Source organism: Bactrocera tryoni, unplaced genomic scaffold (assembly GCF_016617805.1).
Source record: "Bactrocera tryoni isolate S06 unplaced genomic scaffold, CSIRO_BtryS06_freeze2 scaffold_7, whole genome shotgun sequence".
NCBI lineage: Eukaryota > Metazoa > Arthropoda > Insecta > Diptera > Tephritidae > Bactrocera > Bactrocera tryoni.
Window position 1 is genome coordinate 20,359,694 of NW_024396366.1, and position 72,089 is coordinate 20,431,782.

Sequence of the window (72,089 nt, forward strand, 5' to 3'; positions counted from 1 at the left end):
ATATCTCCTGTCATCAAACAAACAGTCGTCGCACTCGCGACTTGGCTCTCACGTCACTGTTGACAGTCATAACTTTGAAGTTGTAGATAATTTCGTCTATTTAGGAACCAGCATTAACACCACTAATAACGTCAGCCTGGAAATCCAACGCAGGATTGCTCTTGCCAACAGGTGCTTCTTCGGACTGAGTAGGCAATTGAAAAGTAAAGTCCTCTCTCGACGAACAAAAGCTAAACTCTATAAGTCGCTCATAATTCCCGTCCTGCTATATGGTGCAGAGGCTTGGGCGATGACAGCAACCGATGAGTCGACGTTACGAGTTTTCGAGAGAAAAATTCTGCGAAAGATTTATGGTCCTTTGCGCATTGGCCACGGCGAATATCGCATCCGATGGAACGATGAGCTGTACGAGATATATGACGACATTGACATAGTTCAGCGAATTAAAGACAGCGGCTACGCTGGCTATAGGTCATGTTGTCCGGATGGATGAAAACACTCCAGCTCTGAAAGTATTCGACGCAGTACCCGCCGGGAGAAGCAGAGGAAGAGGAAGACCTCCACTCCGTTGGAAGGACCAAGTGGAGAAGGACCTGTAGGTTTATGAGTTTGCGAGCCTGGACGTTTTGTCCCAATTCCCTTCTCCCCTCCTTTTCCTCCTTAAAGTTTCTAGCCGCTTGCTGGTACGCCTTCTATTTTGTTGTTTTAAAAATTCGCGCCCGTTTGTCTGAGTGTTGTTTGTTTTTTTTATTTGTTGAAATTGTTTATTTTATTTTGTTTCAAATTCGCGCCGTTTAATTTGTTGGTATATAAGTTATCGCGAGAAAACGACACACCCTAAAGTTATCGCTAGGAAACGACACACCCTAATTCCCGTCATAATAAGAGCCTACCACTCTGCACATGTCGCTAAGTTAGCACATTTTGCGTGAGAACATTGGCCAGATATCAAAGTAAACTAACCCCATGCACGAGGCGCAAGGTCAGCAAAACGTAAGCAGAGGAGCCACAACGCGATGCGGGTAGGTGGCTTGAGCTAAGTTAGGGATAATTATAAGCTTCACTTTATACTTGACAACTAAGCCGAGATGACGGCAAATAAAGTAATTTTGAATTCAACATTACATTTGAATAATTGGCGCCCAACGTGGGGCCCGCGAGTGAAAAGTTTAATAAAAAAATATAAAGTTCTTAACTCGACTCGTGTAACTACGACAGCTGGCTCACTTAAAATCAACAACAATCAACTACTTAGACTCAACGTGGACTTAAAGAAGAGACAACCTTTGGCCCGATCAACTAACCGGAAGAACCTGAACCTAATTTTAATCTATTCAAATCCAATGGAAGGGTAAGTGAGATGCTTTCCTTGAATAAATATAGCAATAATTGTGAATAAAATAAAGGAAAGTGACAGAACAAAAATTAATGAGTGATGGTCTGGAAGACCTTTTTAGAAATTTAAAGTTAGGAAGTCAGAAAGCAAATATGAACACAGAACAAATAAGCGAGTTAATTAAGGCGGAAGTTAGAAGTGCTTTGGCAGCACAAAGGTTGGAGTTCGATAGGAAGTTAGGAGCAATCCAAAACCAGGTGATGGGCAGCAGGCCAAAGGTAGAAAAATATCTAAAGGTATCTGTAAACCCACTAGTGACATGTGACATAACGCTTGATGCGATCAAATCACTTCCCGAATTTCATGGTCACATAGGCACATATGTGTCATGGCGCGAGGCGGCGCATAACGCTTATGAACTGTTAAAAAGGTACGATGGCAGTGAACGACACAACCAAGCAGTTACCATTTTGAGGAACAAAATTAGAGGGTCTGCCGATGCGGTCCTCTCATCGTTTAGTACTGTGGTGAATTTTAATGCCATTATAGCACGTTTAGACTTTACGTACGCGGACAAACATCCCGTATATCTTATAGAGCAGGAATTGTCTACCTTAAGACAGGGTTCTAGGTCCTGTCTGGAATTCTACGATGAGGTAGAAAAGAAGCTAACGTTACTAGCTAATAAAACTATAATGTCTTACGAGAGTAGCGTGACAGAAATTATAAACGAGAAATATAGGGCAGATGCCCTAAGAGTTTTCATTTCCGGCTTAAGGAAGCCCTTATGCGATATTCTTTTCGCTTCACGGCCGTCTGACCTTCCGTCTGCTCTTGCTTTAGCACAGGAGGTAGACTCAAACCATGAGCAGTATGCGTTCGCGGCCAAGTTTGCTGCCAGGAACGTCGAGGGCAACCACATTAAAAAAAATAATAATACAATTTCAAGCCAGAACAACCATAGGACAAACACTTATGATCCACCCTCAGCTCATAAGAGCCCACACTACTATAGTAATAGGCAGTACAAACCCGGACATGCACCTCATTTTACGGAAAATCAAAGGGTAAATAACGAACGTGACAGCGACAGACTAGTTAGAGCGGAACCAATGGACGTTGATCCATCCTTATCGAAATTTAATCACCAATCGTTTGATAGAGACCGAGGTGCCTATAACGGAAACAGTAATAGAACGCAACAGGGCTATCAACAAAAACATTCAGCAAATTCTGGACGTTACACAGGACCAAAGATCCAACGTGTTAATCATCTGGAAAAGGAAGTTGAGCTACAGAGTGAATCATTGTATGGTGCAGAAGCCGAACAAGCGGCGGATGACGTAAGTTTAGATCAACTTAATTTTTTAGGGGAAGGTCCCTCCTACCCTGGATTTCAAAGTCCCTAGGAGGGAAGGAAGTGAAACTTCTTATCGATACCGGTGCGTCGAGGAGTTATATGAAACCAACACCGCCTTTAAGGACACAACATTTCAGGGACACATTCTCTGTAAAATCTATTCACGGGGTTACTTCTATCATGGAAAAATGCTACATAAAAATATTTGGCATAGTGGCAGAATTTTTCATCATACCGGACTTAACATCATTTGATGGCGTGATTGGGCTCGACATACTAAACAGGGTCCATGCGAACATTGACCTTAAATCGAACACAATAAATCATGATTTTGGTGAGGAGGAAATCTTCTTCATTTCTAGTCATGACGTAAGCCATCTTAGGCTTCAAACAAATCTAGTACCAATAGACGTTAGGGAAGATTTTTCTAGGATGATCAAATGGATGAATGGGGTTTTTGCTGACCCCAATGAGGCACTACCGTACAATACAAAAGTGATAGCAACAATTCGCACGGAGGACGAAACACCAGTTTACTCAAGATTATACCCGTACCCACTGAGTGTAGCGGGTTTCGTGGACAAAGAAATCAAGGACTTGTTAGCAAATGGAGTTATCCGGCCATCAAGACCACCGTTTATCAACTCTATATGGGTGGTAAAGAAAAAGGGGGTAGACGAAAACGGACAGGCGAAGCAGAGATTAGTTATTGATTTTCGGAAGCTCAATGAAAAAACTATCGGTGATAAATACCCAATTCCTGACATAACAGGAAATCTTTCCAATTTGGGTGGTAGTAAATACTTCACCACTTTGGACTTAAAATCTGGTTTCCATCAGACTAAACTATTGGAGCGTGATAGGGGAAAAACAGCTTTCTCTGTCAAGAATGGCAAGTATGAATTTTGCCGGTTACCTTTTGGATTAAAAAACGCGCCGAGCATCTTTCAACGCGCCATAGACGACGTGTTAAGAGAGCATATTGGGAAAAGCTGTTTTGTCTATGGAGACGATGTTATTATTTAGGGCCAACATGAGAGAGCCGGTTGAAAAATCCAAATTTTTTGGGACTGAGGTCGAATACCTGGGGTTCTTGGTTTCACAAGGAGGAATAAAAACGTGTCCAGACAAAGTCGACACAATACGAAGTTTCCCTGAGCCCACCACTCTAAGGGGACTCAGATCATTCCTAGGTTTAGTGGGTTATTATAGATGTGTTATAAGGGATTTCGCTAGAATATCAAAACCATTGTCGAGCATCATGAGAGACGAATACGGTCGAGTTACTGCGTCCCAATCAAAAAAAATCAGAATTGATTTGACGGATGAACAGAAAAAGACCTTCGAAACAATTAAAGAAATTTTAGCGTCAGAGGATGTAACCCTGACATTTCCAGATTTTAACAAACCATTTGACCTAACTACAGACGCGTCGGCTCATGCTATAGGCGCCGTCCTCTCTCAGGAGGGCAAACCGATTACCATGATTTCTCGCACTTTGTCCGGGAGCGAGGAGCATTACGCTACCAAGGAAAGGGAATTGTTAGCTAATGTATGGGCATTGAAAGCTCTTAGAAACTACCTATATGGCGTATCAAAACTTAATGTTTATATTGACCACCAGCCGCTGACCTTTGCAGTTTCGGATAGGAATCCTAATTCGAAAATTAAAAGATGGAAGGCCTTCATAGACGAATGCAACGCAAAGCTAATCTACAAACCAGGAAAGGAAAATGTGGTGGCAGACGCTCTATCTATGCAACATATAAATGCTTTAGATAACACGAGCGTCGAGACAATTCATAGCGAGGAATCATCAACCCATACAATTGAAAGATCGGAAAAACCGGTAAATTGCTTCCGCAACCAGATTATTGTGGAGGTAGATACAGAACCTCAAAGAAAAACTTTTATAATTTTTGGAAAAAGGACAAGGCATATCATTTCTTACCGAGAAAAAAAGGATTTATTAAAACTTTTACAGGAGGCCGTAAACACAATAGCAGTAAACGCAATACACTGCGATCTGCATGCACTTGCACAGTTTCAACACGAACTGGTCGAAATGTTTCCAACAGTTAAATTCAGACATACGGAGAAATTCGTTAACGACATTACGAATCCGAATGAGCAGCAGGAAATTATCGCTGCTGAACATAAGAGAGCGCATCGAGCAGCGCAGGAGAACACAAAAGAAATTCTAGAGGATTATTTCTTTCCAAAAATGGAGAAAAAAGTTAAACAATTTGTCTGAAATTGTCGAACTTGCTCGCGGGCGAAGTATGATCGGCACCCAAAGAAGCAGCTTATTGCTCAAACGCCCATACCAACATATTGTGGAGAAATTCTTCACATTGACATATTTTCTACCGGGTCCAAGTGCATCGACAAGTTTTCAAAATTTGAGATAGTACAGTCGTTGAAATCAAGAACGATAGTAGATGTCAAACCACAGCTCCTTCAGTTACTCAACATGTTTTTCGGTATTCGAATAGTTTATTGCGACAATGAGAAGTCGCTGAATTCACACAGCATCAAAGCTACATTAAAGAATCATTTCAATATCGACATTGCGAATGCTCCACCACTACATAGTACATCAAATGGTCAGGTGGAGCGATTCCATAGCACACTAATGGAAATAGCACGATGCCTTAAACTTGACAAAAATCTTGATGATGTTGAGGAAATTGTCCTTTTAGCTACGATTGAGTTTAACAGGTCCATTCACACAGTAACGGGGATGAAGCCCCTTACCGTATTTCGTTCAATTAAAGATGACAACCAAATACCATGCCGCTTAAGAAACGCACAGGAAAGAAAACTAACAACTCATAATAAGAAGAGGCAGGATAGGGAGTTCCTTGTTGGAGAAAAAGTACTTGTTAAAAATAACAGGAGACTAGGCAATAAGCTTACGCCTCTTTATCCTGAGGAAGAGGTGGAAAAGGACTTGGGTACAACAGTTTTAATAAAAGGGAGGAGGGTCAATAAGGACAACCTTCGTTAAACTTAATCTAGAACCTAGGTGTTTCTAATGATAAACAATTAACAAAAAAGTTTCATATATGTTTTTAGGATTTTCATAACTTTGGCCATATCAATATCGGCAACGACAGGAAGGTTAATCGATTATACCAATGCAAGGTACATTCCGGTGGTCGGTGAGGACCTTGTAATTTGGGAGAATTCAGGACACATCAAGCATGTTACCAACTTGACACTTTACGAATTACTGAGAGACGAGACAATTAATGCCACAGACCACTTTCCTCAGTCACATATAAGGAAGTTATTAGACGCGGACATAAACCAGATAAATAAACGCTCACCACAGACAGAAGAGAAGCCTGAATGCCCTAGGGACTGTCCTGAAATACATTACTGAAACTCCTGACCATGACGACTTCAATAGATTAATGAACACAGAAGAACAGCTAATTAACTCGCAGGACAAACAGTTTACCATAAACACTCAAGTACAGAAAGAAATCAATAACCTTACCATTACAGTAAATAAAATCCTGAAGTTAACAAAAGAAAGAGAAATAAACACCGGGCACCTTTATGACCTACTTCTGGCTAGAAACAGAGCAATTATTATGGAATTAAATAACATTATAACAGCTGTCACTTTCGCCAAAATTGGGGTCTTAAGTCCCATTCTCTTAGACAGTAACGAAATAAATTTCATAAGAGAAGACGAGCACTTCACTGACCTTACCGTGGCCGATGTTATGGCAGTAGCTAGAATTAAGATATTACAGTATAATAACATAATTTACTTTTTAATAAGATATCCGATTCCTATGTTTAGATGTAAGAAAATTAGTATTTTACCAGTAGCTCGTGGCCACCAAATTCTGCACCTTGAAGAATCCATCTTAGCCAAGTGTTATAACCATACCGTAGCCGTAAAGAACTGCAGCGACACAACACCAACGTTTTGCTTACCATCTCCGACTACATCATGCGCTCTGCAACTACTGACTCGCAACGCCGCTAATTGCAGTACAACATTTAACAACCTCACACCAATTTCACCGATAAGTGACGACCTTGTTGTTGTTTAGTTGGAGCTTGTCTTTTATTGCGCTTAGTGCTCTCTTGCAGTTGTGTACTGTGCATGTATGTAGTCTGATTTATTAATGACGAGCTTGTTTAGAATTACACTATGTCCATAGTTCTGCTGGTTCCAACCTCCCAATTCTTTTATTCTTGTCGCCGCAATAGCTGCTGTTTTTTGAATAAAAATATCCATTGGTAGTTGAGCGCATCAGTCGGACATGACCTGATTGCACCAGTAACACCCGCACATGCTGCTCTTTGTATACCATTTAATTTTTTAATGTTATATTGTTTGTTCAGCGCTGGCCACCATACCAGAGCTCCATATGTAAGTATAGGTCTTATGACCGCCGTATACATCCACATGACTATACTTGGTTTGAGGCCCCAATTCTTGTTGACGATTCTCTTACAAGTATAGTAAGCCAAGTATGCTTTGTTGATTCTTTTTTCTATATTTATTTTCCAGAAAAATTTGGTGTCAATCTCCACCCCCAAGTATTTAGCTGTGGGGGATAGACTGAGTGTTGTACCGTTTAGTACCGGAAGTTGAAATTGAGGTATTTTGGTTCTGCTTGTGAATAGCATCAGTTCTGTTTTGTTCGGGTTAACTCCTAGTCCATTGTTTTTAGGCCATAGGTTTAACCTTCGAAGTGCTCTTTCCATAATCTCGCTGACTGTTGAAGGAAACATGCCTGATACCAGCAACACTATATCGTCTGCATACGCCACTGCTTTCACTCCTCCACCGTTTAGTTGGAGGAGTATTTCGTTCAGCGCTACAACCCATAGGAGCGGAGAGAGGACCCCTCCTTGAGGCGTCCCTCTACTCACATAGCTTGTTTGTATTGCAGCGCCGTTTGAAGCTATAATCTTCCTATTCTCAAGCATCGATAGTATCCATCTGCACACAGTAATCATCTATGCCACCATGTGCCAGAGAGTTAATTATCGCATTTACTTCTATGTTATAGAAGGCGCCCTCTATGTCTAGAAAAGCAGCCATGGTGTATTGTTTGTGGTGTAGTGATTTTTCAATTACACTTATCACCTCGTGAGTTTCGGTTGATCGGCCCTTTATGTACGCATGTTGGGACTTCAATAACTTCTCCGCCATTATTGTTCTTACGCGTAGATCTATTAGCCTTTCCAGTACCTTCAGCATAAAGGAGGTAAGGCTTATAGGCCTAAAGTCCTTGGCATTTTCGTGTGTTCTTCTGCCAGGTTTTGGAAGGAACACAACTTTACTTCTTTTCCAACTTCTTGGGATGTAGGATAATAGAATGCTAGCTTTGTATATATTTTCAAGTCTTTGAACCATTGGTTCTACCAGTTTTTGCAACATTATGGGCATAATCCCGTCAGGACCTGCCGCTTTATGTGGTGCAAAACTATTTATGGCATACTTGATTTTGCTTTGTCAATTATTTGGCTTTGATAATCAGCTGCGTTCAACGGTGGTTCTGATTGAACCCTCGTTGAAGGTGTTTGCTGACTCCCGGGGAAGTGTGTTGTAATTAGTACCTCCAGAGACTCTTTTGCCGAGGAGGTCCAATCACTTCGCTCCGTCCTAATGTAGGCAGTGTTAATATGATCTTTGGATAGCATTTTGCCCAGCCTAGCGGTTTCTCTGCAACTTTCTATCGATGTGCAGAAAGATCGCCAAGAGTCGTTTTTAGCTTTCCTGACTGCTTTTTTGTATCTTTTCATAATATCTTTATATGGCTGCCATATTTTGGTTCTAAAACTCTCATTGAAAGTTTTCCTTAGTTGTGTTCTCAAATTCTTGAGTTCACTGTTCCACCAAGGGAGAGACTTTCTCTTTTTCAAAACTGTTAGCGGAGTAGATTTATTGAAAGTTGTGGTTAAGATTTTTTCCAACTTCTCTACTTCTGAATCTAGTTCTTGAGGATTTCTAATACTCTTATTGCCTCCCTTTTCGAGGCATTTTGTTGCTATTCTGGTATATTTTTCCCATGCTGTTCTTCTAGGGTTCCGGTATGTGAGAGGAGCACTGTACCTCCCGCGGATGCTGAAGAGTATCCAGGAGTGATCCGACATGGAAGGCTCATCGGATACCCTCCAGTTATCCACAACGAGACTGTCTGTGTCTGTTGATAGCGTGAGGTCAAGCACTTCCTCCCACCCGGAAACCTATCAGAGCTTGGAAAAATAAAAGTTGGCTTATCGCCCTTGTTGCATATACTTAGATTACTATTTAGAATATACTGCAAGAGTGACTCACCTCTGGTGTTTATGCTGGAGCTACCCCATACGGTGTGCCTTGCGTTTGCATCACACCCTATTAGGACATCTTCTTTCCTGTTCTCCTCTACTAGTCTGGTGAGCGGGGTCGGTGGTATGTCTTCGTCATGGGCCAAGTAGACCGAGACTAAGAAGAAGGGCTTTTCCTTCTGTTCCACCTTTACCTCTATGATATCTGCTGTGCTGTAATTAGGACAGAGAAATGCATTTATACTTTTATTGATAAGAATGCATGCCCTAGGTTTACCTTTGTTCCGTGTGTAAAACAGGTTATAGTTGCTGCTGTTTAGCCCTTTAATGTTGTCTTCTTTGACCCAGGGCTCCTGTATTAGGCTGATGTCGATGCTCCCCTCGTTCATAAGGGTTATCAGATTCGCTGTAGCACTCTTCGAGTGCTGCAGGTTTATCTGTACGCATCTAAGGTTGTTATTGGGCATCTCGGGTTTCTTCGATGCCCACATTCCTTAGCAACTGGCTGGCGTCGTCGACCTCTTCCGTGTCGTCTTCGTCAGCCGCTTTGTCGCCTTGGAAGATTTTCAACCACGCCTTGCGAATACCGAAGCTGATTTTGTAGTCAGTCTTCTTGAGAGCCTCAATGGACTCATCGCAAATGGCCACTAGTATTGGTCTGCTGGCTTTATTTGGTTTTTCCTCCTTTATCAGCTGCCACTCATCTATACCAGGTATAGATTTGTTCTGCAGCTTGATACACCTCAGGAGTTTTTCGCCTGGCTCCTCTAGTGGGGTAACCAAATGCGAGCACGAGGTCTTTTTGGAATGTCCCTGGCGGGTATAAGCCTCAATTGGAGGCCTACAAAGGCGTTGCTGATTTTAGCGACACTACCCGTCAGGAAATCCAGGGAGGTCTGGTCCGCGCACTTGATGACCCTGTAGCCCCTGAGGGTCTCAGAGGAGTCAAACTCCGGGTGAGGACCCGCCGGATTGTCGAGTACATAGCTTAGCACCATACTTGACAATCTGACGTCGATCTCCACCCATATTTCCTGTACCGTGCTCGGTGAGGAGGAATTCCCATCTAGGCTATCTCTGGCTACATCGCAGAAATGCCTTGCCGGTGTTGCGCTGCTCTGTTCGCCTTCACTCCGCCTCGGTTTTTTAGGCAGAGTTTCGGGTGTTTCTGTCGTAGAGCGATTCCTTTTTTGTGAAGTGCTCTCCTGTCTGTTCTCTACTAGAGGTTCTGATTGCTTCCTTTTCAGGTAGCTTTCATATTCCTCCACTATTGCTTTGAGGCGCTTTGTTTCTGCCTCATCAACTGGGGTGCAGGCTGCCTGGTCTTTGGCTATCTTCCCTAGAATGAAGACTGCCCTCTGGTACCGGTTTTTCCTCAGTTGATTCTAGGATTTTTTGCGCTTCTTTTTGATTTCCCCTTTGGCCGCCAGTGCACTTTGGTTGGTGCTCATGGCAGCTTTGGAGGTGGACGCTTCCTCCCTTATGTTCGCTGTTGTCACTGCTGTATCTGCCTGTATACTTAGGTTGGTATGTCCGGCAGTACTTTTACTCGTCTCCTGGCTGGACATGTCGCTAAGTTAGCACATTTTGCGTGAGCACATTGGCCAGACATCAAAGTAAACTAACACCATGCACAAGGCGCAAGGTCAGCAAAACGTCAGCAGAGGAGCCACAACGCGATGCGGGATAATTATAAGCTTCACTTTATACTTGACAACTAAGCCGAGATGACGGCAAATAAAGTAATTTTGAATTGAACATTACATTTGAATAATTTATATATTTGTTTTACTGCTGGAACTCGCGCACAGTGTTTTCTGGTTTTGTTTTCTTGCACATTTAGAACTTTGACTCTTTGTTTTTGTAATATTTTCGAATTTGTTTTTCTAATACTTTTCCTGCTTCTAATAGCACTTGGCACGAAGTAAATAAACAAATATCAATTCAAATCAAAAATTTTTGTTGTTTTTTGTTTAGAAGTGTAAATTTAAACCATCGGTGATTCTATTTTATTATCCATAGCATTGTATGGATATATATACATTAGGGTGCTTCAAAAAAATTTTTTGAATTTTTTTTCAACTCTTACCCCCTCAAATTGTTAGTGATTAATAAAACAAAAATTCCTCCCTCAAGCCAGGACCTGTAGTTTAACTCTAAGGGGTCGCTGTTTTTTTTTTTAGTTTCAAACACGTTTACCATAGGTATTTTCGTTTTTTCACAAAAACTAAAATTTCACCAACTAATTTTCGTTCTTAAAAATAACCATCACACACATAAATTTTGTTTGTATTTTCACAATTTCATTAGAGGAATTATAATTTTTATAATTAAAAATGTTAAAAAATTTAATGTTAATAAAAATAAGTGTCGATACACGGGGCAGCGAGAATCCTATTTAGACTTGCTGGAGCTGGCGATCGAGTTTTCGCGGATGGAGGTCGAAAAAGTATAATCGCGGTAGAGTAGAGGTGTTGACGCTGCGCAGTGTCTTAGCGAATGTATACTCGTAGTATATGATCGAATTGTATGTGTCGAGTTGAGTGCGCTTTCCTTTTTTGTCCATCCCTTCGATGAGTGGGTTGATGAACAGCAGTGGTGAATTGAGCTGTGTTTTAATAGGGTGCGCCAGTTTCCCCGAGTAGAGTGGAGGGAGGCTTAACTCATTTAACTCTCATCGAGACCCTCGGGTCTGGCCAGGCATATTTTGTTATACTCTCGCAACAATGTTGCTAAGGAGAGTATTATAGTTTTGTTCACATAACGGTTGTTTGTAAGTCCTAAAACTAAAAGAGTCAGATATAGGGTTATATATACCAAAGTGATCAGGGTGACGAGTAGAGTCGAAATCCGGATGTCTGTCTGTCCGTCCGTCCGTCTGTCCGTCCATCCGTCCGTCTGTCCGTCCATCCGTCCGTGCAAGCTGTAACTTGAGTAAAAATTGAGATATCATGATGAAACTTGGTACACGTATTCCTTGGCTCCATAAGAAGGTTAAGTTCGAAGATGGGCAAAATCGGCCCACTGCCACGCCCACAAAATGGCGGAAACCGAAAACCTATAAAGTGTCATAACTAAGCCATAAATAAAGATATTAAAGTGAAATTTGGTACAAAGGATCGCATTAGGGAGGGGCATATTTGGACGCAATTTTTTTGGAAAAGTGGGCGTGGCCCCGCCCCCTTCTAAGTTTTCTGTACATATCTCGGAAACTACCATAGCTATGTCAACCAAACTCTACAGAGTCGTTTTCTTCAGGCATTTCCATATACAGTTCAAAAATAGAAGAAATCGGATAATAACCACGCCCACCTCCCATACAAAGGTTATGTTGAAAATCACTAAAAGGGCGTTAACCGACTAACAAAAAACGTCAGAAACACTAAATTTTACGGAAGAAATTGCAGAAGGAAGCTGCACCCAGGCTTTTTTTAAAAATTGAAAAAGGGCGTGGCCTCGCCCACTTATGGACCAAAAACCATATCTCAGGAACTACTATACCGATTTCAATCAAATTCGGTATATAATATTTTCTTAACACCCTGATGACATGTACGAAATATAGGCGAAATCGGTTCACAACCACGCCTTCTTCCAATATGACGCTATTTTGAATTCCATCTGTTGCCTTCTCTGTATAAAATATAGTACATTAGGAACCAATGATGACAGCGGAATAAAACTTTACAAAAATACGGTATTTGAAAAATATGTAAATGACGTATAATGAAATCTCGATTATCACTTTATCATGCGGGAGTATAAAATGTTCGGTGACACCCGAACTTAGCCCTTCCTTACTTGTTTTTAAATGTTATTTAAATATATTTAGAGTGTAGCAAACGACGTGCGCTTCCAGGTAGCTTCCTAGAATTTTATTGTCTATAGAATTCAGAAAAAAATTCAAGGATATCGTATCGAAAAGGACACCAATGGTGCTTGGCTAGACCCCATATATTTTGTATGAAAATATATGAACTTTGGTAAGTTTCTATCACTTCGCACGGTTGATTTATATGTTTTCATATTCGTTACATGTCCAAATTGGTTTGTATGTTTATCTAGGTCAAACACTTTAGCCGCTAGAGCGTTTTAAAAGGTTAAGAAAAATGTAATTTTTCTCAAAATGTTACATCTTTTGTGAACGCTATTGCCACGCCAAGCGTGAACAAGGCAGTCAATTTGATTTCAACCTAATCGAGAGGTAAAAAATTTTAAAAATGTATCTATATTGTACATATGTATATGAGCGTAAATACAACACGTATTTCCATACAAATGTATGTACTAAATAACTAATATCCGGATTTTCGAACGCCCGGCTGAATTTACTCTATATGATTGGTTTTACACCTTAAAGTATTTACTTGGTTTTGATTCTTGCAAGTTGCAAGAGTAGTCAAGTTCCACCTTTCCTTACTTGTTTATATTACTTTTGATTTACACATGGAGTGAAGTCTGTCGGATGTTCGAAATACCTAATATTAGTTGAATATATTAGGTCACAACGAAGGAGCGAGTACAGAGGCATGAAATGTTGAGGTCGGCAACACCCCGGATTTCGAAGGGAATTTCCTTCCCTTATCGGTATTTATCAAAATATTAAAAGTACATAGTACTATAAACCTAAAACTAAAGAAAAAGTTTTAATATAACAAGTTGGGAAGGCCTAAATGGAACCGAAAGTTCTTGGAACTGGCAGGATTTAAAGCCACACTAAGTAGCTTTGTGTGTAAAATGTTAGAATGTAAAATAGGGTCGGTAAGCAATTTTATATAAACATATATTATACTGGCGGACCCGGTCACGCGTTGCTGTGGCTAAATTTTTTGTTATATTACATTGTAGTAAACTCTTCACGGGGAACAGTTACCCCTTAATATAATGAAATTAGACGGAAACGTTAAAGCTGGTATAAGAATCCACTGGATTGGAAGTACTTTTAATGCGATTGAACAAAATTTTCATATTATGGGATTTTGTAAAAGAATTAATTAAAAAATTTTTTTTTGTTCTTTAAATTTCTAACAAATAGTTAAAAATCTTTAAGAATATAATTCAATATATTTAATCTCAATTTAATCTAGGTCTAATTGGTGAACAATATTTTTGAACATGCAACATATAGTTGACCATGAGAAAAACATGGATTTTCCAAATCTGCATATTCGGAAAAATACTCTGAGTCAATTAATTTTTTCCCTCAAGAACAGTGCACAAATTATCTGGCAGTTTAATGCTGTTAAAACGCTTGCGTCGTGTCTCTCTGTTTCGCGCGTTGTTGAGGTTACATATTTTCGGTGGCATTCGACTTAAAATGATAATTTCCATGTTTAAATATTAAATAACTGAAAAACATGCTATTATAACACATTGAAATGAGGAGTGCAAAATAATTTTTAATAGAATGAATAAAATAATGAAAATAAAAAATTGGTAAATACATTTTTGTAAATCGATTAACTATCATTAATAAATAAATCAATAACATAAGAAGCAACCGGAAAATAAATAGCTCGATAACCAAATTTAGTTACATATATCCTGGAGCCTTAGCACTTCTTATCATAAAAATTCATACATATGTCATACATTGTGATTTTATGTATAGCAAATTTAATAATATAACTATGTGATAATACTTACATGTACATATTTTAATTAAACATTTTTGAACAATCAAGCATTAATAATTTAAAAGCTAGTATAATTTCACTGTATTATCTTCACTATAAAAAATTTAATTTACATTTCAGTCTAACTACCACATGGCCGGTTATGCTATCATTAGAAATTGAAAAAGTAAGAATAATTGAATATTTTATTCCAAATTATTTTTCTATTGATAGCATAGCTTACATTTTAATTTATAATAGCAATATTATTTTATTTCAAATTCTTTGTCTATTATTTGGCAATCACAATTATCCGTTAGCTCCAAAATATTGTAACAGATGACGTTAACTGTTGGGTGGAAATACCCGTGACCGGACAGCATCTGTGTTATGTAATAATTTACCTCGCCGTGTTTTCTATTGTACCACATCTCTATTTCTTTAATCAGTTTGGCGGTCCATCTTCCTTTGCTCTCCCTTGTCCACCGATCTTGCCAAAGTTCAAAAGTTTGCTTCCTCGCCTGTTGTCTTGTGACCATCTGAATTTCTATTCCGTCTTTCTTCCATAGCCACAGTTGTCTTCTCTCCTTTGCGAGAAGGTCTATTGAGATGACGCCGCTTATCACTAGCACTGCGGGTTCGGATACAGTGCGGTACGCCGAGGCGACTCTTAGGGCTGCTGTCCTCTACACTTTAACAAGCACTTTCCTCCTATGTTCTACCTTTAATGTATCGGCCCATAATTCGCTCCCGTATAATAGCACTGACTGTGTTGTGTCCATAAGCAATTTCCTTCTGCTTGCTAGTGGGCCTCCGGTGTTTGCTGTAAGTCCTGATAGCGACATGGTTATATTGGCTGACTTTTTTGCAGCATGTTGTATTTGAGCCCAGTACGTTAATTTGTTGTCCATTCTAATTCCTAGGTACTTTAGGGTTTTCGTCGTTTGAATAGTTTCTGAATGAACTTGCATGTTTACCTCCAGCGGGATGTGTTTCCTAGTGAGCAGGATCAGTTCTGTTTTTTCTGCAGCTAGGCTGAGGCCGTGTGAGTTCAACCATGTCTGTGTTCGCAGCATAACTTGTGTCAGTCTGCGCCTGGCCATGTCGGTGTTAGGCGCGGTTATGACGGCGGCGATGTAGTCTGCATAGCCAACGAGGTAGCAATCGTCAGGCATTTCAACGTTTAAAATTCCGTCGTAGCTGGCGTTCCATAGATTTGTATTGATCCCTGCGCTGCTCCAGAGGATATTTCCTTACTTTGTGGGTCGTACAGTAGTTTCCTGTCTTTAAGATAGCTTCGTATCATTTTCATTAAGGCGTTTTGAAGCGGCTTTCTAGAGCGTCGATCATATTTGCCCATTTTGCGCTATTAAATGCATTTCTTATGTTAATTGTTGCAAGGAGGACTATTGGCCTCGAGAAGTTATTATTTCGATGAGCTTCCTCGACGCTGCGTACGACGTCTTCCACAGCTCCGATGGGGGACCTGCTTGGTCTGAAGATATGTTGTCGCTCCGATAGGCCTCCAGCATCGTTTATGACGGCTATGATGCGGGGTTTCAACAGTCTTTCTAGTAGCTTTCCTGCTGTATCTGGCATGCATAGTGGTCGGTATGCTGATGGTGTTCCTGGGTCTCCTTTGCTTTTGCTTATTAGGGTCAGATGCTGCCTCTTCCATATTTCTGGGAAAATGCCCTCGTTCAGACATGCGTTATACATGGATAGCATTAAGTGCGGGCGTTACGTAGCGCTTAGCTTTAACCCTTCCATTGGTATCCCATCAGGCCCAGGGGCTTTTTTGGTCTTTAGAGTGTTTGCTGCCGGGTTCATTCCTCCAACCCACGGATTTTTGTTTATATCGTTACGTAGCTCTTCCCATTTATCTTTCTTTGGCTTTGTTATTGCGTCTTTTAGCTCAGTTTTTGCAGCTTTATATTCCTTATGCTCTTCCATTCCGTTTCTTCTTCTTCTTTTGATTCTTTTATATCGTCGTCTTTTGCGCAGGCAAGTTTATCGAAGATTTCGGAATTCGTCCGTCCACCAGTAAACTGCTTTCTTTGGGTGTCCGCCTTTTATTTTGGGCATTGCTACTTTACATGCCTCAGTGATGGTGCTCAGAGTAGCTTGGACAATCAGCCTAGCTGTGCTACTTGCGTGCTATTTTGGTGAGTTTTCATCTATGGCTGCGAGGAGCTTTTCTGAGTCTAGCTTGGAAGCGTTCCATTTACGTGTTCCTCATCTTTTCGTCGTTGCTGGATTTTTATCTGGGCTTAAGAGGTAGGATATGTATTGGTGGTCGCTTCCAGTATAGTCTTCCAAAACTTTCTCCTCGCGCAGCTGGCTTGTGAATCCTTGTCGTGCAGCATCCTTTATAGCATCGTGCTTTGCTTGGAAGTCTGTGATAGGGTCGCTTGGTGTCAGGTAACAACTTATTACCGTGATGATTTCATTTTCTAACCAGACAAACCCGTTTCCTCTCCCGCTGTTTTGTTTTTTTTGGAACTACTCCTTTCCATTGCTTTTGCGGTGATGTCTTCCAGCCATGTTCCATCTTTCGCAATACGACTCGCACGACCGAGACCCTGGGATGTGATCTGTTTGGGTATGCTTCTCTTCTATGCTGAGGCAACAGCTCGGTGAATTTTTGCATTGTTTCAGCTTGCGCCCTTTGCATTCACATTGTAAGTGGCCGAAGTCGAAGCATCTGTAACATTTTTTGACTTCCTACTTAAACTTCATTCTGCAGTTGATCCATCCTATTTTTATGTGACCTACCTTTAGTAGCCTGTTTGCGCTATCGGCTGTCAGCGTCACATATGCGAGTATTTGTTCGCGAGTATTTGGAGCGCTGGTCCTCACTGTGATTTCTTCATCTGATTGCTCTAGCAGACGTCTTACGGAGGTCGTAACTTCTGCTGCGTTGAATTAGGAGTCGAGGTCTTGGATCTCAATTGTGGCTTTCTGCTTTAACTCGCTTACAGAAGCTATATCACGTAGATTGTTCGTGAGAGCATTTCGGAGCTCTGGTTTCGGTTTTTCTCCTTTCTTCAGTTCTAGGAGCCGGGCACCTAATTTTGTTTTCCGTATTGCTCAGACTTCCCGGTCTGTCATGACGTGTTGCCGTATGTTTGGAGGCACCTCCGCATAGCTGCGGCCTTCTGCCGGTTTGGTTATCACTGCTTCTGGTCGAAGTCTGGTTCTAGGTACGCGTTTCTGCTTCTGGGACTTGGCAATCGTTTTGCCTGCTTTTTCCTTTTACTACGTGCCACACAGTATTTCCGGGTCCTCGCCCCCTTTTTTCTAACTCCTGTTCTATTGGACTGGAGGATGGAGTCATGTGTAGAAGTTCACGCAAGTGAGGAAAGTTCTTTTATCGCCATTCACTTGGGAGTGGCCAGAAACGATTCTTTTACACACGGCTCAAGCGGCTCACTACTTCCGGTCTTTGACCAAGTATCCTCTGGGTAGCCTAAGAACATCCGTTCGAAGGCGAGCTAATGTGAGAAGGCGAAACATTCCCTACATAGGGTTGTGCGCTGGGTTTGGGACCCGCCACGTAAAAAACACCCTCAGTGAAGAGCTATAACCAGCCTCGGATGAGAGACTCCCCTTTTGATGACGACCATGGCAAACGAATTAAGGACTACGAATTGAGGGTATTTATTAGAATACGAAATTTCTTTTGAGCACACGCTTATACTCCTTTCAAATCTCGTTTCTTCACCAAACTTTCAAACATCACTTCCAACTTTAAATTTCAAACTTTTCCTTTTGCGCTCTTGTTGAGCTATATAGGCTTTATTACTTATCACTTCAATTTGCAAATTTTACAATGTCTTCTTACAGTGAATTATATATTTTTACACTTTACGCTAATTTAGATGTTAATTAATGTATCCACAGATTTTAGAAATAGAGCGTTGGGATAATTAAACACGTTTTAGGTTATAGCACTGAATAAACCTTCTTTGATGCAAATTAGCACACTACACCAATTTCTTTCGCATATAGCGATACTAAAAGTTAAATGTCACCAAACCAAAGTTAAATGTATATAAACCGGATAAAAGCCGAATAAAAAACGAATAATCTCTATATATAATGACCGGATGGTGCAAAGGATGCAAAGTTAAAAAAATGTTCAAATAGACGTTGCGGTGCGCGTGTGTATCGGCGTGCGTGACTTCTAGAACTGTGTAGAACAAAAGCCGGCACAGCGTCACCTTCTCTTGGGTATAAAATGAAAAACGGAACAAAAACAGTTTGATGTGGAGAGTGTTGTATTCAATGCTGCTTTTTTTCCTGATTGGTATGTTGGTGTGGAGAATGGGGTATTTAATGCTGCCGTTTAGTTAAGTTAGTTCCGGCGACTGGAGTTCATTTCGACATCCCCTCTAGGCGAAAACTAGCCTAGTAGACGCTGTAGTGCCTGTAGCGTAGATGCAACGCCGCTCAGGCCGGTGGGGCCGTGAGGTTGTGGCCTTGGCTGGTTGCGCGTGTATGTCGCATTGAGTGGGCGCCAGGACCATCCAGCTTCTGGATGTCGTGCCACACGGTTGGGCTGCGATCGTCGGGTGGCCGTACGGCGGCGGAGGACAGTTGGTGAGCCAGGATGTCCGGCGTTCCGGTGAAGTAAGGTATGATACGGTCTTTCACACAACCGGCACAAGGTGTCAGATTCGCTTTCAAGTGTGGCGTGTGACTGGGCCAAGCAGTTTAAACAATGCCCATGTGCCTGTGCCACCTTCTGACGTTGTACGGGTAACATTCCCTTGAAAATAGAGCAATGCTGCAGCCTATGTGAACGGCAACAGAGCGGACATCTGGTGCGATGCGGTTTCGGAGGCGCCGGCGTCGGTGCTGCGCGTGTTGAGCTTCGTGCCACGGTTGGCGCCGTTGCTGCCGTGATGGTTCGGGGCGCTGCTACTGGAACAGTTCTAGAGCGAGGCACAGTAACAGCCGAACGGAGAGTTGGCGTGGGGGTTACAGGTGTATCGGCGTCCATATCAATCCACCATGTGAGAAGAAAGAGAAAATCGTAATGATTATAATTTGATTGCCTGTAAGCGTGCATGAACAGGGTGCCACGTTAAGGGGCATGACTAAATGATCGTCCGTCTATGGGGTTGCGATATGTATGTAGGTCTACGTTTGTCTTACGGCTTGAAGCTTATTGTAATTATCTTTGCGGTTTTTCTTAATGGCATTATTAATTTGTTTTCTTTTTCCCGTCTTTTCGGATCGGTTTAGGAATGGTTATTATTTACGTTTTCGTAAGTGGCGGCAGTTGGTAAGAAACATAATTTGACAAGCGGCCGGGTTAGCGTTCCATTTTGCGTACGGAGATCAACCACCCGGATGTGACCGTCTGAACCGTAGTGAAGTTTCTCTATGCGGCAAAGCCGCCATTCGGTGGGAGGGAGACAATCGTCGTGAACTAGGACATCCAAGCATTGGAGCCTGTTCTGGGATTTTCCATTTATACCTTTTGTGAAGGTCTTTTAAATACTCTTCTTTCCATCGGCGGCTGAAATTATGATGGAGAATTTTAATTCGTTCCCATCTGTTTAGTAAGGACGGCGACTCCATGCCTGGCTCAGGTGTGGCCAGAATGGGCGCTCCTTTAAGAAAATGCCCTGGGGTAAGGGCAGCAAAGTCGGAGGGGTCTTGCGAGAGTGCAGCGAGAGGCCGTGAGTTGAGAACGGCTTCGATTCTGGTTAACAATGTCGTGAATTCTTCATAATTGAATTTGAGGTTGCCAGCGAGCTTCTTGAAATGAGATTTAAAGCCCTTTACCGCTGATTCCCATAAACCACCCATATGAGGAGCGCTTGGGGGGATGAATTTCCAGTTTATACCTTGAGGGGCGTATTTTTAAACAATGTCAGGTGAGACTTGTTTAATGAACTCCACAAACCGTTTCTCTGTAGCTCTTTGGGCTCCAATAAATGTTTTGCCATTATCGCTCATGATTTTTGAAGGAAAACCACGTCTTGCGATGAAGCGAGCAAATGCGGCAAGAAAAGTCTCCCTTGTCAGATTAGTACATAGCTCCAGGTGTACTGCTTTTGTTGTGAAACAGACAAAAACAGCCACATAGCCTTTCATGAGGGTAGGACATCTTAGCATGGAAGCCTTTATCTGAAAAGGACCAGCAAAATCTACACCTGTAGTGGTAAAAGGCGGAGCAAAGTTGCAGCGTTCCGGTGGAAGTGCTGCCATAAACTGTGTTCGCATTTTCTGTTTATGCATAGTGCATATCTTGCACATGAAAATGCATTTCTTGATTTGGGGCTTCAGACGTGGAATGTAATATTCCTGTCGTACCACATGCTGCATCAGACGGTTTTCGGCGTGTAGCATTAGTATGTGGATGTAATGCAGGAATAATGTTGCAAATGGAGATTTCTCAGGTATTATTATGGGGTGGCGCTCGATGTAAGTTAGGCTTGAATTAGCAAGCCGACCATTGCCCCGAAGCAGCCCTTTCGTACCTAGAAACGGGTTTAGAACTAAGAGTGAGCTCTTTTTATCAATCGGCTTCGATTCGGGCGCAATTATGTTGCGCATTGGCGATTGTGGCCAAGAATCGGAGGACTCTGCTAGCCATCGAGGGCCATTCCGCCAGAGCGTGGTGGTGGCCAAGTGCAGGGGTTTGCACCCTCTTGTACCTAGATCGGCAGGATTGTCCGCACTGGCTAAGTGTAGCCATGTGGTGGATCCCACTAGGTCAAGTATTTGCGAGGTTCGGTTGGAAATATATGTTTTCCACGCATGTGGGAGTTTTTCCAACCAGGCTAGGACTATTTCGGAATCAGACCAGAGATATAGCTTGTATTTCGCCATGTCTAAGTGTGTCTGCACCATGGAAACTAGTTTTGCTAGGAGCAGGGCGCCGCAGAGTTCAAGTCGTGGTAGACTTATCGTTTTTAGAGGCGCAACTTTTGCTTTTGCCACTAATAAGTGGCTTGTGGTTGCGGTATCGCTTTGTGTGCGCACATATATGGTGGCACAATATGTCTTTTCATAGGCGTCACAGAAGCCGTGTAGTTCCACTTTGTATTCGGGAGAATAGTTTACCCACCGTGGAATTTGTATCTGCGAGATGTCGTTCAGATTACTCGCGAACTGGGACCACTTTTCTAGACGAATTGGTTTTACTTGCTCGTCCCAGTCGGTACCATCTAGCCATTATTCTTGTATCAGGATTTTGGCTTGAATCATAATTGGCGAAAGCCATCCTGCGGGGTCAAAAGTTTTGCCACAGAGGAGAGAATCTGGCGTTGTGTAATGGCGGATAATGCGGATATGTACTCGGTCGTGTAGGAAAAATGGTCCGATATCGCATTCCATTGGATGCCTAGAGTTTTTGTGGTACTTTCCTCTTCGAATATGAGGAGATTTGTATCCAACAAATTTTCTTTTGGTATGTTTTTTAATATATTTGGGTGATTTGCCGTAATCTTTTTTGGAGGAAACCCTGCGGTGTTGAGGGCCCTTGTCACTTGTGATAAGGACTCGTATGCTTGTGAGAGGCTGTGGCTCCCAGACAGAATATCGTCTACATACGTTTGTGTTTTTAAGATTTTTGTTGCCAGAGGAAATTCTGACTTTTTGTCTTCTGCCAGTTCGTGGAGTGTACGGATGGCTAGATATGGGGCACAGTTTACGCCAAAGGTAACTGTTTTTAACTTGAAGTCACGTAGTGGACTATTGGGGGATTATCGGAAAATAATGCCCTGAAAATCCTGATCGTCTTTATGTACGACTATTTGTCTATACATTTTTTCGACGTCCCCGTTGAATACGTATTTGAATATACGCCAGTTTAGAATAAGCAGCATTAAATCAGGTTGGAGCGTGGGTCCCGTAAACAGGATATCGTTTAGGGAATTCCCCGAGCTAGTAGTTCTTGAGGCATTGAAGACAACTCTGACTTTTGTTGTTTTCTTGTCAGGCTTTACTACCGCATGATGTGGCAAGTAGAATGAATAATATTTGCCTTTTGTAATTTTTTCGCATGGGCTTACTTCCTCCATGTGGTCTAACTGGAGGTATTCTTCTAAGACACCATCATAATCTTGTTTAAGCTCCCCTTTTCTAAGTAGGTTTTTTCCATACTTAGAAACTGCTGTATTGCAGAGGTGCGAGAGTGACTTAAAGCGAGTGTATCTGGGAATTGTTGCTTTAGTGGTAGTCGTACGACATACCGACCATTATCTGATCTAGTAGTTGTGGCTTTGTAAAAGTTTTCACAATACTGATCTTCGGGGGTTGTGATTGAAATGGGGGGGAGTTCTTCTATCTCCCAAAATTTTTTCAATTGTGCATTGAGGTACTCGTTAGAGATTTCCTCAACTTGAGTTGTCATTGTTGTGACTGGTTCCGTGACTAGTCCACTTAGGATCCAACCGAAAATAGTCTTTTGTGCCAAAATTGTATTTGAAATTTTCTCAATACCTTCGAGTATTATTTGTGGTATGAGATCGCTGCCTAATAGAAGGTCTATTTGAGCGGGGGTGTTGCAGTTGGGATCTGCTAGCTTTAGATGTGTAACCTTTTGCCATTGCTTGCTATTTATATGATAGCTTGGTAACATATTCGTGAGTTGCGGTAAGACTATTGCATATCCTTGTATGCGCTTATCCGCTTTGGGGGAAAAGAGGGTAATGGGGCAGATTATATTTCAGTTTTGAACTACTCTTCCGCCCATTCCCGTAATTTCAAAGTTGGCTTGTTTTGTTGGCAGACTTAGCCTATTTTGTGCCCTAGACGCTATGAAAGATCGTTGTGATCCTTGGTCTATTAGGGCTCTGAGCTTAAACAGTTCTCCTCGATATTCGATGGAGACGACTGCTGTGGGTAGTAGTACCCTACCTTGATTTTCGCTGTGTAGCATTTGAGTTTTTAAAGCCTTTGAGCAGCATGGTGCTTCTTGGCATATTTCGGAATTTTGAGATTCGGGAGTTGCGGTTGCAACTAAACCCATGGCTCTTTTTGAGAAAGCGATAGTTTGGGGTGTTTTTAGGGAAATTATTGAAGTGCAACATTGAATGATGCCTTTTGTGGCAATATACGCAATTGAATTTGCTTTTGCAATTATTTAGATTGTGAGAATGGGACAAACAATTTGTGCAGAGTCTTTTTGATCTGACAAAGTTGTTCCTTTCATTAATATTCAATTTTTTAAACTTATCGCAAGATTTGAGTTTATGCCCTCCTGTGCATAGTTCGCATGACGTATGATTGTTTTGTTCGGAAGTGAACGATTGTGTTTTGAAAAAACTACGATTTAAGTTGTTGTTGTTATTAGCTTGGGGTCGAATGAAGCTGCGATTTAGGAAGGAAATAGTTAGGAAATCTTTCATTTGTTGCCACGTCGGGCACTTTCTTCGCGAAGAGAGCGATTGCTCCCACAAAAGCAACGATTTTTCTGGTAATGCCGCGGAGCATATATTTACCAGTATGGGATCCCAGTTGTCAGTGGGAATATTTTGTGTCGTTAGAACCGACAAACAATTCGAAACAGTGGATTGAAGTTTTATGAATTCTTCACTTGTTTCTTTCTGAATTTTTGGTAAATTCATTAATATGGTCACTTGTTTGTCGACCAGTATTCTTTCATTCTCGTATCGTTCTTTTAAAGCTTCCCAAGCCAAATTGAAATTGATGTCATTAAGAGCGAACTGTTTTACTATAGCCCGGGTCCCACTATCGGCGCAAAGGTACCAATTTTCGGCGTATTTCATGTACCGATAATGTGACCGCATTAAATATTATGAAATGCGACAATCATGGCCGATATTGGGCCTACAATGCACAACCAAAATCGACCCAGTTGCGCCGATAATGTGAACGCTATAATGTTTGATAAAGAGCAATAAAAATTGAAAAATGCGCAGATTTTTATCAGGCACTTGAGCACCGATCGAATACGCCAATCACCACCAATATCTCTCTTTTTCAGCAAATTTTTAAGCATTAATTTGAAAAAATTTTTCAATAATCTTTAAATTCGAAAGTTGAAACAATTTCTCCAATCAACACCAATGTCTCAATATTTCTCAGCAAATTTTTAAGTATTAATTTGAAAAATCTTTATCAATAATTTTTAAATTTTGAAGTTGAAAAAATTCCACATTAATCGTCATGATTTTTGAATTGATTCCCGATTCCAATCGAAAAAACAAAAAAAAACAGATAAAGCTTGACAAAAAGATCGAGTCGAAGGTCTTTGATTAATCGATCTTCGACATCTCTACTGGTTGCAAACATATGTAAATAAAACATAGGTGCGGTAAGTTGCATACAATAAAATTAAAATGCATTATTATATGAAGTAATTAATTAATAATATTTAGAAATGAATTCAGACGACGAAGTTTTTGAAGGTATTATGGACAATGTGATTGACGAAACTATTTCTTCCACACCCAGCAAAACAAAAAGACGAAAAAAACCACAAATAGTGTCATCATGGACAAATGAAAGCACAACGAATTTGATACAGGCCATTGAAATGTACAATTGTATTTGGGAATATTCCTGCCCAGAATATAAAGATCGCGCCAAAAGAGATAAAGCTTGGAATGACATCGTGGAGAAATTTCCAACCCAAGAAGTTGACGGATGCAAAGCAAAATGGGCGAATATAAAAACGGCATTTTCAAATGTAAAGAAAAAAATGACAACTAAATCAGACCAAGCGGCCGGTAAAGCTTTGCCACATTGGCCGTTTTGGTCAGCTATGCAATTCTACTGTTTGCATGATCGCTGCAAGAGTAGTTCGTCCGTCTCAACACTAGATGTGGATGCAGATGTAACGCCACCACCAACAGCTGCCCGAAGTGACACAAAATCCAAACCCTCTGCAACTGATGAATCAGTGACAACAGATGCAATGGAGACCGCAATTCAATTTTTAAATAAAGAAGAAGACCACTGGCATGGAGTGGGCATGTATCTTGCACTGCAAATGCGTGAACTATCAAAAAGAAATAAAAGAGCAGCAAATAAGCTTCACGCGGAATTAATTCAAGTAGCTATGAATGCTGTCTTGCAACAAGATGAAGAAAATTTATCATAATATGTTGATTTATAAATACAAATAAATACAATTTATTTAAAGATTATGAAAGGTGCATATATTCTGTTAAGTGTCTGCTTTGTTATATAAATTTATACTGCCATGGCAATTCGCCGTCTGGTGACATGAAATAGTTTTCAAATTCTTCACGGATAGTTTTTGCTTCGTTGCTTATGTAGGAAATTGATATATCCTCTGTGGCGCTTTCAAAGGTAGGTATGGAAATATTAACGCGTGCACCTTCAATAATATTTCCATCCTCAGTGCAGCTATCTACCAATCCAGTAGCATAACTTATATTTTTTGTCATTAAAAATTGTAATGCGCAACATGCTAACGTCACTCTCGTTGTTTTATTTGGATTCAGCTTTATTGGTCGTGAAAAGATTTCGAAGCGCTTCATCATGATTCCAAATGCGTTCTCGACTACTCTCCTAGCCCTTGATAACCTATAGTTAAAAATACGTTTGCTACCAGATAAAATGCGACCAGGATACGGCTTCATCAAATAATTTTGCATTTAAATGCATCGTCTGCCACTAAAACAAAGGTACATTCATTTCACGACCTAATAAATGACGAGGAGGTGGTAAATTTTGAGAATCCGTATCGAGGGCATGCTGCAGAGAACATTTACTGAAAATACCACCATCTGAAATACGCCCGTTACAGCCGACGTCAATATACAAATATTTATAACTGGCATCAACAACTGCCATAAGCACTATGCTGTGAGTTCCTTTGTAGTTGTAAAACGTACTTCCTGATTTTGCTGGTGCGATCATGACCACATGCTTGCCGTCAACTGCTCCTATGCAGTTAGGAAAGTTCCATAATAAATCGAATTTCGAAGCAACTTCAGCCCATTCTTCTTTTGTTGAAGGTATCTAAATAAGGGGAAATATGAAAAATATACATATGGATTTGGTAAAGTATGTGTTCCTACCTTCAGGTAAGTATTTCGAAGTTGACTGTAAATCGCATCACAAACTTCAGGAACAAATTTTGAGATAGTGTTTGGGACAATACGGAAAAAAGCTGAAAGACTTTTGTAGCTATCGCCCGTGGCCAAAAAGCGGAGAGTGCAGACCAAACGATGACTTGCTGGAATAGCTTCACGAAAACATGTATCTCTTTTTTTAATAAGTGGGGAAATTAGCTACAGTAGCTCATTAAAATTGTTTTCGTTCATTCGCACGTAATTTTTAAAAAGAAACTTTTGATTATCAACTTCTCGAAATTCACGTAAAGTCGTTTCATATGCACCATTAGTATTTCTTCTTTCCAGCCAATTTCTCACCCAGATACTACGTTGTTTAGGATTTGTTTTGCGTTTTTGATGTTTCTTTTTCAGCTTTAATGTTGCAATAGTAAGAAGAGCAACTGCAACTTTTTTCTTCTTCAAATAATCCATGTTTTAAAATAAATAAAAACTGTTGCTGCAAACAGCTGATTGAGTACAACAGTGTGACCGCGTTGCGCCGATTATCGTAGCAGAATATTTAACGCCGATATGCGCCAATAAAAAATGACACAATATGCGCCGATAATGTGACTGCTAGAAATTGACTCAATTTTGTTTTGGCATTTTGCGCCGATGTAGACCAATAAAAATCGGTACAAATTGTGCTACTTGCGCCGATAGTGGGACCCGGGCTTATGACGCCTGCTTGACCTTTTGTTTTGTATCGGAGGTGATACAATTTTTGTGCATTAGATAATTTTGGGTGGTTTATGTAAACGGCGGTGAACATGTCCCGGAAGGACGGCCATTGTTCATAACCCCCATGAAAAATTTCGGTGTCACATGCGGGCATTTGAGGTGAATACCTGAACTTGCCTCTTGGGACTGTGTTTGTGGTAGCTCTACTCTCAGTTGTGGATTCGGTGCGATTGACCTTGTTAATTTTAATTGATCAGAGATCATGGCTTTTGTTTCTTCATATTGGTCAAGACAATTTTCATATTTGGAGTAAGCCGAGGTTTTGAAATTTTCCAAAAGATCCGAATCGTCCGTTTCTACAATGGCGTCATAGGCCGCTTGGAGACGTGTCCAAAAATTGTCAAGGTTTTGATTCTTGATTTCTAGTACCGATTCAGAGTTATCTAGAATCGGCGAAGATGAAAATCGAGTACAGTATCGTATTAAGCTGTCACTCTCCGATAAAAATTTAGCGTACGAAATATCTTTACCCCGTTTTTGTTTTGTAGCACCTTGCTTCGAGCGTGTAGCTTCTGCCGGTGTACATGAACTTTTTTCATCCGAAATCATTTTTTGTATTTTTAGGAATTGATGCGATTTAGATTCCTTTGAATCTGTGTTCATTTAGATGAAAATGGTAATATATGTATATGTATAATTTTTTTCTTCGATTTAAGACAAACGTATAAATTTTGAGAACCGTAAAACTCTTTCAAGTCGATAACAGCGTTAATTTCTGTTAAAACTAATAAATACGCGTTTTTTCAGTTTTAGCGTTCGCACGGTTGTATGTAGTTTATATTAAATTTTTAATTATGTATATGCGGACTTATCTGAATGTCCTTGTTTGTGCACTCGTTAAAGAGGTCACTTTGTAACTATGCATGCACGATATGTGCTCAATTCTGTGCATGTAATATGCGTAAAATGTTTGTATGTAATCCTGATTGTTCTATGACGAAGAACAAGAGGTAGTTGCCGATATGGACTTTGAATATAAGTATGTACTATGTGAGTATGTACAGATTAGTACATATGAAAATATTTATTTATTTATTTATCTATGTAAATATATAAATATGTATATATGTATGTATAGATTTCTAAAATTTTGAGTATAGATAATTAGGGTTTTCATAAGTCTCCTAAAGTTATAAGTTATAATGATTCGAAAACATATCATTGAGAATTGTAAATGTGTAATCTCATTTTGGTATGAAACCCAACAAAATTTTTTTTTTAACAAGTGTAAAACTGTATAATTTTACGATTTTTCGATGCTTTACGACGGGTTGTGAATACCCCAAATATATGTTATTATAAATATTTATTTATTTATATATGTATGTACTATATATAAATTTTAATTCCGCGTATGTATTTTGAAGAGCGCAAAAACCCGAAGTATACGCCAAAATGAGAATGATGAAATGGTGTTGTTCCTTATTATTTTCCGCGCCGGTATATATATTTGTAATATAAGTGAATGTATATTAAATATATCTATGTATGTATGTTTGAGTTTATGTTGGATCTTTAGCCGTTTTTATGCTTTAATCTGCCAGCGCTTAATTATGTTACGCAATCCTGCTTATTGCTTCAGTAAGCAAGAGAGGCAACTAAAAGTTTAGGTAAGTATAAACTGGAATGTTTATACACATATGTATGTATACATATCTTTCCTTTTTTTCGAAGAAAAGCTTAGCTCGATTTATGTATATTTAACACTACCGTTCTGTAGGACTTCAAACCATTGCCAATATGGGCTTCAAACATACATACATACATATTCATATACATGTACTGTGATAATATACTAATGGCAATCGATACGACTCACTGGTACTGAAGTTCTGGGGGGCGTAGGGGTCTCCATACAGGTTTTGCCTTTATCTGATAAGCTCTGCTCCTCGTGTCTCCGCAGGTTGGGTTAGGTGAATATGTTGATTTATTAAAAAAAAAAAATTTTTTTATTTTTATAGTTGATTTATTGTGTCACTGCACTTTTCCGAACATAGTTATTTTTTTTGTGTAAAAATTGTAACTGTGTTTTTTTTTTTTTTTTGTTTCAAGCGCATATATAAATATACTGCTTCTGTGTTATTGTCCGTAACTGTATATACATATACATATATGTATGTATATCCATGTATACAATTTTTTGTTTTACCGCACATTTATAAATTTGTTTTCCGTTGTTTCGAGGTTTTTAATATATATATATACATATAGTATATATTTGTTTTTTTTTTTTTTGTTTTGAATACCGCACACCGCTAAGAATTTCCACTATTCACTTTTTAACCGTTTTGATTTTAGTTTTCCGCCACAGTGCCTTTCCTTTTATCTCGAGGGACCATATTTATTAGAATACGTAATTTCTTTTGAGCACACGCTTATAAGTTACTCCTTTCAAATCTCGTTTCTTCACCAAACTTTCAAACAGCACTTCCAACTTTAAAATTCAAACTTTTCCTTTTGCGCTCTTGTTGAGCTATATAGGCTTTATTACTTATCACTTCAATTTGCAAATTTTACAATGTCTTCTTACAGTGAATTATATATTTTTACACTTTACGCTAATTTAGATGTTAATTAATGTATCCACAGATTTTAGAAATAGAGCGTTGGGATAATTAAACACGTTTTAGGTTATAGCACTGAATAAACCTTCTTTGATGCAAAATTTAGCACACTACACCAATTTCTTTCGCATATAGCGATACTAAAAGTTAAATGTCACCAAACCAAAGTTAAATGTATATAAACCGGATAAAAGCCGAATAAAAAACGAATAATCTCTATATATAATGACCGGATGGTGCAAAGGATGCAAAGTTAAAAAAATGTTCAAATAGACGTAGCGGTGCGCGTGTGTATCGGCGTGCGTGACTTCTAGAACAGTGTAGAACAAAAGCCGGCACAGCGTCACCTTCTCTTGGGTATAAAATGAAAAACGGAACAAAAACAGTTTGATGTGGAGAGTGTTGTATTCAATGCTGCCTTTTTTCCTGATTGGTATGTTGATGCAGAGAACTTAAAAGTATACATAGAGAAGGTGCAAATCGAAATCTGTATGATGGTTCGATTGCGCGGCTAACAGAGCTGACAGAATTTGTCTAAGGAATTCGCCGTGCTCTGGCTATTTAGCAGAATTGAGCACTTTCAGTGGCAGAAATATATGTAAAATGACTGAGAATAAATAAAGAGAATTGCTTTGTAGAAAAATATACAAAATATATAAAGTCACACAGAGAATGTTAAAAAGCATTCTCTGAGTGACGTATGCATGCTTATATTGAATTATATGAACCATTATCACATGCGTGATTACTTTGTGTTATAAGAACCATTGTTTTCCGAAAAATGGTAAAAATTTTATGTTATAAAATTAAATAAAAAATAATTTTCAATAAATTATTATTTCAAAACTTATATTAATTTCGACTATTATAAAATGAACTTAAATGTGCTCATATAAACACTTCATTCATTCCTTTCATTTCTTCAAAAAAATTAATGACCTTCATGAAATATGCATTTTTGCATTATTTCGTTATCATTTCCATATTTGTACCAATAGAATTTCATGGCATACACATATATATGTACATATGTACATACATATATTATTTCTTTGGCACATTTGTCTGTATGTTTACGAAAGCAAATGCGAGCCACATACATATGTACATACATTCATAATAGCAAGTGTCGCACGCTTCTTTCGCATCTCCGTTGTCACGGTCAACCAATGCCCGAAACTTGCGTTATGTCAAAGAGTCAAGTGCTGAACACATTGAGCGCGAATACACACGTTCTTATGGACACAGTTATATAGTTGTGAAGCTGCCTCAATAAATGTGTCCCTAAGAACGTGTGTATTCTAATATTTAACAAATGTCGCTTGCAGTCTGTCGCGCTCATTGTGTTCAGCACTTCTGTGATGATAGAAAATCCAAGCTGTGCCGAAAAAAATAAACGAATGGCCGCCAATCGTCACCGTTTCCCTTGCCGCTGTACAGCTCCGCCTACAAACCAGCATAAATATGTATGAACATGTATGAGCTTGCATACATATCGACGCAGATTTTTGCGAGTCACGGAAAAATATTTTAGACAAATATTGTAAATCGACAACGGCTATGTTGCCACTTTTGTCACTTCTTTCTGTGAAGAATCATCAGAAAGTTGATCAATTTATGATTTTTAGCTTTTGCCATCGTCGCGAAAAGACGCTTGTTGGCGAAGGCATGCTCGGGGAGATGTTACGGCGTCTGTTTCTATGAATAAAGCGAGGTCACTTGTGGAATTTGCGCTTGCGTTTATGAATGAAATCGTTTTTGTTGTAAAATTTACTACATTTGAGCTTCGCCAATTTGGCAGCCATATTGACTTGGCGTGCTTTTGCTATTTAGACAATTGTTGTTTTTGTAGAACAATGCTTCAATTTTTTGTTGGCGACATATTCACATGTGTACACATATGTATGTTTGTATGCTTGTGCGTTATTTGTTCGGCAATGTATGCAAATATATGTACATATAAGTATACTTATATGACAGTATGAACATGCAGATCAATGCGCGCGCATATAATACATTATATTGATAAGTGATAAAATCATGATTTGAATTTCTGAATGCGCACATGCGTATACATACATAATAATATTATGATATGAGCATGTGCAGAGACATAAGATTAATATGATACAAGATGAACATACATGCATATATATGTACATACATACATATGTATGTATATATTGTTGTGATAAATTTAATTTCTATTAGTAGGAAATATAATACAAAAATATTTATTAGAATAGTATATTATGTAAAAATCAAAGAAAATTATTAAATATGCAAGTCCAAATTGACTATAAATACATTCATACAAAATATACTCATATCATAATTATGTTTACATGTCCATATTGAATTGCCGACGGCAAAACGCAAAAGCATACATTGCGATGCCCAAGTTGAAAGAAAAATTGAAGCATGAAAGTATCACAATGCTGTTGTTGGCAGCATCATAAGGAGCATGCATACATATATTTATGTCTCTTCATATTCTTGTGCATGTGAGACAAGAACATAAAAAATTTGTTTATGTTCTCTGTGTGAGAGGTGTGTTTTGTACACATTTTTCGCTGTTCAAAATGAAATAAAATATAAACGAAAATCAAAACAAAATTCTTCGTTGGGAGTGTATTTCTGTCTCTTCCTATTCTCTGCTTCGGCATATGTATATGCCATGTCATCATATGCCGTAAATACAAATATTTCTGTCTCTTCATATTCTCGATTAGAATATGTGAGAGAATTGTAAAAAATGTTAAAATTGCGAGGCGGAATCCGACCAACAATGTTAACAAATGCGGCGAATTCCTTGATCTGAATCTATCAAATGTTCGCAGTCGAACCTGCACCTTCTCTATACTTTTAAGTTCTCTGGTTGATGTGTGGAATATGGTATTCAATGCTGCCTTTTTTCCTGATTGGTATGTTGGTATGGAGAATGGGGTATTCAATGCTGCCTTTTAGTTAAGTTAGTTCGGGCGACTGGAGTTCATTTCGACAGAGGGCATGCACCTGGAATGTCTGGTCCATTAATTGGGAAGGTGCCGCTGCCCAGCTGGTTGATGTCCTCGTAAAAACAAAGGCTAACATCACCGCCATCCAGGAAATGCGATGCATGGGACAAGGACAAAGACGAGTAGGTCCTTGTGACGTTTACTACAGTGGCCATATAAAGGAGCGCAAATTTGGTGTAGGATTCGTGGTGGAAGAGAGACTCCGTCGCCGAGTACTATCATTCACTGCGGTTAATGAACATCTAGCCACAATCCGCATCAAAGCGAGGTTCTCCAACATATCGCTGATCTGCGCCGACGCCCCGACGGAAGAGAAGGACGATGTGACCAAAGATGCCTTTTATGAGTGCTTGGAGCGCACTTATGAAGGCTGCCCGCGCCACGATGTCAAAATCGTGCTTGGCGACTTTAACGCCAGGGTGGGCAAAGAAGGTATCTTTGACACTACGGTCGGTAAATTCGGCCTCCACGACGAAACATCCCCAAATGGGTTGAGGCTGATCGACTTCGCCGAAGCCCGAAATATGGTTATCTGTAGTACTAGATTCCAGCATAAGAAGATACATACATCAAGCTACCTGGCTGTCTCCGGATTGAAAAACCACCAACCAGATCGATGATGTTGTGATAGACGGAAGATTTTAGATGTGCGTGCGCTCCGAGGTCCTTACATCGACTTGGATCACTATCTTGTTGCAGCCAAGATTCGCACCCGCCTCTGTGCAGCAACAAACGCACGCCAGCAAACACAAGGAAGATTCGACGTCGAGAAGCTGCAATCACAACAGACAGCCGAACGATTTTCTACTCGGCTTGCACTCCTGCTCTCTGAGAGCACTCGTCAACAACTGGATATAAAGGAACTGTGGGACGGAATTTCGAACTCCTTACGTACAGCTGCAACCGAAACCATTGGTTTTCGGAAAGTGCAAAAGAACAGCTGGTACGACGAGGAGTGCCGTGTCGCAGCGGAGAGAAAACAGGCTGCCTACCTCGCAACGTTACGATCGACCACTACACGTGCGGGATTGGATAGATACCGAGAGTTGAAGAGGGAAGCGAGACGCATTTGTTGACAGAAGAAGAAAGAGGCCGAAATGCGTGAGTACGAACAGCTTGATAAGCTGGCCGACAGGGGTGATGCTCGAAAATTCTACGAAAAAATGCGCCGGCTTATAGAAGGTTTCAAGACCGGAGCATACCCTTGTAGAACCCCCAAAGGTGATCTAGTTACCGATGCCCAGAGCATACTTAAATTATGGAGGGAACACTTCTCCAGCCTGCTGAATGGCAGTGAACGTACAACACCAGGAGAAGGCGAACCCGATTCCCCAATCGATGACGATGGAGCATTGTTCCATTGCCCGACCATGAAGAAGTTCGAATAGCAATTATCCGCCTGAAGAACATCAAAGCGCCGGGGGCCGATGGATTGCCGGCCGAGCTATTCAAACACGGCGGCGAAGAACTGATAAGGAGCATGCATCAGCTTCTTTGTAAAATATAGTCTGACGAAAGCATACCCAACGATTAGAATTTAAGTGTGCTATGCCCAATCCATAAAAAAGGTGACCCCACAATCTGCGCCAACTACCGTGGGATTAGCCTCCTCAACATCACATATAATGTTCTATCGAGCGTATTGTGTGAAAGATTAAATCCCACCGCCAACAAACTGATTGGACCTTATCAGTGCGGCCTTAGACCAGGCCAAACAACAACCGACCAGATATTCACCATGCGCCAAATCTTGGAAAAGACCCATGAAAGGAGAATCGACACACACCACCTCTTCGTCGATTTCAAAGCTGCTTTCGGCAGGACGAAAAGGAGCTGCCTTTATGCCGCGATGTCTGAATTTGGTATCCCCGCAAAACTAATACGGCTGTGTAAACTGACGTTGAGTAACACGAAAAGCTCCGTCAGAATCGGGAAGGACCTCTTCGAGCCGGTCGATACCAAACGAGCTTTCAGACAAGGTGATTCCCTATCGCGCGATTTCTTCAACCTGCTTCTGGAGAAAATAGTTCGAGCCGCAGAACTAAATAGAGAAGGTACCATCTTCTATAAGAGTGTACAGCTGCTGGCGTATGCCGATGATATTGATATCATCGGCCTCAACACCCGCGCCGTTAGTTCTGCTTTCTCCAGGCTGGACAAGAAAGCAATGCAAATGGGTCTGGCAGTGAACGAGGGCAAAACGAAATATCTCCTGTCATCAAACAAACAGTCGTCGCACTCGCGACTTGGCACTCACGTCACTGTTGACAGTCATAACTTTGAAGTCGTAGATAATTTCGTCTATCTTAGAACCAGCGTAAACACCACCAACAATGTCAGCCAACAGGTGCTACTTCGGACTGAGTAGGCAATTGAGAAGCAAAGTCCTCTCTCGACAAACAAAAACCAAACTCTGTAAGTCACTCATAATTCCCGTCCTGCTATATGGTGCAGAGTCTTGGACGATGTCAACAACGGATGAGTCGACGTTGCGAGTTTTCGAGAGAAAAGTTCTGCGAAAGATTTATGGTCCTTTGCGCATTGGCCACGGCGAATATCGCATCCGATGGAACGATGAGCTGTACGAGATATACGACGACATCGACATAGTTCAGCGAATTAAAAGACAGCGGCTGCGCTGGCTGGGTCATATTGTCCGGATGGACGAAAACACTCCAGCTCTGAAAGTATTCGACGCAGGACCCGCCGGGGGAGGCAGAGGAAGAGGAAGACCTCCACTCCGTTGGAAGGACCAAGTGGAGAAGGACCTGGCTTCGCTTGGAATATCCAATTGGCGCCACGTAGCGAAAAGAAGGAACGACTGGCGCGCTGTTGTTAACTCGGCTATAATCGCGTAAGCGGTGTCTACACCAATTGAGAAGAAGAAGGAGTTCTATTGGACTTGTTGCCGTTCGTTTAGAAAGAGCTGTCACTGGCGTTGAAACATCGGCATGTTCGTTGCATGCGTCTAAGGACCTAGTTGTGTTCGTGCGTCTCGTATCCCTTTCTGCCTTTATCTAGTTTCGGTGCAGGCTACCGATAATATTAAAGAGTTCGCCTAGCTCGGATATCCCGTTTTTTACATCGGTACCTACTTATATTCTTCTGTCTTAACATTGCCAACTTCATTTTTTCAGGGTAGCGCTGAACTTTAAAAAGGCTTCATACTCTTCTGCTCTCATCTTCCGCATGAATCCCTGCCTTGGAGAGTTGTGTCCATTTCGTAGCCCTCGGTCGATAGCCGGCGTCCTATTCCTTATCTCCCTGTTTGCTTTCGCTGATTTAGGAATAGAGGACCCAGTTTCCTCCACGCAAACCGTTTAGATTGTCCTCTCATTTCCCATATGTGGCGGCGAGGGCAAAAAAAATTATTCTTTGTCTTCGGAAGGCATTCTATTCGTCGTCCATTCGTCCTTTTTGGTTTAGTACTGGCGTGTTGTTTTCGTTGTTTTCTTTGTTCATGTTATAAGAGTCCCCGCTTCAAGCCGCTATCTTCGCTCGATTGTACGTTGCATTCTCGGTTCCTGTGGTTATCTATGCATTGCACGGAGGCCACACGGGGGTTGACAAGAAACCTTATGGGAATTTGTGTTCAGAGCCATTTTATTTTGTATTTGAACATTAAATAATTATTGATTATGCTATTTAATTGTAGCTTATCTATATACATATATAAAATTAAGTGGCAAAACTTCCTGTTCGCATACTCCTCCTAGACGGCTTGCCCGATTTCAATGAAATTTTCAGGGGTGATTGGGGTCTGTTTGGAGGGTGCACATAAGAAATTTAATGTGTGTAACAAAAAAAGAAACAACTGGCGGATGTTTACAATTAATAAAAAACATTGACATCGCATGTTGATCGTTTTTGCCTGTCATTCGTTCTTTCTATGTATGACTGTCAAGCTAACAAGACATACAGAACGTAAGTGTTCCGAATGCACTGAGTGTATAAAAAAAATGTTTCAACATTGAGTGTATTTTTCTCAGATTTCAACGTGATTAATATTCTGCGTACAACACAAAGCAAGTGAGTATTGTTGTTGTTTCATATGTGATGCCATGCGATTCGATTGTCGCTTGAAAATGCGCGGTGTGTGTAAAAAAAAGTGTTTCAACATTGTGTGTTTTTTCCAGATTTAATTCCATCCATTTGCTACATTTATTCGAACTGATTTTGTGTTTTTCTGCTGACCGTGCAACACACACAAAGCAAGTGAGTATTGTTATTGTTTCGTAAGTGCTTCCATGCGGTTCGCAAATACACTGTTGGTGGGTCTTATTGCATATGCGTGTGTGGGTAAAATACATAGTTTAAGATGTAGTTTTAGGTTAATTTTTCCATTTTTATTTATATACTTCAAATATGCATATTTTTATTTATGTACTTCAAATATGCATACTCTGGCACGACCACCGGGGACAACACTAACTACCCTTTTCGAGTTGTGTGAAAACGATGAATTTGCAAGAACATATTCCGAAATACCACAATATTTCACTTGCAATCCATCATCGAAAACATTTCAACGACGAAAGCAAGGGGAGCGTGTTGACGGTTATCCAAATGTCCGTAAAACCGATGCCATAAGACGCATTTACACCATCCATCCGAACAACGCCGAATGTTTTTATTTGCGTCAGCTATTAGTCAACGTGACCGGACCAAGATCATTTGATGATTTGAAAACTGTTGACGGTCAGTTGTGTGCGACGTATCGTGAAGCATGTCAGCGATTGCATTTGTTAGAAGATGATATGCATTGGGACACCGCACTTCATGACGCATCACTCACATCTCATCCAAAACAAATACGCGTACTATTCGCCATAATAATATCTACATGCCTTCGGTCACATCCGCAATAACTGTGGAATAAGTACAAAGACTGCATGACCCAGGACTTATTAATTTTGGCGCGTAATCGAGCATCGGACGCAGACTTGCTATACATATACATTACAAATGTATAATTCTGCTTTGATTTTGGTTGAAGATCTGTGCCTTACAATTGCGAATAAGGCATTAGCGCAACTTGGCATTACTGCGTACTTGGAATTGCGTGCTTTCATACAAGCTATCATTACCAAATTGAATATTCAGAAGAAAAATGCTTATGATAAGATTATACGAGCGGTTGACAATAACGCCGGTGGATTCTACTTTTGCGAGGAGCTGGAATAGTTCTATGGGATCAGTGCCAAATGGCTAACAAAAAGTCATTAGAAGCATTCAATAGAACAATGCAAGATTTACCCCAAAAGCAACAAATTTTTGGCGGAGCATTAGTCTTATTATCCGGCGATTTTCGGCAAACTTTGTCAGTCATTCCTCGATCAACTCCTGCCGACGAAATAAACGTATGTTTAAAATCGTCAGTTTTGTGGAGACATGTTCAAAGGCTGACTCTTACCATCAACATGCGAGTCCAATTGCAAAATGATCGATCCGCAGCGGCGTTTTTGAAGCAGTTGTTGGACATTGGCGAAGGCAAAATACCAATCGATGATACCGGTTTGATCACATTGCCGAACAACTTTTGTACACTTTTACAATCGAAAAAAGAATTGATTGAAAGTGTATTTTCGAATATTGTTCAACATTATCAACGCCACGATTATTTAAGTGAACGCGCAATATTGGCACCGAAAAATGTACACGTCAACGAAATCAATGTTCTTAAGTGGACGCACGGACGGACGTACAGACTGACAGTTAGCCGGATTTCAACTTTTCTCGTCATCCTGATCATTGACACTCAGTCCTTTTTTTACGCGTAAAAATGGTTAGTTTTTCAATATTAACTGACGAATTGGATCCGAATATAAAAAATATCGCGTATAACAAAATATACGCGCAAAAAAATATTCAAAAACAATACAATAAATTTCAAATTTCAGACTTATGATTTATTCATTCATAACAAAATAAAAAATAAAAAACAAAAACTGTATATAAAATAGAAGAAAATAGAAAATAGGTAGATTTATTGAAAAAACTGCTGTTTAATCACTGTCATTATCCGTAGTTTAAATTATTCTTAGCCGCTTATTTTGATGGCCGGCACTGATATCACTAGAATTTGTACCAGAATCAATAGTAAGAACTATGGATTGATGTTCTGTTTGACTTAGCATCTCCGACTGAGTTTTGCACCATAAATTCAGTTAATTTTGTTTGAATGCTTCTTTTTGGACCCTATAAATTCCGATGTAGTTCTTTATATCTTAACATGCAGAGACTCAATCCTTTTTGAAAAATTCGTGCACGTTCGGCATCAGTATCATTTGCTACAAAATAATTTTCCAATTCTGCTGCAAGTTTAAGCCCAAGCAAAAAACGAAAAAAAGCAATCGCGTTAAAGTGAGAAATTCGAGTAAAAAAAGGAATTTGCGCTGCAAAAAAAACCGCGTTAAAATGAAATAGCGTAAAAAGAGGTCGCGTAAAAAAGGACTGAGTGTATATATAACCTTATTTCTAACTCGCTGAACTTTAGGTGATACGTACAACTGTTAGGTGAACAAAACTATAATACTCTGTAGAACTGGTTGCAAAAGTATACAAATAGAAGAAAAATAAGTAAAGAAGGGCTAAGTTCGGGAGCAACTGAACATTTTATACTCTTGCAACTTTCAAGGATCAAAGCCAGAGAATTAATTTAATGTGTGCAACCAATCATATAGGGTAAAGTCAGCCGGATGTTCAAAAATCCTAATATTAGTTATATCGGGGCTAGGCCAAGATTACGCTCAAATTTATCTAATTGAGGCACAAATATACACTGCTATGGATAAAACGCGTCCTCTTAGTTTCATTGGGATAACTCGCATATTGGCCGATATATGCGACACAAACTCACCCGGAAGCCCGAAAGTATTTATATTAGGTATATGGGGGCTAAGGGAAGTCCGATTCAACCCATTTTTGGGGTCCACACGTTCGGTACCTACGGGCTGGAACAGGTTTCATTGGATTTCAAGTCATGTCATAAGGTGGCACAAACAAAAGGCATTAGTTGTGCAAAGTTTTATCCCATTATATTAATTCTTCAAGCCAAGTAGAATTTAAAATTATTCTATATGGGAAGTAGGTGTGGTTGTGGTCCGATTTTGTCCATTTTCACAAGGAGACATAAGAATGCAAGAATAATGCCGTACTAAATTTTGTTTTCACCAAAAAGTGGGCGGTGCCGCGCCCATCGTCCAATTTTCGCACCACCTCGCATTAAGCTTTCTCATAACATCTCGGTGGTAAAATTTAATGTCCGTAGCGTATTTATCTATTGATTTATCGCGCTTTTAGTGGTTTTTAACTGTACGGTTAAATGGGGAGTGACCGGGGTTATCCACCGACTTATCCATTTTCACACAGTTGGTAGAAGTTTACATAGTATTTCTACTAGGCTAATTTGGTTGTTTTAGCTTATGTGGTTTAGGAGATACTTATGTACATTGAAGTTGTTAAAGGGTGGGGCCACGCACACTTTGAAAAAAAAAATTTCCCACAGGTGCCCCTCGCTACTGGGATCCTCTGTACCAAATTACAGCTTTATATCTTTTTTGATGCTTTCATGGCACTTTATATCTTTTCGGTTAATGATTGTGGGCGTGACAGTGGTTCGATTGGGCCATCTACGAACTCAAATTTTTGTTTAAATTAAGGAACCCACTTTGATCGTTGGTGAAGACCGTGCTGGGAGACCTGTGACTTCGGCCGGCATTCCAATGCTTCCGCAGCCGCCCTATAGCCCTGATGTGGGCCCTCAGACTTTTTTTGTTTCCTCGCCTGAAAAGGCCGCTGAATGGCAAGCATTTTGAGATGACAGAGGGGATCCAAGCAGCATGCACCTGAGCTCTCAAGGCTATTCCGGAGAATGCCTTCCGTGACGCCTTCAATGCTTGGAAATCGCGCTACCAGCGCTGTATCGACGCAGAAGAAGCCTATTTTGAAAGTGTTTAAAGAATTGTTACGATTGGGTCTATAAATTTTTTTAAATCGATTCAGTCCTACTACATTCCGGACAAACCCTGTATGTTTGTTACTCTTTCACGACTAAACGACTGACTTAATTTCAGTAATTTAGTACAGTGTTAGTTAACACCCTGGGTTAAAACATAGGCTAAAATCTACTGCGTATCTTATTCCCATGGGAAAATATATGAAAATGAGTTCGCGGATAATGTATGGGGAAATTTGTAGTTAACTTTTTCAATCTAAGCACGATATTTAACTATACGCCCTATTTGTACATAAACTGTTCGCCAATATTGAAGATACAACAGACAGGTGCAGTTTTCATCATAATCCTAAGCGCGACAAGTCATCAGAAACAACGTTGGCCCGTTGTCGAACGCATGCAATTTAAAAATTTTCGTATTTTATGTATCGACTTTTAAACAAGGAAGACATTATCTGCATTTTTGTTTATTTTTGTTTGGAAGTTCCTCAAATAATAAAGCATCTTTAAAAATTTCGTTAAATAATAAGTAATCTAAAGTAAAAATATGGAGGATATTTTATTTTAAAAGAAGTATGTTAAGAAATATTCTGATAATAAAGAAACAGTATAATAGGTCGTAATTGTTGCTTAATGTACTTTGTTATTGGTATTAGTATGTATCTACCACCACCGTCAAATGACTAATATTATTTTGGGCTTGTTATTATTAAAAACTAAATTTTAAGCAGCAAAGTTTTGTTAAAAATTTTTCGTAATTTAAATATTTATATGTGCAAAAAATTATTTCATTACAATTCAATTGATTTTTAATACGCTTTTATTAGCTTCACTTGTATGTATGTAGTATGTTTGTTTGTAACTTTTTAAGTGGTACTGAAACCTAGTATTTGAGCGACACTGTAGCAAGGCGATAGTAAGCTTAAGCAACTCACCAAAAAGATGCGCTTAAAAGTATGCAACATCTATATAAAACTAGTTTTGGTAACATTTGAATAGCATATGTATATACTGAAATATATCTATGTATATCCGTAAAGAAAGTATACTTTATATAGATATAATGTATGTATATATGTATGTACATACATATAACCGCGCACCAGAAGAAATAATATCAAATAATGCAAAACGTGTGACATTTAGGTAATAAAAAAATTAAAACTTATAACAGAATTTTTGTAGTGAAAAAAAATTCAGACACTAGTTTTCAAAACGCGTCCGAAAAGCAACCGCAATAGAAAACTCATTTTTTTTAAACTTTGGCTGTCACGTCGATGTGAGCTTTTCAAAAATTGTCACCGAATCCAATGCCGGAGAATATGATTTTAGTTATATTCGTTTATATTTCACAATATTGGTAAATCTCATAAAAGAAAAAATAGATTCTTTCAATATAAAATAAGAATTCGTAAAAATTTAAAATACACAAAGAAATATTCTACCTACCTAATATTTGAACCCCTGTACCTGAAAAAATGGAAAATGAGACAACCCACTTACCTAGTTTCCCTACTTTTCGGGTCGACCACTTGAATTATAAGTGCTAGTCAAGAACAATAGAAATGGATTGAACCATGTTCGTACAGTTACTTTTTTGTCAATGAGAGGTTACGGGTAGATATTAAATGCTGCTTAATTATCGATTTACTTAACCAATACTACATGTCTTAGTTCATATTTTGATAAATTTGGGGTTTATCACATCAAACTAAAAAATTAAAAATAAATATAGTTTAAAAAAATAAAAAAACACGCTTTTAAAGCACATCAAACTAAAGTGAAAAATAATGATATGCATTGATGTTTGACGATGAATATCTCGTTAACGCTTAACTTAATCGAAAAATCTGAGGAGACCATTTTCATAGAGCAGTAAATTTCCTACAAAACTATGAGTTTCATCATTCATAATAATTTTTTTTCATTGAGTTATAAAATTCATAAGAAATAAAATTTTTTTCCAAAAATAATCAAACTTTAACTGTTAATATCTTTTAAACGGTTGGGTTTACGAAAAAATCATAGGAGACCTTTTTTGTAGAGCATTCAATTTCCTACAAAATCTAAAGAACGAGATATTTTTCAAGTAGTTAGAAGCGAGATATAAATTTTTCTATCTGATAATAAGAAAAAATAGAAAACTGTATATAGGAGGACCTTCCCGTTACAATTAAGAACTAGAATTAGAGGTGTCTAGGAACCTATTTTTCCGAGTACCAAACAAAAAAATTTTTTTTTCTTGAATCACCCTAAAATACATCTATATATATACATATATATAGATATATAAATGATCAGCAGGGCGAGCAAAGTTGAAATCCGGTTGACTGTCTGCCTGTCCATCCGTCCGTGTAAGCTCTAACTTGAGTAAAAATTCAGGTACCTCAAAGAAACTTGGTATGGGTTCCTTAGTACAAAAAAATCACTACCGCGCCCACAAATCACCATAAATCGAAAACATATAAAGTGCCATAACTAAGCACTAAACTAAGATATAAAGCAATAATTTGATACATAGGACCGCAGCAGCAAGAGACACCTATGGGCCAAACATGGGCCGTGGGCGTAACACCGCCCTCTAACAAGTTTAATGTACATGTCGGGGATTTCGTTCGTAGACGAATGCATTCATTTTTTATATCACTTAAAACTTTTATCTTATTTTAGTATAATAACTTCACTTCACATTTTTATTAAGCACAGCAAGTTCTGATCTTATCGATGTCACTTTTCGAACTTATTCTGCGAGGACATTGTGCCTAATTATTGCGCATCCCTTCATTGCTCTAAAAGTAGCTAATGGTTCCTGCCTCTTTTCTCTCTGTTCGCAGAATACGATCAGGCCTCACTCAGTAACAATTTATACATATATTCCTGCTACTAAGCTTATTTGCGTATTTACAATCTATAGTACGGTAATATATGCCGTCAATGCGTTGCCTAATTCAAATAACGCTCTGCCACATACAGTTACCTACAAAATATTAGCACTCCGACATACACACGTACACTGACATACAAAATACAAGTACTACCGCTCCCACACGGCCTTCCTGACAAATCAGACGTCCTCGTGTGTTTACTTCAAACCACAATGTTCTAACAAATTAGTTGTTATTGTTTTTGTTATTTAAAAACATTTCATTAACTTTTCTTCACACAAACTTTGAGGCTTCCAGACAAAATCAAGCAATACACAAATAAGCAAATTGGTTTCTTTATAACACTTCATAAATTCTTTTCATTAGTTGATAACTTGGCTACCTCAGGATCACGTTATTGAGATACAAGCCAATTATCATTTACCTCAGTGAATTCGACCTGTTTTTCAAATACTTTTTTTCCACACTCCTACATTCTTTAATCAGCGGATTCCTTGATAAAAAATTCAACGTGTGCCTTTTATAACTTTTGGTTATGCTTTTGTCAACTGCTGGGCATCACAAACAATGCAAAAGCAAGCTAAATAAAAAACACGCACACCGTATAATAGTCCGACCTACATTTAAGCAATAGGAAGGACCCTTGTTGACCTATTATTACTGTTCCGCTTCCCTTCACTATCTATTTGCACCCTGCGCCCACTTCTTCTTTCGATTATCTAATAATTTTGGTCGCTTCTCATTTTCCATGCACTTAATTTAGATTTATTAGCGTAAAGTCCCATTTTGTTGCACTTGAAATATCGTATATTGCACCGATCTATCACACCAGAATTGCTGGTCCAATCTTTCCTCAATAGCGACATTTTACCTGGAACTTGAACTACTTCCGCCTCGGCCGGTTACATATGCATCCTCTTCCGTATTACGCTTCTTAAAAGCGTAATCCTCCAGTTGTTGTAGCTCATTGCGGCTTATTACATTGGAGGCACATACCCAGTGTAACAAACTGTTATCGGATTACGCCATGTGTGCAAACTCTACAGACACTGCGATTTCCTCCAAGTCTTTAGTTTTCCACTTGGTTATGTTTGCGATAAATAATTGCAATAACCATTGTGATGCGCTGCCGTCAAGCGCTTTGCTCAACACTATCCCAAGTGCGCCGCCTTCGAGGGTATTTTCATCAAAAATCTGGTCCACCGTTGTACAACTTGCAGAGGCATCAATCGGGATTGAATTTTATCAAAGCAATGTGGACAGGCCTTGCGTCTGGTACCGGTCTAGGTATCTGCATGGACTTCATTATGTCCATTAGATTCCGGTGCTGTGCTTCTAGTGCTACGACGATCTGGCACGAAACTCGGCTTTTAGAATTAGCCGATCCCACTTCGGATGTCGGGGATTTCGTTCGTAGACGAATCCATTTTTTTTTGTATCACTTAACACTTTTAACTTATTTTAGTATATTAACTTCTTCTTCTTCTTAATTTGCGTAGACACCGCTTACGCGATTGTAGACGTGTTAACAACAGCGCGCCAGTCGTTTCTTCTTTTCGCTACGGGGCGCCAATTGGATATTCCAAGCGTAGCCAGGTCCTTCTCCACTTGGTCCTTCCAACGGAGTGGAGGTCTTCCTCTTCCTCTGCTTCCCCCGGCGGGTACTGCGTCGAATACTTTCAGAGCTGGAGTGTTTTCGTCCATTCGGACAACGTGACCTAGCTTCGTACAGATCATCGTTCCATCGAATGCGATATCCGCCGTGGCTAACGCGCAAAGGACCATAAATCTTTCGCAGAACTTTTCTCTAGAAAACTCGCAACGTCGACTAATGCGTTGCTGTCATCGTCCACGCCTCTGCACCATATAGCAGGACGGAAATTATGAGTGACTTACAGAGTTTGGTTTTTGTTCGTCGAGAGAGGACTTTGCTTCTCAATTGCCTACTCAGTCCGAAGTAGCACCTGTTGGCAAGAGTTATCCTGCGTTGGATTTCTAGGCTGACATTGTTGGTGGTGTTTACGCTGGTTCTAAGATAGACGAAATTATCTACGACTTCAAAGTTATGACTGTCAACAGTGACGTGAGTGCCAAGTCGCGAGTGCGACGACTGTTTGTTTGATGACAGGAGATATTTCGTTTTGCCCTCGTTCACTGCCAGACCCATTTGCATTGCTTCCTTGTCCAGTCTGGAGAAGGCTTAACTAACGGCGCGGGTGTTGAGGCCGATGATATCTATATCATCGGCATACGCCAGTAGCTGTACACTCTTATAGAAGATGGTACCTTCTCTATTTAGTTCTGCGGCTCGAACTATTTTCTCCAGAAGCAGGTTGAAGAAGTCGCACGATAGGGAGTCGCCCTGTGTGAAACCTCGTTTGGTATCGAACGGCTCGGAGAGGTCCTTCCCGATCCTGACGGAGCTTTTGGTGTTGCTCAACGTCAGTTTACACAGCCGTATTAGTTTTGCGGGGATACCAAATTCAGACATTGCGGCATAAAGGCAGCTCCTTTTTGTACAGTCGAAAGCAGCTTTGAAATCGACGAAGAGGTGGTGTGTGTCGATTCTCCTTTCACGGGTCTTTTCCAAGATTTGACGCATGGTGGAAATCTGGTCAGTTGTTGATTTTCCAGTCTAAAGCCACACTGATAAGGTCCAATCAGTTTGTTGGCGGTGGGATTTAATCTTTCACACAATACGCTCGATAGAACATTATATGTGATATTGAGGAGGCTAATCCCACGGTAGTTGGCGCAGATTGTGGGGTCACCTTTTTTATGGATTGGGCATAGCACACTTAAATTCTAATCGTTGGGTATGCTTTCGTCAGACTATATTTTACAAAGAAGCTGATGCATGCTCCTTATCAGTTCTTCGCCGCCGTGTTTGAATAGCTCGGCCGGCAATCCATCGGCCCCCGGCGCTTTGATGTTCTTCAGGCGGATAATTGCTATTCGAACTTCTTCATGGTCGGGCAATGGAACGTCTGCTCCATGGTCATCGTTGAGCGTTCATTGCCATTCAGCAGGCTGGAGAAGTGTTCCCTCCATAATTTAGGTATGCTCTGGGCATCGGTCACTAGATCACCTTTGGGGGTTTTACAAGAGTATGCTCCGGTCTCGCATTCGTAGAATTTTCGAGCATTACCCCTGTCGGCCAGAGTATCAGGCTCTTCATACTCACGCATTTCGGCCTCTTTCTTCTTCTGTCTGCAAATGCGTCTCGCTTCCCTCTTCAACTCTCGGTATCTATCCCATCCCGCACGTGTAGTGGTCGATCGTAACGTTGCGAGGTAGGCAGCCTGTTTTCTCTCCGCTGCAACACGGCACTCCTCGTCGTACCAGCTGCTCTTTTGTATTTTACGAAAACCAATGGTTTCGGTTGCAGCTGTGCGTAAGGAGTTTGAAATGCCGTCCCACACTTCCCTTATACGGAGTTGTTGACGAGTGCTCTCAGAGAGCAGGAGTGAAAGTCGAGTAGAAAATCGTTCGGCTATCTGTTGTGATTGCAGCTTCTCGACGTCGAACCTTCCTTGTGTTTGTAGGCATGCGTTTTTTGCTACACAGAGGTAGGTGCGAATCTTGGCTGCAACAAGATAGTGGTCCGAGTCGATGTTAGGACCTAGGAGCGCGCGCACATCTAAAACACTGGAGAATTGTCTTCCGTCTTTCACAACATGATCGATCGAGACAGCAAGGTGGCTTGTTGAATTTTCCTATGCTGGAATCTAGTACTACAGATAACCATATTTCGGGCCCCCGGCAAAGTCGATCAGCCTCACCCTATTGGAGATGTTTCCTAGTGGAGTCTGAATTTACCGACTGTTGCACCAGAGATACCTTCTTTGCCCACCCTGCCTTTAAAGTGGCCAAGCACGACACCGTGGCGGGGCAGTTCTTATAGGTGCGCTCCAAGCAATCATAGAAGACATCTCTGGCTACATCGTCCTTCTTTTCCATCGGGGCGCAAATCAGCGATATGTTGAAGGATCTCGCCTTGAAGCGGATTGTGTCGGCGACGGAGTCTCTCTCCCGCCACGAAGCCCACACCAAATTTGCACTCCTATATATGGCCACTGTAGTAAATACCACAAGGCCCTACTCGCCTCAGTGCTTGTCCCGTCCATCGCATTTCTTGGACGGCGGTGATGTCAGCCTTTATTTTCGCGAGGACATCAACCAGCTTGGCAGCGGCACCTTCCCAATTAAGGGACCGGACATTGCAGGTGCATGCCCTAATATCGTAGTCCTTATTTCGTTTGCCATGGTCGTCATCAAAAGGGGGGTCCCTCATCCGAGGCTTGTTGCGTCTTTTCATTGGGGTGTTTTTTTACGTGGCGGGTCCCAAACCCAGCGCACAACCCTATGTAGTGGATGTTTCGCTTTCTCACTTTAGCTCTCCTTCAAACGGATGTTCTTAGGCTACCCAAAGGATACTTGGTCAAAGACCGGAAGTCGTGAGTTGCTTGAGCCATATGTAAGAGAATCGTTTCTGGCCACTCCCAAGTGAATGGCGATCAGAGAACTTTCCTCACTTGCGTGAACTTCTACACATGACCCCATCCTCCCTAATATAACTTCCCTTCACATTTTTATTAAGCAAAGCAAGTTCTGATCTTATCGATGTCACTTTTCGAACTGATTCTGCGAGGACACTGCGCCTAATTATTGCGCATCCCTTCATTGCTCTAAAAGGAGCTAACGCTTCCTGTCTCTTTTCTCTCTGTTCGCAGAATACGATCAGGTCTCATTCAGTAATAGTTTCAATATTCCTGCTAATATGCTTATTTGCTTATTTACAATCTATAGTACTGTAATATATGCCGCTCTGCCACATACAGTTACCAGTTACCTACAAAATATTAGCACTCCGACATACGCATATACATTGACGTACAAAATACAAGTACGCAAGCTGCAGATGCAGGGGAGAAGGCAGACGGCGGTAGTGATGGTCAAATGACCATGGAAAACGACCCAAACCTCTCGGACGTGGCGAGCTCTGGAGGCGACTTGTCGATTGGCGATTCCGTCTTCAGCCTGAGGGTCGATCACGACATGAGCTGAACTGGCGCTCCTAGAGGAGAGCCTGAAGGATGAAATTCCTCCACATTAACCTCCTCTTCTATGGATCCTAGTCCTTAACGACCTTCACAAGAAACTAGAGGATCTGGGCTGTCGGGGTATTGCCTATGCAGACGATGTAGCACTTATGATCAAAGGAAAGTTCCTTAGCACCGTATACGAGCTGACGAAGGGATATCCCGGCGTTGTAACAAAGTGGGCGGTCGGAAGAGGACTCGCCAGCAACCCGAGTAAAACAGAAATGGTTTTATTTAGTAGAAAATATAAGATCCCAGTGGCACCGTTTCCGCGAATGGGAGGCATTCGCCTGCAACCAGCGGATACAGAAGCTTCCTGGATAAGAAGCTTTCATGGAAGCCGAATATCGAGGAGAGAGCCAAAAAGGCATCGATTGCCCTATACTGCTGTAGAGAAGCTATTGGCAAGAGGTGGGGCCTCTCACCGAAGGTGGTCCTCTGGCTCTATGACACCATAGTCAAGCTCATAATGTTTTATGGAGTCTTTATGTGCTGGAGGGCTTTAAAGAAGACCACACTTGCTAAGAAACTCGAAAGCGTTCAACGGACTGCGCTCATCAGCATGTCCGGTGCATTAAGGTCCAATCATGACACTTAATGCAATTCTGAACATAACATAACGCCCGTGAACATTGCAGGAAGGTGTATGGCCGCAAGAGTAGCTATTAGGCTCAGGGAATATGGGTTCTTAAAGGAACGTGTTTTTGAACACTCAGATATCCTTACCAGATATGACTGCATACCGGATCATCTGTATCATGGAGTCGCCATATCAAATTCCTGCGGTTCCTTCTCTGCCCATTTACCGAAGAGGGAGTTATGGGTGGGAAGATCCCGTTGGAGGAAGGGGCAGTAAGCTTTATTACGGATGGGTCAAAGCTTGTGGGGAAGGTTGGTGGAGGGGTTTACTGTCGGGAGCTCTTTATCAGCCACAGTTTCAGACTTCCTGACTACTGCAGAGTTTTCCAGGCTGAGGTTGCAGCAGATCTAATACTCCGGAGGTTGTCCACCTTCAGGGAAGTGACCATTCACTCAGATAGCAGAGCAGTGATACTAGCCCTGAACTCATTCACAGTGCGTTCAGGGTTGGTTGAGGAGTGTCTGACGGCACTGTCCCTGGCGGCGACAGTATTTATTATAAGACTTGTTTGGGTGCCGGGCCACAGCGGAATAGCGGGTAACTGTAAAGCTAATGAGCTAGCAAGGAAGGGCACCCTAGATTCACTATCGGTAGAATGGGAACGGGTCGGTGCTCCTGTGTCCTCTCGTGTCCTACTACTGGATAGTTGGGCCTCGCGGATGCTTGGTCAACGCTGGGCCAGAATTGGTACTTGCGCGGTCGCAAAAGCATTCCGGCCCAAGATAGAACACAGAAGATCCAACGATCTCTTTGCCCTTAGTATGGCTAGCCTCTCTTTAGTAGTGGGGCTCTTAACGGGCCAATGCCCTATTGGCACGCATGCTGTAAGACTGGGAACTGGGAACTTACCGGATGCCGTATGCAAAAGCTACTTGGAAGGAGATGCGGCAGAAACTAGCTAGCACTTCTTTCTTGACTGTCCCGCATTTGGGAGGTTAAGACTTAGACAAGGGAGTTCTATTTTCTATGGCATCACAAAGGACTACGTATAGTCCACGTGCGATCTTTGATCAGCCATCTAACCTAACCTCTACCGACAGTATGAAAATGGATGAAATCGGAGGATAACCCCGCTCATTCCCCATATAACGGGACTGTTTAAAACTACTAAAAGCGCAAAAAATCAATAACTAAATACGCCGGAGACATTAAACAAAACAAAATTAGTACATGGCGTCCATGAAAATTTCGCAAGATCACCGATTTTGAAAATTAGCAGTTCATTAGGAGGGACCAGACACATGCCTCGTGATATAGATATTTCGTTGGTTGGTTGCCTTTCACGTAACGACAAAACCAATATTCTCAATTCTAAGAGTCAAACCACTTCAAGTTATTGAAAAGAAGCGCTCAAACTTATTGCGGATGAAATTTGTGCGATGGTTGGAAAGTTACTGTCCAATTTCAGTATGTCTGCTCTGCAACGAACGAAAAAGCTTTCCGCAGGTTTAGTCAGAATGCTCGGTTAGGATACATTGGGTTTGGAAATTCAAGTCAACAAAACAGAGTCTCTACTACTACCGAAGCAAATACAAATTTTTAATTTAATAACAAACCGCGTATCTCACGGGCAAAGTGGTATTTTTTTCTTGGACGAACCAGGGGGCACCAGCAAAGCATTCTTGCTGATATTGCTGCTGGAAAAATTCTGTAATTGTGCAAAAATAAATAAATTAGTTTTAAAAAAAAAATGACAGTAGTCGGATTTAAAAATACATATACATACTAGCTGACCCGGCAGCCGTTGTCCTGCCTGAAATTATGTAATTATGAAAATAAAGTTGATTTTATGTTGTGTTGAAAATCATTTATTTTCGATTTTTCCAAATTTTTTCAATGTAACGAAGCTTGATAAACAATATTTTTTTGTTTCCGTTTCGGTGCGTAAATGTACAGAGAAGATGGTTTTCCAACTCGTGAGCACGCCACGTATGTGCGGCCTTGTGGAAAACATAGCATTTCCAAATTTATGCCACACACTTCTAGCGAATATCCTTGTGTCCTATTGATTCTCATCTCAAATGCAATTTTCACTGGAAATTGAATGCGTTGGAACTGAAATGGCAAATCGTTCGAACTCAAAGGAATTCGTAGAATCAAGCATTCTGCCCCCTTGTACTTGATAGCGCAGATTGCGGAACATAATAACGACAGATCCAACTTTGAGACGCAAATAATGCGGTGGCATACCAAGCCTCTCCAAAGAGTTTAGAAATTCCACTGGATAATTTACGGCGTCGTCTTCATTGTCAAGACGATCGATCGATTTGTATGAGCGCAAGTCTCCCGGAATTTGACTTTGAATTAAGTGAAAAACATCGGTATTTTTGGCAGCTAACATTGCGCGTGCACTTAAGGAATCATAGTTACAATAATTTGACCAATGTCCGAACATTCGTGATGAGTTCATCTTTCGTGAATTGATAAATCGAACCACCGGAATTGATGCATTTCCAATTTTTAAACGCGGATTTGAAGGCTGATTTGTCTAAATGTTTATAGCGAAAAGTGTGCGTACTTCATTTTCATTCCAGTGATTAACATGTTCCAGCAATTGTAATTGCTGGCTTACTTCTCCAAAATTTGCACACACCGTACCATTCACAGTACGCAATGACTCAAATAAAGTTGAACCGCGTACGTTAATCAATAGCAACCGAAGGTAGAAACAATCGTCGTTTTTCGGGTGGATTGTGTAAATTCGTCCTAATGCATTAGTTGATAACACACCTGGATGTCAATCTACTGGCTGACCTTGCTTTCTGCGCAACTATTTCTTTGACGATGCATTCCAGGTGTAATGTCAAGGTATTTCCGCATAGAGCAATTTTCTCGCAAACGGATCACTGACGAAAGTTGAGAAAAAACTCGTTAATGTTAATTTTGTTGCTGGCGGTGTTTCCACTGGCTGTACTGTATTCTCTGGGTTGAAATACACTCTCCAAATTAACTGCGAGACGCCCAACAGTCGGAAAACGTTCCTGAATTGCTAAAGTAAATATCCTACAAAGCGCTTTATTGCAGTTCACGTATCGACCGTATCGTTCAAGACCAATAACCGCCATGTTGCTTCCTTTGGTGACGTAATTACAAACGTATTTTATCGATTACACCAAACTGCAATACTCAACATTGATATGAGTTTTGAATGTGAATTACACAATAATGGCGAATATGATACGATCCATGTGTTGTCAACTTCAATATTCATTCTTCTAAATTGAATGCTGAATGTTCTGCCATTGTCGTCTAGTGAGTGACGCCTATACAGTGGATATCAATCATTTCAAGTTTGAGTTTCCGAAAGAAAAGCACTTGGATAGTGTTTCGTGCATTTATTGTCAGACATACAACCCGAAGTGGGATTGTGGTGTCCGCAAGGTCCATGAACCATATTGGTTTTCACCATTTGGTGTAATACTGTATCTTTCTCTGCATCAGGAATTTCCGTAGAAATGAGTTCATCAGTTTGATCTGGTGTAACCACCATCCACCATCCAAAGAAGAATGTGTGCGTACGGCTAACTTTTTTTGCTACTCAACAGAATACATCCAGCATCTAACAGCACCATATATGTATATGTACCATATGTTGCTTCAAGATAAAGTCCATCAAACATCGCTGCTGTTGTTTGAAAAGTCGTGCTGTGACATCTTGACGATCGCTGGCTGATTGACCGCGTTCCATAATTCCACATGTATGTCATCGCATCCTGGGAATAGTCGTTCATGTGTCTTGGGCTGCCATACGTTGATGACAAAAGGAACGCCGACCGATATTAGCGCGACCTCTTCGTGGCTTCGTAAGAAATTTCAATCTGTAATTGATCACTTTATGTGAAACATAACGTTTTCACTGAATAATTTTCAATAATGTTTCTTTTGAATAGCCGGAATAAAAAAGTATGCAACCGAAATTGAATGATTCAAAAATATTGAAAACCAAAACAAACAAAAATTGAAAAAAAAATTTGTATGGAAAAATGTTACTTTTTGGGAATTTTCCAATTTCCCTTAACATTTAGGAGGATGAAAAATAGATGTTGTCCGATTCTCCACCCTAGCCGATATGCACGCTAAGATTCACGTAAATCGGTCGAGCGGTTTCAGAGGAGTTTAATAACGTACACCGTGACACGAGAATTTTATATATTAGATATAGAAAAATTAATTTATGAAGTAGAATACATATGTGTAAAAATAATTAATTTACTATGTAAGCAATTTAAAACCCAAATTTTATTATGCAATCTAATTTTTGTTTAGAATACTAGAAACACAAGTAAGAAAGAGCTAAGTTCGGGTGCAACGGAACATTTAATGCTCTTGCAACTAACAAGAATGAAAGCAATTGAAATATCTTAAGATGAAAACGTCAACCAGAGGATCGGAATCTAAGCAATTTTATGTATACATATATTATAGTCTATATAACTCATACACTGACCGACAAATACGGCAGAAGATTCGCTACAAAAACGAAAATAATTGTATGTAGTATATGGGATTTGGGGTAGTATCGGCCCAATACTATCTATTAACTATTACCATGCCACATACTAAAAAAATGTTCCCTGGGTTTCATTAAGATACCGTACATACAGTCATCAATCATATGGAGCGAAGTCGGTTCGATGCTCGAAAATCCTGGTAATACAAAGTCGTAAGGGGGCTAGGTTAAGTTTTCGCCCAATTGTGTCAACTTTATTTTATTTCCAACTAGCTGTTACCCTGTGCGTTTCGCTACACCTAAATCGATTAAAACTCTTAAGGGTTTTTACTTTGTGTTTTATTTATTGTTGTAAAACTGTTACTTATTTATAACACATTTATAAAACATATTGGTATGCAACATTTTTGGTTTTTCCACCTGGCGCGTAAATGAATAAGCACCTTAGTGTTCCCACTCTCGAGCATGCGACGAACAATTGGCCGTGGGAGAATCACGGTTCTTCCAAATTGACGCCGCACACTTGAAACGTTTGCCCTTGCGATTTGTTGATGGTCATCACAAAGGCAAGACGTACTGGGAACTGCAAGCGCTTAAATTCAAACGGCATGTCCGTTGGAATCATGTTAATGCGTGGTAAGAGTACAACTTCACCTGCTGCCTTGCCATTTAGTATTGTTGCTTCAATCAAATTTGGCCACAATTTTTTGACTGAAAGTCTTGTGCCATTACACAAAGTCGGTGGCTTCAGATTTCGTAGAAGTATAATGGGTGAACCGACTTTCAGGACCAAACGATGCGGTGGCAGACCGGGGGGATCCAAAGAATTCAAGAATTCAGTTGGATAATTGACTACTTCATCTTGATTTAAAACGCTATTAATCGATGTACATATATGTTGTAGCTTCTTCTGGCAGTTTTTCTTGAATGTCAAAATTGATTTCGTTGACGTGTACATTTTTCGGTGCCAATATTGCGCGTTCACTTAAATAATTGTGGCGTTGATAGTGTTGAACAATATTCGGAAATACACTTTCAATCAATTCTTTTTCGATTGTAAGAGTGTACAAAAGTTGCTCGGCAATGTGATCAAACCGGCATCATCGATTGGTATTTTGCCTTCGCCAATGTCCAACAACTGCTTCGAAAACGCCGCTGCGGATCGATCATTTTGCAATTGGACTCGCATGTTGATGGTAAGAGTCAGCCTTTGAACATGTCTCCACAAAACTGACGATTTTAAACATACGTTTATTTCGTCGGCAGGAGTTGATCGAGGAATGACTGACAAAGTTTGCCGAAAATCGCCGGATAATAAGACTAATGCTCCGCCAAAAATTTGTTGCTTTTGGGGTAAATCTTACATTGTTCTATTGAATGCTTCTAATGACTTTTTGTTAGCCATTTGGCACTGATCCCATAGAACTATTCCAGCTCCTCGCAAAAGTAGAATCCACCGGCGTTATTGTCAACCGCTCGTATAATCTTATCATAAGCATTTTTCTTCTGAATATTCAATTTGGTAATGTTAGCTTGTATGAAAGCACGCAATTCATTGCAATCGTATTGTTGTTCACGTTGAAGCTCATGGTCAATGACTGGGCGCAATGCCAAGTTGCGTTAATGCCTTATTCGCAATTGTAAGGCACAGATCTGCAACCAAAATCAAAGCAGAATTATACATTTGTAATGTATATGTATAGCAAGTCTGCGTCCGATGCTCGATTACGCGCCAAAATTAATAAGTCCTCGGTCATGCAGTCTTTGTACTTATTCCACAGTTATTGCGGATTTGACCGAAGGCATGTAGATATTATTATGGCGAATAGTACGCGTATTTGTTTTGGATGAGATGTGAGTGATGCGTCATGAAGTGCGGTGTCCCAATGCATATCATCTTCTAACAAATGCAATCGCTGAAATGCTTCACGATACGTCGCACACAACTGACCGTCAACAGTTTTCAAATCATCAAATGATCTTGGTCCGGTCACGTTGACTAATAGCAGACGCAAATAAAAACATTCGGCGTTGTTCGGATGGATGGTGTAAATGCGTCTTATGGCATCGGTTTTACGGACATTTGGATAACCGTCAACACGCTCCCCTTGCTTTCGTCGTTGAAATGTTTTCGATGATGGATTGCAAGTGAAATATTGTGGTATTTCGGAATATGTTCTTGCAAATTCATCGTTTTCACACAACTCGAAAAGGGTAGTTAGTGTTGTCCCCGGTGGTCGTGCTAGAGTATGCATATTTGAAGTACATAAATAAAAATATGCATATTTGAAGTATATAAATAAAAATGGAAAAATTAACCTAAAACTACTTCTTAAACTATGTATTTTACCCACACACGCATATGCAATAAGACCCACCAACAGTGTATTTGCGAACCGCATGGAAGCACTTACGAAACAATAACAATACTCACTTGCTTTGTGTGTGTTGCACGGTCAGCAGAAAAACACAAAATCGGTTCGAATAAATGTAGCAAATGGATGGAATTAAATCTGGAAAAAACACGCAATGTTGAAACATTTTTTTTACACACACCGCGCATTTTCAAGCGACAATCGAACCGCATGGCATCACATATGAAACAACAGCAATACTCACTTGCTTTGTGTTGTACGCAGAATGTTAATCACGTTGAAATCTGAGAAAAATACACACAATGTTGAAAAATTTTTTTTATACACTCAGTGCATTCGGAACACTTACGTTCTGTATGTCTTGTTAGCTTGACAGTCATCCATAGAAAGAACGAATGACAGGCAAAAACGATCAACATGCGATGTCAATGTTTTTTATTAATTGTAAACATCCGCCAGTTGTTTCTTTTTTTGTTACACACATTAAATTTCTTATGTGCACCCTCCAAACAGACCCCAATCACCCCTGAAAATTTCATTGAAATCGGGCAAGCCGTCTAGGAGGAGTATGCGAACGGGAAGTTTTGCCACTTAATTTTATATATATAGACGAGCAAAATACGTTCTGTAATTATTATCGAGATAACTAAAAAGTTGGCCGATATATCCTGTATACAATTAAAATCACCTGGGAGTTCGAAAATTTTTAAGTTAGGTCACTCAGAGAAGAATTGACCCAATCAACTCATTTTTGATACAAAGAATTACTATTGTCAGGAGAGGATTCCATCAAATTTTCAATCATGTATCTCATACCTTGACTGATATTTTCTGTCAAAAGTAGCCGAAAAATATTCGTTTGAAGGCGAAACGTCTTCTCCACGGGGTTGTGCGTTGGGGTTTTGGACCCAACACGTAAATGACGCTACCAATGAAAAGGAAACAACAGCCTCTGATAAGTGAACCACCTTTTGATGACGACCCCTGCAAACGTGCTAAAGATTATGATTTGAGGGTATTCACATGGAATATTCGGTCCCTTAATTGAGAAGATGCAGCTGGCCAGCTGGTTGATGTCCTCGGAAATCACCGCCGTCGAAGAAATGCGATGGATGGATTTGTCATTTACTACAGTGGTCATATAAGGGAGCGGATATTCGGCATTTCCTCCGGTGAACGTCTAGCCACAATCCACATCAAAGCGAAGGTCTTCAACATAAAGAAGGACGAAGTGACCAAAGATGAACTCTATAAGCGCTTGGAAGGTACCCATGTCAAAATCGTGCATGGAGACTTTAGCGCCAAGAAAGGCAAATTCGGCCTCCATGATGAAACATCCTCAAATGGGTTGAGGCTGATCGCTTTTGGCGGCAACCGAAATATGGTTATCTGTAGTTCTAAGCTTCAGTATAAGAAACCTCATCAAGCTACCTGGCTGTCACCGGATCGAAAAGCCACTAACGAGATCGAGCATACCCTTGTAGAACCTTCAGAGGTGATCTTGTAACAGATACCCAGAGCATACTAAAATATGGAGGGAACTCTTCCCCAGCCTGCTAAATGGCAGTGAAAGTATAACGCCTGAATCCCCAATCTATGACGATGGAGCAGACGTTACATTGCCCGACCATTACAAAGTTCGAAAAGCAATTAACCGTCCGGAGAACAACAAAACGCGAGGGACCAGAAATTCACCATTCGTTAAATCTTGGAAAAGACCCGTGAAAGGAGGGTCGACACACTACCTCTTCATCGATTTGTCGCTATATCTGAATTTGGTATCCCTGCCAAACTAATACGTCTGTGTAAACTGACGTTGAGCAACCAAAAGCTCCGTCAGGGTCGGTAAGGATCTCTCCGTGTCGTTTGATACCAAATGAGGGTTCAGACATGAACTCCTTTTCGTTTGACTCTTCAATCTACTCTGGAACTAAATAGAGAAAGTAGAATTTTTTATAAAAGTGTACAACTGCTAGCGTACGTCGATGATATTGATAACAACCGCGCCGTTAGTTCTGCTTTCTCCAGAGTGGATAAGGAAGCGAAGCAATTGGCTCTGGTATAGCTAAGCATTATACTACATGACCAATTACGCTCATTGATCAAAACATCTCCATCATCTATTCCAATATACTTTTTTGGGTGTTCAAAGCCAAAGCCATTCGAAAACTACAGACTGTTTTCTTTTACTACTTGTTAATCCTTAAAGAATAAAGTATATTCGAAGAAAGTTTACTTCAAGTAAAGTAATGAGTGGAGTTAACTCTTATCATTGCAACCTGAACGTAGTTAACAAGAGGCAATGTGGAAACAGGTGTCCTATCGTAGCAGTAAGTCCTTCTTATATTCATTTCATCAAAGCTGAGTATTGTGTACTTTTTTACGCTTGTTTTAGCAATTCAATAGTTTCATCACCAGCCCTATGACACTTGAAACTATACATACATCAATCTTTTTTACCACTACTGCAGAGTGCGCATATCTGGTAGAGGAAAGTCATTTTTCCTCATGAGTTTGTACACTTTAGAGCTCGTTGACTGTTACATGATCGACTTAGCTATTCTTCCTCCTTCCAGTTTCATCGCTTAGATACTTTAGTATATTTTGCAACATACTTCTTAGAATTGGGAATTAGGGTACTCCCAAAACATTTAATTGACTGCTCGTTGTTGTACTTATTCAAAGTACTAACATTATCCACCCTTTGTCTAAAGGGAATAAGAAATATAATTACTTATGTAAGTAAATGAGCCTCTTCCAGTAACTTTGTTGGATTCCACAAACATAAACCCACAAGAGTGTTTGGTTTCTTAAAAGTAAAATTACTGCTATCAAAATATTATTATCACTCATTTCAAACTGAAAATTATTTTCGAAATCTTCTGGCGCGAAATGCACTTCACATATGCACGCATTTTTAAACTCTTGCTGCTACAGAGTTTAACAGTTGTCCGCATCACCTTAAACTAATCGTAAGCTCGTAGATGGGCCCGAATACCGAAAACCTATAAGGTGCCATAACTAAACACTAAATTAAGATATAAAACTCAAATTTAGCACAGGGGATCGCAGTAGCAAAGGGCACCTGTGGGCAAAAAAAAATTTGAAAATGTTTGGACGTGGTCCTGCCCTCTAATAAGTTAGGATACATATCTCCTAAACCACTACAGGTACAACAACCGAATTCGCTAAACCCAAATATTGTAAGAACCCCTACCGACGGCGTGTGGATGAAATCGGATGATAACCCAGTTCACTACCTACACCTAACTTACACTCCTAACTCAAATATTGGCCGATATATGCAGTATAAAGTCACCCAAAAGTTCGAAAATCTCTTTGGTACATAGTGGCTTGAACAGTTTTATGTTGGGTTTGGACAATTTGGACAATTTTTGGTTATAAGGTGAAGTAGGCGTGGTTGTTGGCTGATTTCGCCCATTTTCTCACTGTAATATAGGAATATGATAAGAATGTCACGTAATAAATTTTGCCGAGATCGCTAGATATGTGAACGCGTACCATATATCAAATTTTATCAAGATATCTCAATTTATATTTAAGTTACTGCTTGTACGGACGGACAGAGAGACTGTCACCCGTATTTCAAATCGTCTCGTCATTCTGACCATTTATATACATATACATATATATATATATCCCTATATCTTTCTCGATTAGTTTTAAGGGAACAAAACTACAGAGTACAGTAACATATTGCAAGAGTATAAAAGCCTAGTTTCTAAATTAAAACAAACTTTAAAAGCGCGGCAAATCAAGCATGCGCATTGCGATATCCCTTTCTCTATCATTCTTGCAATTGTGCAAACTAACTTCACACGTGCGCTTGCGTTCCATCGTTGTCGAGACAGCGACGAAACAATATCGCACATGGTTATGCCGCTAAGGAAAATGTGCGAATTTTTTTCTCAATAGGAATACTTTATGTAGTTATTAATAATATTTGCTTAACATACTTAAAGACAATAAAATTAAGATTATATATATAAAATAAACTAAGAACCATGAAAGTACTTGCGTAGACAAATTTTGCAAAGGATTCAAAAAATTTAATCACTCCTATCCTTACTGTTTTTTTCGGGAAAGTTAAGAAATTGCTATCGTACAATTCGAACAATTCCAGGCATAAGTTCGAAATTCGTAGAGAGGCATTCACTGAATAAACTCTGAAAGTTTGATTTTGAATTTTTTCGGATTTTGTGTAAAACAAGATTTTGCCAGCGGAGAAATAAATAGAAAAAAAATTTAAGTTTTTATTGAATTGGAATTAAGCTAATTAGCCACCACTACAATTATCTTTAATGTGATATCCACAGGTCTAAAGTAATTTTTACTAAACTTGAGCTTTTACGGCAAAAATCCGAAATAATCCTTAATGTGATATTCGCTGGTCTAAAGTAATTACCACCAAACACCAATATTCAGTGATGATTGAGCTTTTACAGCTAAAACCCGATGTGGCGAGGGTTTTGCAAAGTGCCCTAAGGAAAAAGCAGTAGTATTTTCGAAAAATAGGGGCGAGGAAGTCAAGATACATTATTAGTTATAGAACAACTTTCACTTCAAAAAGACGTTAAAAAAAAGTTCTCGATAAATTGAACGATCTTTGCTCAGGAATCAGACCATTTGAAAAACTAAACGTCTTCCAGAAAATAGAAGTGATAGAAATTGGAACGCACACCTATCCATGGATAATTTTATTGCTGCTAAAAATTCAATTAAAGAGGAAATGTTGAATGTGGAAGAAAAAATTACAAGCGAGTTCATGGCTCTTAGTGAAGCTCAAGAGTACCCAGAACACATCTAAATCGATTTTTAAAGAAACCTATTGTTCTTTCTATAACATTTCTCTCTTTTGCATGTGTTTTATTATACTTCTCTGCAGCGTTTCTTGAGATAGGGGTATGGAATGGTGTCATTAACCATGGTTCTTGAGTATATTCTACATTTCCTGTACAAATCTTACGATTTTTTTTTTTGCAATTTTTTAAAGGGTTTTTTGCGAAATTTGAAATTTTATAACATGTATGTATGTATAATACCCAATATATATACCCAATATATATACTATATATACTATACAGTGTAGGTTTGACAAAAATGCATATGCATTTTTTGTTTTTCTAGCAAACCTTTTGTGTAATATGTCGGTCAGTGTAAATATATACTATTTTATATATAATGCTAAACAAAGTATTACTGTATACAAGGTACTATATTGTACTGTTGACATATAGTATTTCTCACAATAACCGATATTTGCGGTAAAAAGTCGACAATAGGAACTGCGGTCCAAATATTTGGTACCTAGGGGCTTCAACACTTTTTATCAGATTCGTGCAGAGTTTTATTTTGTTTTATTAATTTCTTCTTGATTTGTATACGAAGGTAAAAGAGTCGAATGAAATTTAAAAGTATGTTGTATGGGAAACCGCGCCGGTTGTAGTCCGATTTCGCCCATTTTCAACTGTAACATAAAAATGTCATTGGAAAGTTACGTACCGAACTTGGTTAAAATCGGTGGACGGATGAACAGACAGCCATTCACCCGGATTTCAAATCCGCTTGTCATCATGATCATTTATAATTATGGTATACACATATTGTATTATATATAAAGCTATATCTACCTCGCTTAGGTTAAGGTTATACGTATAACCGTTAGGTGAACAGAACCATTATACTCTCCAGCAAAATGTTACAAGAGTACAAAAAAAACCTGGCCTGTCTCATTTTTTGTCTTAAATGGGTATCGCTACCCTCTACAAGTCTGGGTATCTATCCCATCCCGCACTTGTTGAGGTCGATTGTAACGTTGCGAGGTAGACAGTCTGTTTCTTTTCACTACGCACGTATACCACACCAGAGACTTGTTGTCCGTCTATCACAACATGATCGATCTTGAAGGCGTTTTTTCGATCCGGAGACAGGCAGGTGGTTTGATGAATTTTACTATGCTGGAATCTAGTAATACAAATAACAATATTTCGGGCCCCGTCGACGTCGATCAGCCTCAATCCACTTGGGGATGTTTCACCATGGAGGCTGAATTTACTGGCCGTTATGCCAAAGATGCCTTCTTTGCCCACCCTGTCGTTAAAATCTCTAAGCGTGGGCGCAAATCAGCGATATGTTGAAGAGCTTCGCTTTGATGGATAAACGATCATCTACCGGTGTGAATGCCAGGACTTGACGACGGAGTCTCTCTTCCATTACATTACATATAATAATTTCCGTTATTATGAACACAAATGTAGTCAGTTTAAATAAATTCCAATCCTCTGTTTGACGTTTTCCATCTCATAATAAATTCAACCTCTTCAATTGAGTTTATGTCAGATATGTCTTATTTGGGGATGATTTAAATAAATTCGCTGCCGTTAAATAAAATATTGTTACAAACGTATTTAATCTTTGAAATACATAAGTTTATACGATAAAAAATTTATTGTCCGCTCACGATTTTGACGAATTAAAAACGTTTAATCCTTTCGCAATATTTTTATACTCATGCAAGATATTGCTACGGATTATAATATCTTTATTTACGTCCCGGTTGTTTGTATTACCTAAAACTAATAAATTTAGATGTATGTTATATATATGTATAAATGATCACGATGAAGAGACGAGTTGATCCATCCGTCTGTGCAAGATGTAACTTGAGTAAAAATTGAGATATCTTGATGTAACTTAGTATGCGGGTTCCTCAGTAAAAAAAATACGAGTCCGTAGATAATGGAACCATTAAGTGAAAACCTATAAACTGCCATAACAAAGCACAACATTTTTATTTCAAATATTTCTTTATTTATTGGTTCCGCTTTTTGTTTTAAAAGCCTAACAAAAAGTTATAAAATCTTAAATCTATTTAAACACTAGACAAGCTTAAGTAAGTGATTGAGCTGTTTTGGTGATACGTTGCTCTTTAGTACGCAGGCTCTTTTTTTAGGCGTGTTTGATAGCAGGAATGTACTACAGCGTTAGCCAATGGGTTTTGGTCATTGCGGAGCTTAGACATATTATTCATTCTACTGTCCTCTGCTTATTTCTTTACCATAGGAATACAAAATTTTTATGGATAATTTCATTACGCTTGTACGATGGTGATTGTTTCAAGGATTTTCGATTGGAACCTTTGTACAAGGAGTGTTCCAAAGTAAACAGGACTTTAAACAAAAAACAGAGAAAATGGTATTTTCGGCAAAATCCATTTATTTTATTCAAAATAGTCTCCTTCCGCTTGAATACAGCTTTTTGTACGATCCAAAAGCATGTTGAACGTGTGTTTTAGCTCGTTGGCCGGCATGGCCGCCAGTATGCCGGCGCAAGCCTTTTGAATGGCCTCTACGTCTGCATAACGCTTTCCTTTCATGGGAAAATGCATTTTTCTGAAAAGGAAGAAGTCGAATGGTGCCATATCAGTTGAATACGGTTAGTGGTTAATGTTTAAAATGTGATTTTAGGTCAAATAATGGGTCACAAGCGTCGATCGATGAGACGGCGCATTAGTAATTTTTTGAAGTCAGTCAATTTGTGCGGAACAAACCGTGCACACACCTTTCGTAAGCCCAAATGTTCAGTCAAAATGCGATGAATCGACGTTTTGGAGATGTTCAATTCTATTTCTATGAATTTCAATAATGATTTCGACTGACTTTTGATGAATTCACGCACAGTTTCGATGGAATTTCCGGTGATCACGTGTTGATCGTCATCTATGTCCTCACGACCACTTTGAAAACGTTGAGACCCCTCGTGCACTCTGCTTGGATAGGCAATCATCGCCATAAACTTGTTTCACTAATTGAAACGTTTCGGTAAAGGTTTTACCAATTTTAAAACAAAATTTAATGCTGGCTCTTTGTATGAAGCTTATTTTCGCACCGATAAAACAAAGATACCGACACCTAAAATGGATAAAATTCACTTTATTTCGTCGTAAACTATCATTGGACAATCGATCAAAATAGCAGATTCTAACGCACCAGTCGACATATAGATGCCGCCACCAGGGGGCACTTGAAACGCTCCTTGTATTATATCAATATAAGTTGGACAGGTCGTACCCCACAGTTGAATGCCATACATCAGAATCTGATTTATGACCGCATTATATAAAAGCAGTTTGTTGTCTAGGCTAAGTTAAGAGTTTTTATTTCAAAGCCAATTTAAATTTGCAGCTGTCAGAAAAGTAATAGGACTGAGTCGATTAAAAAAAAAATATTTATACTTCTTCTTCTTTACTGGCGTAGACACCGCTTACGCGATTATAGCCGGGTTAACTACAACGTTTTTCTTTTCGCCATGTGGCGCCAATTGGATACCAAGCGAAGCCAGGTCTTCCTCCACCTGGTCCTTTCTCTTTCTCTGCTTCTCCCGGCGGGTATTGCGTCGAATACTTTCAGTGGTGGCGTGTTTTCGTCCATTCGGACAACGTGACCTAGCCAACGTAGCCACTGTCTTTTAATTCGCTGAACTATGTCAATTTCGCCGTATATCTCGCACAGCTCATCGTTCCATCGAATGCGATATTCGTTGTGGCCAACACGCAAAGGACCATAAATCTTTCGAAAAACCCTTTACCCGGAAACTCGCAACGTCGACTCATCAGTTGTTGTCATCGTCCAAGCCTTTGCAACATATAGCAGGACGGGATTAATGAGTGAGTGAGTTTTTGGACTTCTACTTTCCAATCGCCTACTCAGTACGAAGTAGCACCTACTGGCAAGAGTTATCCTGCGTTGGATTTCTAGGCTAACATTGTTGGTGGTGTTTATACTGGTTCCAAGATAGACGAAATTATTTACGACTTCAAATTTTTGACTGTCAACAGTGACGTGGGAGCTAAGTCACGTGTGGGACGACTGTTGGTTTGATGACACGAGATATTTCGTCCTGCCCTCGTTTACTGCCAGAAAGAAGAACTATCAATATCATCGACATACGCCAGCAACTGTACACTCTTGTAAAAGATTTTACCTGCTCGATTAAGTTCTGCAGCTCGAATTATTTTCTCCAGCAGCAGATTGAAGAAGTCGCACGATAGGTAGTCGGCTTGTCTGAAACCTCGTTTGGTGTCGAACGGTTTGGAGAGGTCCTTCCCGATCCCGACGGAGCTTTTGTGTTTCTCAGCGTCAGTAGACGGAGTCGTATTAGCTTTGCGGGGACACCAAATTCAGACATCAGCTACTTTTCGTGCTGTCGAAAGCAGCTTTGAAATCGACGAAGAGGTGGTGTGTGTGGATTCTCCTTTTACAGGGTTTTTCCAAAATTTAGCGCATGGTGAATATCTGGGCAGTTGTTGATTTTCTAGGTCTAAAGCGATACTGATAAGATTCAATCAGTTTGTTGACGGTGGGCTTTAATCTATCATACATCACGCTCGATAGAACCTTAAATGCTGTGTAGAGGAGGATTATCCCACGGTTGTTGGCGCAGATTGTGTGTGTGGCTCCCTGTTTGTAGATTGCGCAGAGCACACTTAAATTCCAATCGTAGGGCATGCTTTCGTCCGAGCATATTTTTCAAAGAAGCTGATGCATGCTCGTTATCATTTCTTCGACGCCGTGTTTGAATAGCTCGGACGGCAATTCATCGGCCTCGCCGTTTTGTTGTTCTTCAGACGGGTAATTGCTATTCGAACTTTTTCATGGTCGGGCAATGGAACGTCTGATCCATCGTCATCGATTGGAGAATCGGGTTCGCTTTCTCCTGGCGTTGTAAGTTCAATGCCATTCAGCAGGCTGGAAAAGTGTTCCCTCCATAATTTTTGTATGCTCTGGGCATCGGTCACTAGATCAACTTTGGAAGTTCTACAAGATTATGCTCCGATCTTCAAGCCTTCTGTTAGCCGCCGCATTTTTTTGTAGAATTTTCGAGCATTACCCCTGTCGGCCAGCTCATCAAGCTCTTCATACTCTCGCATTTCGGCCTCTTTCTTTTTCCGTCTGCAAATGCGTGTCGTTTCCCTCTTCAACTCTCGGTATCTATCCCATCCCGCACGTTGTGGTCGATCGTAAAGTTGCGAGGTAGGCAGTCTGTTTGCTCTCCGCTGCGACGCGGCACTTCCCGTCGTGCCAGCTGTTCATTTACATTTTCTGAAAACCAATGGTGTCGGTTGCAACTTACGCAAGGAGTTTGAAATGCCGTCTCACAGTTCCCTTATACCGAATTGTTGACAAGTGCTCTCAGTGAGCAGCAATGCAAGTCGAGATTAAAATCGTTCTGCTGTCTGCTGTGATTGTAGCTTCTCCACGTGCAACATTCCTTGTGTTTGTTGGTGTGCGTTTTTTGCTGCAGAGAGGCGGGTGCGAATTTTGGCTGCCGCAAAGTAGTGGTCCGAGTCCATGTTAGGATCTCGGAGCGCACGCACAACACTGGAAACGTGTCTTCACTCTATCACAACATAATCGATAGGTATTTCGGGTCCCCGGCGAAGTCGATCAGCCTCACCCTATTGGGGATGTTTCCTCGTGGAGGCTGAATTTACCGACTGTTGCACCAGAGATACCTTCTTTGCCCACCCTGCCTTTAAAGTCGCCAAGCACGACTACGTGGCGGGGCAGTTCTTATAGGTGAGCTCCAAGCAATCATAGAACACATCTTTGGCTACGTCGTCCTTCTTTTCCATCGGGGCGCAAATCAGCGATATGTTGAAGGATCTCACCTTGAAGCGGATTGTGGCTAGACGTTCATCCTTGGGAGTGAATGATAAAACTCGGCGACGGAGTCTCTCTCCCACCACGAATCCCACACCAAATTTGCATTCCTTTATATGGCCACTGTAGTAAATACCACAAGGACCTACTCGCCTCAGTGCTTGTCCCGTAAATCCCATTTCTTGGACGGCGGTCATGTCAGCCTTTATCTACACGAGGACATCAACCATCTGGGCAGCAGCACCTTCCCAATTAACGCACCGGACATTCCAGGTGCATGCCCTCAAATCGTAGTCTTTATTTCGTTTGCTATGGCGTCATCAAAATTGGGGTCTCTCATCCGAGGCTGTAGATGAGTTTTCATTGGTACTGTTTTTTTCGTGGCGGGTCCCTAACCCAGCGCACAACCCTCTGTAGAGGATGTTTCGTTTTACCACTTTAGCTCCTCAGAGACCGGAAGTCGTTAGCTGCTTTAGCCATATGTAAAAGAATCCCAAGTGAATGGCGATCAGTGAACTTTCCTCGCTTTTTGATCTCGGAGTCATACTCAAAAATCCATGACTCGGCACCTGTGATTACGTTATTCGACATGTTCAAATTTTCGCGGTACGCTTCCACTCGCCGCAATTTCTGGTTGTCGGTGAGCACTTTTGGCACCATTTTCACGCATACCTGGCGCATGTTTAAGTGCTCCGTCACAATTTTTTGATAACTTTAACAGTTTGATAACTTTATCATCTGGGCAATTAAATGAATATTTAATCGACGGTCTCGCTTTTTTGTTTTCTTTTTGGAAGGAGAATCTTCAAAGATATTGTCATTTTTTCGAACGATATGCACGATTCGTATTGGCCGCATGCACAAAGCGGGCTGGCGGCACCATACGCCTACGTAATAAACCCTGAACTCCGTCGTCATTGCTTGTATTTGGCCCACGGAACTGCCGTCAGGCATTACATCGTGGGACCAAGCTTAGCCATTCGGCTCTTCATTCACGCGTCTTCTAGTCGATCATGTAAAGCACTATATTCTCCGGTGTCACTCGATCGTTTATCACATTTCTACCTACGATGTCATCCGCGTATCGAATTATTTGCACCTTCTTGGGTAGTGGGAGGCGCAGCACTCCGTCATATAGGATATTCCACAAAAGTGGGCCCAGAACTGAGACTTGTGTATCTCCGCCCGTCACCATACAGCTTTGTAGTGCTTCATCTGTGACTTATAGTAGAACCCTGCTGTTGTTGACGTTTGTCTGCGGAATCCATATTGGTCATCGGCCAGCCCCGGTAGCTCTTTTTCGAGATGTTGCTCCAGGCGTACACTTATTATTCGCTGTCGTATTTTCCCCACCGTGTCTAGCATGCACAGTGGTCGGTACGAGTTTGGTTCTCCTAGCGGTTTGTTTGGTTTTTGGATTAGAACCAAACGTGCATCCTCCAAATTTTTGGAAATATGCGGTCTCGCATGCACTTTGCGAACAGTCTTGTGAACGGGTCAGTGTTGTGTTTAATAGCGATCTTTACGGCCTTGTTAGGAATACTATCCAGTCCTGATGCCTTGTTGTTGGCGAACCGTTCTGCTGCCTCTACAATCTTTCCGCACCAGGGAGCTACTGGCAAAAGTTATGTCAATCACGGAACCGCGTCCGTTCTTTTCGGAGGTGTTCTTGTTACCAGTATTTAACAGCGCAATGTCCAGCGTTGAGAACTTTAGGAGCGCATCTCCTCTCCTATTTGTGCGGGTGCTATCCCATTCTAATGTCCACGGTTTGAAGACCCGTTGTATTTGCAATGTCTCGTACCAGATTATTTAGAACTCTTTCGTATTCGTTCTGTTGAACGCTCGGTGGGATGTAGCAGCTGTAAAAGTTTATGCCACAGATTGTTGCACGTGTGTAGCAGGCATGTCTTGATAATGGATTGTTTTGGAATGCCTTGTTCCCGCCCATACGGCTGCTTTTTTCGTTTGATCAGAGGTTCTGTTTTCAGTACCAAAATTTTTGTATTGCTCGCTTAATATTGCTATGTCCATTTTTTGCTCAAACACCGTTTGCGTAAGTAACTCTTGGGCTGCTTAGCAGTGGTTGAGGTTGAGTTGCAAGACTCTCATGTTTCGGCTTTTTTGCACACTTCTAGGTACAGAGGACATATTTTGCTACCAATTTGGTGATCTGTGCTCTCTCGGCCATTTTTTTACACGCGTCGCAGGATGGCTTCTTATCGCATGTCTTCGCAAAGTGCCCCTTTTCTCCACATTTAAGGCAGCACCCGCTTCTAACAGCTGGGTTGCTACAACTTTTCGCTTGATGGCCGTATTCCAAGCACCTATAGCTCTTTTTAAGGGTCGGTCTCTCGCTGATCCGGCAAACAAGCCATCCTCTTTTTATTTTCCTCGCGTCAAGCAGGAGTCTCGCCTGGAGAGCAGAGAGGCTTAGCACGCCTGTTTGCGTGTCCGCATACGCCGCTTCGATTCTTTTTATTGATGCTTTATCAATATCGCCTCGCCCTTTTATTTGAGCGCGTTAGTTATTTCGTCGAGACCCCGAATCTCTATCCACGTTGTTTCGTGGGTAGGTGCTTTGATTTTTGCTTGATTCCCCTGAAGTCGCCTGGGTTTTCCCTTGGCACATCTTTTAGTTCTGGCAACATTTCAGCTTTGTTCATCTTTCTAATTCGGGTTACATTTTCACCCAGCTTCTGGAGAGCATCTTCTTTCTTAACTGCCCTGAGAAAGTCGCTGTAGGTCATATTGCCTATTCGCGCAATTATGATGGCATCAGGTCATCGAATCCAGTCGGTGCGCGCACGAGTTACGTCAGAGACTCCACCCATTGTATCAGTACAATCCACTGCAAGCTATTTTAAATACGAAATTTGATATTCCGTTCAATTAGCTTCTTTAATGTATAAAATGATTATTAAGGAATATATTGCAAAACGACCACAGTAGTTGGTGTTTTTTATTTACATTTGCTTTGTCGCAACTTTGTCGAAATTGATATCGCATTCTATTGCTTATTGTTCTTTGCCACAACAATGTTACAAATCAACATTTTATTGATTACAAACAAATTAAAAGTGGTTGAACTCCGAAATTATTATGATGTTTACCTTAAAATTTATGAATGAGTGAGCTGAGCAAAATCTTTGTATAAAAGCCATGTATTTCAATTTTATATTATTATTCAATAAAGTAATAATCAAGAAACTGCAACTCAAGTTTACTCACGCTCCGAAGTACAGTCGCGGCGGAAGAAAATAAGTCCTATTTCTTTCCAGACAAACCCTGTATGTTTTCTCCACGTAATACCAATGTCATTCTCTGGGGGTAGAAAAATATTGTTCATTTTTCCGGCATTAGTCCAACATTGGTAGCACGCTTACACTTTTGTTCATTCACTTTTATACGCTAGTTGGTAGCCATTCTTCGACAGAACTTAAGTGCTCTAATATTCCTGATGCTATTATGTGGCATTTTTTACGGCTCACTAAAGCTGTATCAGCCGCTGTGTTGACGTGGATACATTATTAGCTGTTGGAAGATCTACATTACTTACTCTGTCGTGCTATGTTTTTCACGAAACCCGATTTGGTACGTTGGTATTATATTCTTTTCGTGGAGAAAAGGAGACATCTTTGATATTTACATTCTTTCAAATATTTTAGAAAGACAGGGTCGAAGACTGATTTGTCTGTATGAAGACGGCTGTATTAAGCCTTTCCCAGGTTTATCTATCAAGATAATCAGCAACTTTTTCCTTTTCTTGAAGAGCAAATAGAGCACCTCTACAGCAATATTTGGTAACTCAATCATTATTTTTGGAATAATATTATCATGTCCTGGCGACTTTTTTGGGTTACGTTTTTTTACGATTCTAATAATTTCAGAAGGTGAAGTCTTAAAAAACTCGAGTGACTAGTTTGCTGTGTTAGGTAAGCTAATAGCTTAAAGTTGTTCTTCGATTGCAAAACAATTAGCATTTTCCTTGTCAGTTCGAGCCCAATTTCCACCTAAGTCTAGCATAGTCTTGTTGGAGTTAGTTGGTGGCTTCATGTACTTTTGGGCTTTTCAAAGGGAATTTTACTTGCTTTAATTTGAATACAGCTTCTTTATATACATTTCAGTGTTGAATTCTTCCTCGCCTTTAAGCGCTTTTTTAATTTCTGCACAAGAGATTTCAATTGAGGCTGAGTGGAAGGGGAGTGATTTGTTTACCATTCTCGTCTTGCGTATATTTTTTCATTTACAAGATTTTATATATCTCTATTACTGATTTTTCTAAAATCAATCGGCTTATAGCTTTTGTTTGATGTTGCTAAGATTTATTATATCATTGAAATCTCTTATGCTTTCGTCAATATCTCTTCCTGTATTTATTTTGTACTCAATATTAATGTGGCTACTGACGTATTTTTTATATTTTTACCAGTTCGTTTTATAAGATGTTAGACCCATTTTTTTATCAACGAATATAGGTTGTTCACATAGCTTTATTAGTACAGGAGAGTGATCAGAAAATAGGTCAGTACATGTATCAACTGTTATAAGCGATTTATCTATATTTTTGATTACAGCTAAATCAATTACATCTGGTATTTTGTTATGATCACTAGGTCAATATGTCGACTTACCAGGAGATATTATGTCAAGGTGATTGTGCCTATTTAGAATATTATGAGAAAGCTGTCATCGTTTGGGATTCATTAGTCGTTAAATTTGATGTCTTTAATTTTAAATCGAGGTGGGCAGTATATGGGCGTCAAGTTTAAGTACCCACAGTGATTTTTTATAGATATTGTTTCAGCTTGTAACTGCGCTATAGCATGAGATTCTAATGCGTGCTGATTAATTCGTTTTCTAACCAACACTGCTGTTCCACCATGTGCCTTTCCATTTGGGTGGTTTGTAAATCCCGGTATAAAGAAATTTATTCGTAGGATAAGTTTCTGACAATAGCATTACATCTATATTATTATCATCGAGAAATCTAA

General features: G+C 40.2%; 1 protein-coding gene across 1 annotated transcript; it reads right to left on the bottom strand.

The window, feature by feature from the left end:
* Window positions 1–26,239: 26,239 nt before the first annotated feature.
* On the bottom strand, window positions 26,240–47,806 carry LOC120781838 (protein ANTAGONIST OF LIKE HETEROCHROMATIN PROTEIN 1-like). The gene is made up of 3 exons (XM_040114059.1): window positions 47,700–47,806; window positions 26,647–26,833; window positions 26,240–26,587 (listed from the first exon to the last, which is right to left on the bottom strand). The coding sequence occupies exons 1-3, from the start codon at window positions 47,804–47,806 to the stop codon at window positions 26,240–26,242; spliced, it is 642 nt and encodes a 213-aa protein (XP_039969993.1).
* Window positions 47,807–72,089: the final 24,283 nt, after the last annotated feature.

What these genes read in the sequence shown, in the direction of transcription:
- LOC120781838 (XM_040114059.1), bottom strand. Translation starts at nt 47,806, where the DNA reads ATGGAAAAGAAGGACGATGTAGCCAGAGATGTCTTCTATGATTGCTTG. An exon ending in TTGGCCACTTTAAAGGCAGG is followed by an intron (nt 26,834 to 47,699) that starts GTGGGCAAAGAA and finishes TATTAAAAAAAG; the next exon opens with AGATACATGTTTTCGTGAAG. An exon ending in TTCGAAATACTTACCTGAAG is followed by an intron (nt 26,588 to 26,646) that starts GTAGGAACACAT and finishes CCCCTTATTTAG; the next exon opens with ATACCTTCAACAAAAGAAGA.